A 72,089-nucleotide genomic window follows, 5' to 3' on the forward strand; every position below is an offset into this window, starting at 1 on the left:
ATTTAAAAGGAGAGCTTTATTAGTGTTCTATTCAAACTTATATTTTTGGAGTGAGTTTGCAGAAAAATTACCTTCAAACATTATATTCCTTTTCTTCAAAGACAGCGGAAGTCGCGATGACGTCTGTAATTGTGGACACTGCCTGTTTTTCAACAACTCTGAAACGTATATGTAGTGGTATTGTGAACACGTTAAGTATAGCTGTTCACTATTATAGCACTGAAAGTTCTGCTTTTCTTTCCATTTTTAAAGACAACTACTTTAAACTTATATTTTAAATTTCCACCTCATCGCGGGAACCGCTTGGAAATCGGTCACCGCGAATTTCACATGACCGGGAAAGCAAGAAATATTATTGATTAATAAACTTTTCAGCAAAATCCATAGGAAGTAAACACTCACTCCTACTTCTTGAATCTTCTTTCATACAACTTTATTCTGAGCAGGTGGATCAATTTTGGTGTGGAGAGTTTTTGGCCTTTTTTTTGCTTAAAAAATGGGAACACAGGAAGGAGATGGGGGTCAGCAGCGACAACAATAGGACCATGATGTGGAGGAGGTGGAGACTGAAGATTTAGAAGAAGAGGAGCCTCCACAAAAGAGAGGCAGTGTGGCATGGGATTTTTGTCAAAATCCCATCAAGGGAATCGGAAACTGTTCCCAAACTTGTGCAATGCACAATCTGCAACAAGACCCTCTCTCTAGAGGGACAGGCAAGAAATATTAATGTGGGACAAAGTCCATGTAATCCCATCTAAAAATCTATCATAAAAAAATTCCCCAACTGGCGAACAAGCAGATGGAAGCTGGGGGGCCATCTACTTCTGTGGAAGCAGCAACAGTTCCCAGCCAGAAAGTCCCTTCTGAGGTGCAGACTACTGCAACAGCTATGGCTCCAGAGTTGTCAATAATGGCCATGTACTGCATGGTCTGTAGTTTTGTTGGTGAGCAGTATCTTACAGCTATTTGCAATGCTGCAAAACAGCATGCATGCTGATTTGTTTACCCTTTTATTTGTTTTTCACATTTTTCAGTGCACATGTTTTCAATTCCTGCTGTCCCAGTTGCCATATTTGTTCTTATAAAAAATGAGATTTTTGTTTTAAAACTTTACAAAAGCTTTAAAAAACAAGCCTTGGCATAGCCAATAGGTCTCACCTTTGGGACCTTATAAGTGTTTAGTTATCCAGCACATCCTCCTTGGTGCAACAACATCAGGGTGCCGATTCCGATCCGTTAAAAAAACATTACCGTACGACTCGTATCCGTATTTTTTTACGTACGAATCGTACAAGTACCGTACAACCGGTGAAGTACAATTCGTACGTGAAAAATACATATGAATCGCTTCGGGAAAAGTCTACGAGACGTACCCAGACAGTTTTACATACAAAACATAAAACTGAAGTCCAGTACGATCCGTACCGCCCTTCCGACAACACAAGCGCATGGAAAAGGCCCCGTACGGAGCGAACGCCGTACCACTCATATTTGGGTAAACTTGTGCCCGGGATACGAGTCGTACAGCCCCCCCATACCCCCGCATATGTCAGCACCGTACCCCCCCATGTCCGCACTCTACCCCAGCCCGGTACGTGTACGCACCGTACCCCACCACCATAGCCCAGACCCGTACGTGTACGCACCGTACCCCACCACCATACCCCAGCCCCGTACATGTACGCACCGTACCCCACCACGGTACCCCAGCCCCGTACTTGTACGCACCGTACTCCAGCCCCGTACTTGGATGCACCGTACCCCAGTGCCGTACCCCAGGCCCGTACTTGGACGCACCGTACCCCAGCGCCGTACCCCAGCCCCGTACCCCAGCGCCGTACCCCAGCACCGTACCCCAGCACCGTACCCCAGCCCCATACATGTACACACCGTACCCCAGCGCCGTAACCCAGCCCTGTACTTCTACGCACCGTACCCCAGCGCCGTACCCCAGCCCCGTACTTGGACGCACCGTACCCCAGCGCCGTACCCCAGGCCCGTACTTGGACACACCATACCCCAGCACCGTACCCCAACACCGTACCCCAGCCCCGTACTTGGACGCACCGTACCCCAGCCTCGTACATGTACGCACCGTACCCCAACACCGTACCCCAGCCCCATACATGTACGCACCGTACCCCACCACTGTACCCCAGCCCCGTACTTGTATGCACCGTACCCCACCACCATACCCCAGCCCCATACTTGGACGCACCGTACCCCAGCGCCGTACTTGTATGCACCATACCCCAAGACCGTACCCCAGCCCCGTACTTGGACACACCGTACCCCACCACTGTACCCCAGCATCGCGTATGTACAAACCGTACAACAACATTGCATATGTGAGCACTGTACAACAACATTGCGTATGTACGCACCTTACATACGCTAAAACGACTCGCTCAGAACCAGGACACTGTAAAACAGCACAAGGAGGGGCAATTCGACTCGCACAACACCACAAAACACGTCTACAGTAGAAAAAACATCTAAATGACTGACCTGGCACATCCAAACAGAGGCCCAAACTCACAACCACCTTTTATAACACACCCACCAAAATTTCAAACCCAGCCACACCCACAAATGGACCAATAAAAAGGGCCCACATACACAAACCATGAGCCTTTGCAACAGACCCACTGCTGACAGACACCACACACAAACAACTGCACCCATACACCTTAACGTACACACCTTCACACAACATCCTTCACACAGACCCCCTCTTCACATTCAGACCCACACTGTCACATTCACACCCACACACCCACAACCATCCACACACACACCCCACATCATGCCCACAGACAAGAATCCAAAGTTCACAAGGGAGGAGCTGGACATCCTTGTCAACGAAGTAATCAGAGTCGAGCCACAGCTCTTTGGAACATTGGTGAGACAGACCAGCATAGCAGAAAAATCACGCATGTGGCAGAGGATCGTCGATAGGATGAATGCTGTTGCGCCCATCAGAAAGACCAGGAATGAATGCCAAGCCAGGTGGTACGATCTGCGGAGGGCAGTCAAGCACAAAATGAACGAGGACTATGCCCAGAGCAACATCACTGGAGGTGGGCTGCCCCGCAGACTGGTACATTACCATCCCTGGGAGGAGAAGGTGATGGCCCTGCTTCCTCCGGTGGGAGTACACGGAGTCCAAGGGGTGGAAGAGCCTGGTGAGTACACAAACTACTTACGTAACATGGGGGTAATGCCATCCACACCCCAACTACGCTAAATGCACGCAACTACCCCCAAGCCCTCACCTGACACAATCACACACAAAAACAACGCTCATGCCACTAACATGTCCATGCTCCATTCACTAAGCAAGGCCATGCCATGTCCCAGGCTACACGAACCACAAACACAAGACTGGATGTCCGTGATGCTGGGAGGGTGGGGCTCAAAAAACACATTGTTCAACTCAGAAGCAGACATCATTGCCCTCAGCCCATATGGCCCAGGTACATACCCATGCATCATGCTCAATGCACAGGGACTGGCTAAGTACTGACAAGGTAGCTGACACTTGGCCCTGTTGTAGGCAGCACACGGCCCTCCTGTGACCACTGGAAACTCAAACACCAACACCACAAGCTCAGATATCTAGGAGAGGAACTCACACTCACTGTCATGCCAGCATTCTCCATGAGTGGACAGACACATCACCTGGGAGACCCAATGCCAAATCACACCACACCCAACAGCAGGCCCTGTCACACACACCCCTTACCCAAGCACACACCCCTGGGGCAGACAATGGATTTACCCACTCTCACAATGGACATGTGACACAACAAGATCAATCCATAGCCAAAGAAGCATCACAGCCAAAAATCTACATGCCAAACACTCATGAGAACATATCAATCTGTCCCCCGCAACATACCCATCCACAAGTGACCATTGAGAGGAATGCTAGGCACATCCAACTACCTGGAGGAACTGTGCCAACTTGAATATGTATGAAACATGGATGTCGCATAAAACAGCATTAACATTGTCTCTCTCACACACAGGGCAACGTCATGGATCTCCCCCAACAATGGGGGGGAAGAATTACAGTCCCAGGCTCGGCAGGAAGCTGATCCCACCGGCAGCGACGACTCTCAACACTGCGTGGATGACCCCAACCCACCTGGACCCTCTGGTGCCCAAACCCCTGCAGCACCTGCTTCAGGTACATCTATGCCAACCACCACCCCCATTCCTGCCACATCCCAGGAGACACTCCGGAGCCCTGCTCGCACTGAACAACTGAGCCAGTCTGACCTGGAGGGACAAGGTTCTCCGGGCACCCAGGAGGAGGCAGACAACCCCGCAAATGCCATCCCTCAGGGGTCCCGTAGACCCGATGTGCCCACAACGGCAGGCCAGGCTCGTGTGGGCAGTGTTGGCGGAGTGGAGGCAGGCGGAGGTGAGAACCTGACCAGCCACCTGAAGGGACCGGTATGTCACACATACGCCACATCCTGGACACATACCGGCGTGATACCAGGGCCATCAGCCAGGTAGTGGAGACCCTCACAGAGATTAAGAACCAGCAGGCCGAGCAACACACCAGTCAACAACAACACCAAGGACGGATGGAGGCAATACTGGCTGAGCTCCTGGCGGTGCAAACTGACATAAGCCGTTTACTCTGTCGGATTGCCGACAACATGGGCAACCCTCCCTGTGCCACCAGGCGAAGACCACCACCAGCCACAGGGAGGGAGGAGGAGGAGGATTCGTCTGACGGAGCGTCCCAAGCATCGTCAAGGCCTGCCTCTGAAGGTCCCCCGAGGAAGGTGGGTCGTCCACGGAAAAGACCGTGAGAGGCAGCGGACCATCCACATCTCCCAGGGCACCTGGCCTGGCACCTGGCCCTCATGCGCAACAGCAGCACCTCATTCAATGACATTCTCTGCCACATGGACTTGCTGGTCACAGTCTGACCAATGATGCCAAACACTGTGGGCTGGACTCTGATGACTTCAAATGACAAAGATCCCATCTCCCCCTGTGAACTTTGGATTCTATGCACACTGTATAGCAACTATTTTTCAACACTAAACACGCCCCCCACCTAGAATAAAAGTAGATTTCTTTAATTAGATGTTGCAGTCATTTTGCATGTGTACACAACCTACGTGTGGGGAAATGTCAAACTATGCCTGAGTGTTGAACTAACTCCAGCCATCCATACCCTGAGATCTGAGTTTGGTACAGGACACACATGGGTCACAATGTATCATCCAATACAGACATGGCGCACAATACTCACCTGTGATGGCCTCAAGCTGCTGAGGGGGGCTTGCAATACTGTGCGGACAGACCAATTTTGAAGAGTATCATTAAGGCGTAGAGGTCATGGCTCATGTGGATGTTCCTGGGGAGGGAGTACCAGGTATTTTTGGCCAGGTGTGAGAACTATGTCCTGCATGCTGGAGTACAGTGGATGTGAAGAATGGTGGCCAGGGCAAGGTTGGATGCACCGAGTTGGCCCAACGGGGTCTCGGATGACAGACGTCCAGGGTTTGTTTGGGGTCTGGGGTTGTTGACTGCCTCCTGAGTGTGGTTGAGGAGTCTGAAGGTCATCCTGCAGCAGACAGTGATTCATTGCAGCTATCTCAGGTGGACGGTGATGTGGATGGGGTGCGGGATGTTGAAGCTGAGGTGTTCAGATGCACCCAGGATGTGGACAAGTTTCCCATGAGTTTGGATGTACTTGCTCCGTACAGGGCGGGGCAGTAGTTGACACAGCTGGTGTTGTGGACCTGGGGGATGGTCTGTCTTTCCTTGGAGTGGATCTATCTGTGGATCATGTGCATCATGCAGAGGGTGTTGCAGCATGAGGTACAGATGCTGGTGATTTGCATGGCAAATGTGAGTGATAAATCCATGATGCACACCATCTTGTGTGCGTGGCCACTGGGTGCCTGTGTAGGGCCCCTGCGGGTGGGACACAAGGAGTTGAGCCAGCTGTAAGGGGACAATCCACAGATGATTACCTCAGTCCTGTACAAGTCCAGCCTCAGGTGGCTGATGTTCAGCCATTTATCCACGGACCTCATGCCTTCTTGAATGTTGGAACTGGCAATGGCTGTGTCTTTGGTGAGGGTGAGGAGCACCTGGCTCTTAATGGCATACGACATGATGATGAGGTTGTGTGCGCATGTGATAGTGGAGAGGGGGGTCCTGGACACATTGAAGATTGACACGCTGAGAGATGATCCCTGGGCCATGTGCCAGATGACGCCACTATACTACATGCTGAGGGCTTGAGTCCCACTCCCATGGCCTTGCTGGTGGACGGAGCCAGTGTGGAGTAGGAGGGACATGACCTGGTTGGTGTGACAGGGCCTGGAAGGCGGGGCAGCGCTGTGTAGGCAGTTGGAGTTGCACACTCAGCATGCAAAGGTGTTGTGTGTGTGCTTAGGGCATGCCTGAGAGCAGGTGGTTGATTTTCGGATAGACATTGCTTGGAGGGTGGCTGCAACATCAGACTGTAGTGTGATGTGGGTCATGCAAGGACATGAGGGTCGTGCAATGTGCACGTTGCATGTGCTGACGGTCCTGCCTTTGGCACCTCATGGCTGCAACAGTGGCACAGACAAGATGATGAGATTCAAATGAATGGGTGGAGGGAGGCAGGGAGGAGCATCTTTGAGGCGTGTGTGTTGCCGAATCCCGCTACTTTGTGGGCCCTTGCTGCAGGGGCCGCAGCAGCAGGCGGCATGTCCTGGAAACAATGCCAAAAGTAGCACACAAAGACAAGGATGTCAGAAAGGACAACTGCAACAGGCGTATGTAAAGGAAGGAGTGTCCGGTTACCCATGGCACACCCAGAGAAAATGGATGCACGATCACCAAAGATGACTGACACAGGATCAGGAAACAGAAGGCCGAGCTGCGCACAGGAGACACACCCTCAGCAGGCGTTGACCGCCCGTTGTGGGGACCAACATGCCCAAATACATACACAACCATGGACTTCATGCACAATAGAGATTCTAACCCATGAAGAGCTGCATGCATGTTGCCAAACTACACATAGACTCATATGCACAATCTTTGACAACTATGCCAGAGATGCCGCATGCAAAGTGGCAAGAGACCTGCATTGACAGTGATGAGGCACCTTGGAGGGTGAGGAACACCTTTATTACTCAGGCTCACACTAAGGGAAATGCATCAATATGAACAGACTCACAGGTCATTTGGCTGAACATGTGGGACCTACACTGGACACCCCCTTTACAACACAGATGGTGTAAATCCAAATGGCCTGGCACACAAGTTAAGGGGATGAGCCAAACACCCCCTGCTGCACACGGAGAGGCTGCAATTCCCCATTGAGCCTCTTATGGGGATGTCCCACACTATGTCCACCGGTAGCATCCCGTATGTTTCTAAGGGAAGTTTTACACACATTGATGCCTTCATCAGAATCCACAAACCATTACAGATGACTGTCACGAAGGTTGACTATCAATTCATGGGAGTCATGCTACATGTCATGTGCCCCATGGTGAGTCGACATGTATGCATGGTAACACAACATGCACATGAGCAGTCCCCACACATTCCAAACACGTAACACCCCCAAAATGCCTTGCTGCAATCCTCACCCAAAATGACTTTTCCCCATATCCGTGCATGGAACGCTGATTCAGCACACGTTGCAATACTCATGAGGAATAGCAGGAGGCCAACGATGACACGACCAGACAACATGCGCAAGAACCTGTGGATGACAGACACACAAGAAGTCAGCTAAAAGATTGTTATCCGCATACATGGTCATTTACTCTACAGGAATTATGTTGTCACCATGTGAATTGAAAATTTAGTGTCTCAGCTAAAATGTGTGGAATGACATCATCACTCGAGTGACACATCAGAACACACATCTAAGTCACTTAGCATACAGTCAGCTGGACACACACATTGCAACACATGCCACACAAGGCTCCAAGCGTGCACACTCAGACCCAGTGACTCACCATTATGAGAAGAAGTTGCGTATGAGCTGACTCCGGATATCCTCCTCCTCCTCCTCACTTGCCTCGTGACCAAGCCCTTCATCCTCCACGGGTGGATGTTCCTGCTCATGCTGCTCCAGGATGAGTGGCACTGCCTTCTCCACTGCCATGTTGTGCAGCATGCAGCACACGAGGAAGATTTTGCAGACCTTTGCCGGTGCATATGGGAGGGACCCGCCTGTCTTGTGAAGGCACCGGAATCGGCTCTTCAGGAGGCCAAACGTCCTCTCAATCACTCGCCTGCTCTGCCCGTGTGCATTGTTGTAACGGTGATCTGCAGCTGATCTTGGGTTGCGGGATGGGATAGCCAGAGTCCCCTACATGGAAACATCATGTAAAGAAGTGGGTCAGGAGATGCCGTAAGATACAAAGATACCGCAAAACACAGGACAAACAGAGTATACCCACCAACAAGACATACTCGTTCGTTGTGCAGCCGCAGCATCATTTGTGGCACCCTGCTACGCCTCATGATGTAGGCATCGTGTGCTGACCCTGGAAAACGTGCACCGACATGGGAAATCAGCATGTTAGCAAGACACACCACAAGGGCATTTATAGAGTGGTAATGTTTACGGTTGCGATAGGCGACCTCCTGTGCCTGTGGTGGTACCAAAGCCACATGTGTCCCATCAATGAACCCAATGACATGGGGCATCCCTCCCTCGGCATAGAAATCACCCTTGACACCTGTCAACTCCTCAGGAGTCGGAAAATGGATGAATTCATCCAGGTGCTCCAACATGGCTGCTAAAACATTATGCAGGACACGGCTGAACATCGTCTGTGACATGCCACCAACATCAGCCATGGTGAATTGAAACGTACCTGTGGCAAAAAAATGTAGGGCTGCCATCACCTTCATCTTGGGGGTCAGCGCAGTAGGATACCTGTGTCGTGGTTGGAGGTGTGGTGCCAGCTTGGCGGTCAAGTCCTCAATCAACTGTTGGGTGAATCTGTAACATCGTATGCAGTCATGTTCCCTCATGGCACCCAAGTCTGGCATTGGTCTGGGGACAGGCGGTGCCCTGCAGAAAATTGGATTGAATAACGAAGAGTGAGAACATAACAACATCAATGTCAATGAACTGAGCACATGCTCAACTGCTAATACACATCTGCTAAATACAGAGTCTGGTCTGTGCAATACATCCAGGACACGTATGCCAGCCAGGTGATACTCCTACGAAAAGCCAGCTACAACCGTTGATTGTCAAGTCTACATGACATGCCCTGAAACGAGCTGTGGGCCAGTGCCAGTGAACAGCCAGAGACATCACAAGAGTGACATACATCCACATATCTGCATTTGAAGGATGTCATCTCATACAGACAGCTGACGGCAAGCTAGACGCACAGATCACATGGAATGTCAAATGTACAGATCACACACATTGCAATGGAGGTGTACACGTGAAAACAGAAAACACAGACATTGAGACGACGCAGATATGTCCTCATGTCAAAATATCATGTTCGATGCATACAGACACACGTTACGTGGAAATCCACATGTGGCATGGTGTGCGTAGATGTGTGCCATGCCCATCTACACACAGACACATGTTGGATGCAGCAACAGCAGATGCAGTTGACGGAACACCAACAGCAAGCTCATGGGAACACATGACACACACATGACATAGTCACATCGGTGCACGCTGGTCGTTAAATGTCAGTTGTTAGTGTCCCTGTCCCTGGCATCAGGGGACAGTTGCGGGTGGTGGTGACTGTGCCTTACCAGTGATGCTGTGCTTGACACGTTTGTACTACATGCACACATGTGCAAAGTGTGAAGGGGAAGTGTGCCACATAGTGCCCCATCACACATGACATGTGTACACAGGTCATCACACATCAATTGTGCAAATACATGAGGAAACATGTGCAATATCACTGCCTGACACACCTAGGCCTTGCACATGTAGGACAGCAATGACAATGACTTGATGTACATCCTTGTGCCAGTCTGAGACCTCCATTCCTTTCGTGTGCACATCCTATCAACAGTGTAAGCGTGTGAAACGCACCGTACACATGCTCTGAGAGCGTGTGTATGGTCTGTATCACTAGAGTTTTGTGGCCGTAGGAGTACGCGTGGTACGGACCGTACAAGTACGGTCCGTATCACTATAGTAGTGGTGCCGTAGGAGCACGCGTGGTACGGACCATACACACGTACGTGTACTACCGGTGCCTACACGTACGTGTACTACCAGTGCCTTCATGTATGGGTACGCACTGGTAGTACACGTACCCGTACGTGTACTACCAGTGCCTACACATACGTGTACTACCAGTGCGTACCCGCACGTGTAGGCACTGGTAGCGCACGTACGGGTACGTGTACTACCAGTGCGTACCCGTACGTGTAGGCACTGGTAGTACCCATGCGTGTAGGCACTGGTAGTACACATATGGGTACGTGTACTACCAGTGCGTACCCGTACGTGTAGGCACTGGTAGTACACGTACGTGTAGGCACTGGTAGTACACGTACAGGTACATGTACTACCAGTGCATACCAGTACGTGTAGGCATTGGTAGTACACATACGAGTACGTGTACTACCAGTTCGTACCCGTACGTGTAGGCACTGGTAGTACACGTACGGGTAGGCACTGGTAGTACACGTACAGGTACGTGTACTACCAGTGCGTACCCATACATGTAGGCACTGGTAGTACACGTACGGGTACGTGTACTACCAGTGCGTACCCGTACGTGTAGGCACTGGTAGTACACATACGTGTAGGCACTGGTAGTACACATAAGGGTACGTGTACTACCAGTATGTACCCGTACGTGTAGGCACTGGTAGTACACGTACCCATACGTGTACTACCAGTGTGTACGTGTAGGCACTGGTAGTACCCGTACGTGTAGGCACTGGTAGTACACGTACGGGTACGTGTACTACCAGTGCGTACCCGTATGTGTAGGCCCTGGTAGTACACGTACATGTAGTCACTGGTAGTACACGTACCCGTACGTGTACTACCAGTGCCTACACGTACGTGTACTACCAGTGCGTACCCGTACGTTTAGGCACTGGTAGTACACGTACGGGTACGTGTACTACCAGTGCGTACCTGTACGTGTAGGCACGGGTAGTACACGTACGTGTAGGCACTGGTAGTACACGTACGGGTACATGTACTACCAGTGCGTACATGTACGTGTAGGCACTGGTAGTACATGTACGTGTTGGCACTGGTAGTACACGTACGGGTACGTGTACTACCAGTGCGTACACGTACGTGTCAAACGCACTGTGCAACTGGTGACGTAGGGGTACGTGTGAAACGCATCGTACCTGTGTGTGGATTTGAAAATTACATAGGGGACACATAAGGGACAAGTATTAGGCACTAAATGCATGCTGGTTGTCATGTTTTCAGTTCAAATTTTTCCATCAGGTGTCCTGGAAAACTCAGTTGGCCACAAAATACAATGTTGCAAAGTGGTTGTTGACTTGACATGATGCTCAAAATTTGAACTATGCAAATGCTGTCACTGGTGTATGTGGAAAAGGATTGGAGTAAATGTAAGATGCGAATGAATCTGACCAATCACTATGTACTCCTCCAAATGAATGCCCCTCAGCAAGACAGATATAAGTCAGCCAGAACCCATGAGAGGGCACTTGCCTGCACAACTTTCCTGTTGACAACACTGCTGCTGTCTGTGCTTCCTCTGGCACCATGTCAAGGTCTGTGGAGAGGGCCCAGCCATTCACCCAGGAGGAGAATGAAGCATTGCTGGTTGTCATCCTCCCACATTACACCAGCCTGTATGGGAGACCAGGGGAGCAGGTGAGTGCTGACTCCACTACCTTTGACTGTGCACCTTTTTTGTGACTGTCACTTCTGGCATTGTGTCCAGGTGTGACAGACATGCAATGTTGTTTAGAGTGGGTCCCAGGGGGGGAATGGCTTATGTCTCCAATGCAAAGCATAATGTAGTTCATGTGTGCACTCCTCACTTGCATTGTGCTTACTGTGACATTCACTGCATAGTGCATGACACATTCAGCCTGGCTAATCCTTTGTGGCATTTTTTGTCTATAGTCCTGAGGTGATTCAGTGGTCCCCCCGGTGTGACAGGTGACTGTACCCACAGATGTGTGTGAGTTGAGTGGAGCTGTGGTGAGAGTGTCCAAGTGATGTGTACGCCCCCTGGACATTGATGTGTGTGAATGTTCCCTGTCATGTGGGTGAGTGTCTATGTGAAGTGTTGCACCACAGCTGCATGGAGGAGGCAACAGCTCTACCCATCTGATGTTAGAAGTAAGCCGTGCTGTGTGTCTGACTTGCTGAGCTAGCCCCACACCTGTGACACCCCACAGGCAAGTGGCACATATGCAGAGTGAGGTTTGTATCCATTGATGTGTGTGAATGTTCCCTGTCATGTGGGGGAGTGTCTATGTGAAGTGTTGCACCACAGCTGCATGGAGGAGGCAACAGCTCTACCCATCTGATGTTAGAAGTAAGCCGTGCTGTGTGTCTGACTTGCTGAGCTAGCCCCACACCTGTGACACCCCACAGGCAAGTGGCACATGTGCAGAGTGAGGTTTGTATCCACTGTTGCCAATGGCAGGTGATTGATCTGTGCCTGTGTGTGTCTGTGTACTCTGCTGAAGTTGCGTCAGTGGCCTCGGGCATGTAACTGCTTGGAGGTGCTGTCCATCAGCCTGGTGTTGCTTGTGATGCACAGTGTGTGCCATGATCATGGAGTGTGTCGCACCCCTCATGCCACCTGTGTACTTTCAATGCCATGTAGTGCATTGGGGCTTCCACAGAGCCTAATGTCCCTATGACAAAGGTGCTATTCGTTGGCAGCATACTATGCCCTGTTCAACATATCAAAGATGTTCTAATGTGTGTCTCTGTGACATGGAGCAGGTGTAGTGATGTTGTCTCACTTTTTCATCCTCACAGGTAACTGCCTACGAGATGGGTGGAGATCTGGAAGTGGGCCGTCAGGGCCGTGAGATCGGTGGAGGGTCGCAGTCGGCGCCTAGCCCAAGTACGAAAATGGTGGCAGGACATCCGGTGCTGGACCTGGAGGATCGCCCGGGTCCAGCTGGGGGACTCACCTCCACGCCCCCACGGCGGGCGCCGACGCCTGACCCACCAGATGAGGCGTGTCCTGGCGGTGCTCTTCCCTGACATGGATAGGCAGTTACAGGAGAGACAGCAGCAAGGAGGGGGTAGGTACATGTGTGTTTGTTGTGTGTCACCAGCTTTTGGAAGTGCTCAGTCGCCTGGATACACTGCCAGGGTTTATATGTGCAGTGCATATCCTGTTCCCCCAAGTCAACCAGTGCTGTTCTTCCTCCCTTCCCCTCCTTGACATGTGTTTCCTGGTCTGTGTGTAATCACTATTGCACATGGTCATCTAGGCTGCCAGTTAATCCAAGTGGACATTGCTTTCTGCATCATGTGTGGGGGTGGTCTGTGACATGTGTTGATACCTTGCCTGTGCCCTGTCCTGTTCAGTCATTTGGGGGTCCATATTTGTTGGCACTGATGCTGAGTCTCAACATAGGAGTGTGAGGTTTCAAATGAAACAACTTGCAGCATGCATGACCGATGTTGTGGCCTCAGACATGATGTGCATGAGTGGGACATATGCATAGTGCCAGGACGGTTACTCATGTTACAGTCAGATCATTCCAGGACCATGGAGCAGTGTGCCCACTACAGTCCCCTGAGACACCCTTGCCTCGTAATCATGTGTGTCATCCAACACTGTGCCCATTCTCTGTGTGTTCAGCATAGGTTGGCCTCTGTGGCATTGTTCCCTGGCCTCATTTGTATTTATCTAAAGTGTGATACATGTGTCCACTGGACAGGGTGACCCCATTTGGCTTGTGCATACTCACACTGGGCAGTGCCTGTGTGTCTATTCACAACTATATGTTGATGGTTGTTTGTCACAAATATGTGTTGGCAGCCTCACGAGGTGATGTGGAGTACATTTGGGAATTCTTGATGCACATTTTTGTAAACCCTGATTAAGAGGTGTCACTTCTTGATCTGTCTCAATCACATTGTCTCAGGTGGGGAGGGTTTGTGCGGGCGAGGCCTACATGTCCAAACCTTGTGTCTCCTTGCCAGGTCTGACCTGTGTGTGATAATTGTCTGGAAAGACACTCAACATGCAGTGACCCAGTGATGTTGTGCAGGGTTTAATGTTTGTGCTTTGCAGCATGTGTCAATAGTTTAAATACATGATTCCTGCTCATCCATTTTTGGCACCAGTGTGTGGTCCAGATGCTACGTAGTTTTGTCTTTGTGTGCTGACATCTGTGTGGACATTCTGGCTTGCCATGAGGGTGTCTCCTAAGTGCAGGTGTGCCTTATACCAACACAATTGCAGGCCCATTAGCTTATGCATTGTCCTGTGTTTGGACATGTGTGCCACTCCACATGACAGGCAGTGGATCAGATGTGTTGCCAACTGTGTCATCATGGTACGGATGGCCATGTGACAGGTGGCATGATTCAAGTTGTTAGTCAAAAAGTATTGTACCTTGGCACTCACTACACTTGTCAACATGTCTTCATGTTTTCAATACTTGACTTTGATGTTTTGTTGTGAAGGACAATAATATGCCTGCATGACAGATGTCTCCCAAGGAAGTGCACAAGAAACCACCTTTACACTTTCAGGGAACATGCTGGCACATTAAAAAAAAAAGGCACAGTTCGAATAAGACTGTCTTACAGATTATACATATCCATGTTCCCACAGTGTGGTGGCATTTGGGTGAGTCCTTGGTTGTTGGTGATACCAACTTACGAGTGTCAAGTCATCCAGACCGCCGTGGTCCCGTGTATATGTACTTTCTGAAACCCCATTTCTTTCTAACAGTGGCTTCTTTGAATAAGGCTGGCAGCTCATACAACGACTGTGTAAATGTAGTTTGTGTGCACCTCCTTGTGTGACTTATTTTATACAGGCACATGTGTGTTCTGTTCACAAAGTGGCACATTCACACATTCTAAACATGTAGATTGTGTAAAGTGGTGTGATTCTCATGGGATCAAAATGTATTTCGTTTGGGTTTCCAAAGTACTTACAGGTCTCTGAGTGTGGGGACACCTTTAGCATTGAGGTCTGTTATTTAGCCTTTGGTGCACCAATACCTTCACAGTAAACACGAGGTGGCATGCCTTCATAGTATTGCTGTGCTCAACTGTTCCCAGACACTAGCTTCTCAGTATATTTCTAATTCAAGTTTTTGGCTGTTTGTCCCATTTTTCCTTGTTTCCAAGTGGCATGGTGGGTCAGCCAACTGGGGAGTACAGGGCTTACATATGTGCGGAGTAATCTAGATGTTACTCATGATGCATTGCCTGATATGCACTGTGACCTATTTTGTTTGGACTCATGTGTCAGATGTATACAGGTGACTGATTATTTTCTGTATCTTCACCTTGCCCACAGCATCATCAGAGGAAACCGAGGGAGACACCTGCATGGACATGGAGGAGGGATCCAACACCGGTGCCACCAGTGCTGGCGAGTCTGCGGGAGCAAGTGGCACGGAGGGCGAGGGGAGTCAGGCGGAGGACCTGTCTGGTGGCGAGACCAACTACCACGCTGACAGGTCCGAGGTTGAACTCATCGAGGGGCAGAGGTTGCTACAACACCTGGTAGCAGCACAACATCTGTGCCCGCCTCCTCCATTCCCATCACCGCCCTCCCAGTTGCTCCGGTCCCTTCTGTCCGTGCAGGGCACCACCATGTCTCCTTCGTGCCAGGCACCGTACCCCCTGCCCCTGTCACCCCTGCTGCCCTCACTGCAGAGTCTGTGGACATTCAGTGGCAGTTGCAGGTTGGCCAGACATCGATGCTGAATGTCCTCCATGGCCACACCACACTGCTGACACAGATGGTGTCGTTCATGGAGGGCATGTCAGCAACGATGTCTCACCAATGGATGTTGCTGAGGTCCATGGACTCTTCACTGACGGCAGCAGTGAGTCTCCTGCAGTGCTTCGTCCCCCCCCTACCCCAGCCCCATCCACACTTTCCACTCCCATACCTGTCCCATGCACACCCAGACATTCCCAAGCACGCACCCCACCAGACACAGGCAGCACACCACCACGTAAGGGCAAGCACACACCTCCTGGCACGCACACTCAGGGGGTTAAAGGCACACCCACTGGGTCTGGGGCACACAGACATACACGCAGCCACAGTCTGAGTCTGCATGCCTCACTACCCAGTCCCTCCAAAAGCACTCCCCTTGGCTCCCCTGCCACACAGTCAGACAGGGAGAGCTACATGTCTGTGCTGGGCCTCAGCCCCACTGTGTCACCACCCCGCAAGCAGGGAAGGGACTCCACGGGCAGGGGAGTTGAGTCCCCCTCCATGTCCACCCCCTCCCCCAGAAGCGCTGCACCCCATCCCTCTGACCCCCCTCCTTTGTGCCTGTGGTTTCTTCCGGTGCGGGGGATACTCTGGACGCCCTGGCAGAAGTGTGCACCTCCACCTTTGGCGCTGCCCCACCCCCTGTGGTGGAGGCGTCCGGCCCTAGACCCACCACACCTACCCTTACACCTCCTGTCCCTGCAGAGCCTAGTCCTTCCCCACATGATGCCCCCCCCAGTCGACAAGCCTGAGGGTTCCACGGTGCAGGCAAGCTAGGGGAGATGCGTGTCCATGTGTCCCCCCAAGGACTTTATTCTGGACTGGCCATTGGCATTTGTATATAGTGTTCTTGAAAAAAAAATGTTATGCTGATTAAAGCATTTTCTTTTTACTTTGAACACTATTGCATTTCAGGTATTGATGTTGGTGCTGATGCTCCAGGAGTTGGGGTTGTGGTAATGTGTTATGTTTCTGGCAAAGGTTCGAGTCTGATGGTCATGAGGTGGACCATGGGATCTGCGTGCCATCACAAGGTCTCTGCGAAGAATCTTTGGTCATGTGTCTTATTTGTGTTTTGAGACATTGTACCAAGGAGTGTTCCTTCCTCCGTGGCACCTAACATCTGCCCTGCAGAGAGTTGCACAATTGTTGTGCTGACTTGTGTATACATTCCCTTTGTTGGTGACGGATCCCTTCAACTATGGCCATGCCTGCTCAGCAATGTCTCCGGCTGCATCGACTGTGCCATCCTTGCTAGTCACTGTACTTGTGTATTGAGTATGTTGACATGCCTTCATGGAGAAATTCTCCCTTTTCCGCAATATGCATGTGTGTAATCCCAGCCTAGCACACATATGGTACTTGTTCTGAAGGGTATTTGGGCACCTGACTCACAATTGTGGGCATTGTATCTGTGGGAACTCCACCCTATTCCTTCCATGAGCGACAACATCTTGGTGGCTGTCCCAGCACCTGTACATTCCTATCAGTCCTGGGATGTGCGTGACAGTGTGTGTTCCCTTTGGCTCTCTTAGTTTAGTAGGCATTGACATGACTATACAGTCTTGTGGCATGATCTCTGTGTGTGTATTGTGCTGCATCCGCCAGGGGTGGGTATGCATGTGTCATTTGTCCTCACACCCACATGTGGTGTATCATGCAGTGGGGGAAAGAAATCCATCCTCATGGGAGTGGGACACTGCTGTCAGTGATGTGTTATTATGGCACTATCAACATAGTCAAAAATTAGGGATGCGTACATACACCCATAGAGTTGTGGTCATCTGATAATGATGTACACACCCCCATGTCTCTGTCCACTGCTGGGAGTGATAGGCACCCACCCCTCACATGTCTCTGTCCACTGATGGGAGTGATAGGCACCCACCCCTCACATGTCTCTGTCCACTGCTGGGAGTGATAGGCACCCACCCCTCAGATGTCTCTGTCCACTGATGGGAGTGATAGGAACCCACCCCTCACATGTCTCTGTCCACTGATGGGAGTGATAGGCACCCACCCCTCACATGTCTCTGTCCACTGCTGGGAGTGATAGGCACCCACCCCTCACATGTCTCTGTCCACTGCTGGGAGTGATAGGCACCCACCCCTCACATGTCTCTGTCCACTGCTGGGAGTGAAAGGCACCCACCCCCATGTCTTTGTCCACTGCTGGGGGTGATAGGCACCCACCCCTCACATGTCTCTGTCCACTGCTGGAAGGGATAGGCACCCACCCCCATGTCTCTGTCCACTGATGGGAGTGATAGGCACCCACCCCTCACATGTCTCTGTCCACTGCTGGGAGTGATAGGCACCCACCCCTCACATGTCTCTGTCCACTGATGGGAGCGATAGGCACCCACCCCTCACATGTCTCTGTCCACTGCTGGGAGTGATAGGCACCCACCCCTCACATGTCTCTGTCGACTGCTGGGAGTGATAGGCACCCACCCCTCACATGTCTCTGTCCACTGCTGGGAGTGATAGGCACACACCCCCATGTCTCTGTCCACTGCTGGGAGTGATAGGCACCCACCCCTCACATGTCTCTGTCGACTGCTGGGAGTGATAGGCACCCACCCCCATGTCTCTGTCCACTGATGGGAGTGATAGGCACCCACCCCCATGTCTCTGTCCACTGCTGGGAGTGATAGGCACCCACCCCTCACATGTCTCTGTCGGCTGCTGGGAGTGATAGGCACCCACCCCTCACATGTCTCTGTCCACTGTTGGGAGTGATAGGCACCCACCCTCATGTCTCTGTCCACTGATGGGAGTGATAGGCACCCACCCCTCACATGTCTCTGTCCACTGCTGGAAGTGATAGGCCCCCACCCCTCACATGTCTATGTCCACTTATGGGAGTGATAGGTACCCACCCCTCACATGTCTCTGTCCACTGCTGGGAGTGATATGCACCCACCCCTCACATGTCTCTGTCCACTGCTGGGAGTGATAGGCACCCACCCCTCACATGTCTCTGTCAACTGCTGGGAGTGATAGGCACCCACCCCTCACATGTCTCTGTCCACTGCTGGGAGTGATAGGCCCCCACCCCTCACATGTGTCTGTCCACTGCTGGGAGTGATAGGCACCCACCCCCATGTCTCTGTCCACTGCTGGGGGTGATAGGCACCCACCCCTCACATGTCTCTGTCCACTGCTGGGAGTGATAGGCACCCACCCCCATGTCTCTGTCCACTGATGGGAGTGATAGGCACCCACCCCTCACATGTCTCTGTCCACTGATGGGAGTGATAGGCACCCACCCCTCACATGTCTCTGTCCACTGCTGGGAGTGATAGGCACCCACCCCTCACATGTCTCTGTCCACTGATGGGAGTGATAGGCACCCACCCCTCACATGTCTTTGTCCACTGCTGGGAGTGATAGGCACCCATCCCTCACCTGTCTCTGTCGACTGCTGGGAGTGATAGGCACCCACCCCTCATATGTCTCTGTCCACTGCTGGGAGTGATAGGCACCCACCCCATGTCTCTGTCCACTGCTGGGAGTGATAGGCACCCACCCCTCACATGTCTCTGTCCACTAGTGGGAGTGATAGGCACCCACCCCCATGTCTCTGTCCACTGATGGGAGTGATAGGCACCCACCCCCATGTCTCTGTCCACTGCTGGGAGTGATAGGCACCCACCCCTCACATGCCTCTGTCCACTGCTGGGAGTGATAGGCACCCACCCCTCACATGTCTCTGTCCACTGCTGGGAGTGATAGGCACCCACCCCTCACATGTCTCTGTCCACTGATGGGAGTGATAGGCACCCACCCCCATGTCTCTGTCCACTCTGGGAGTGATAGGCACCCACCCCTCACATGTCTCTGTCCACTACTGGGAGTGATAGGCACCCACCCCTCACATGTCTCTGTCCGCTGCTGGGAGTGATAGGCACCCACACCTCACATGTCTTTGTCCACTGCTGGGAATCCTAGGCAGCTACCCACCCACCCACCCACCCACATCCTTGGTGCAGTACACTGCTGTCCTGGGCATACACACACCCCAATATACTGGTTATATGCTGCACCAGGCCCTAAGCCAACATTCGTGGCGTGTGTACGCCTTGTATCACAAATGTACTGGTGCCGTAGGGGTACGGGTGATAAGGACCGTACCCCCGCATTCATAGGGTGGGTACGGTCCGTACCACGCATACCCCTACGTCACCACTACAATGGTGGTACGGACGGTACCCACACTCTGAGGGCGTGTGTACGGTCCATAACACACGTACCCCTACGTCACCACTACAATGGTGGTATGGACCGTACCCACGCTCAGAGGGCATGTGTACGGTCCGTACCACGCGCACCCCTACGGCACCACTCCAATGGTGGTACAGACCATACCCACGCCCTCGGAGCGTGGGTACAGTCCGTACCACCATTGTAGTGGTGACGTAGGGGTACGCGTGGTATGGACCGTACACACGCTCTCGGAGCGTGGGTACGGTCCGTACCACCATTGCAGTGGTGAAGGGTACGCGTACACGTCCACTTCCGTTGTTGCGGTATGCAGGGATTGGTGGGCACGCCCCCCGAAGTGACCAGACCCTGGAGGTAATGTATGTCCTCCATATTGTATGTTTTAATTTGGGTAGGGGGTATGTTTCATGCCCCTCATCCCCCCTTGACCCATGGGTGTTGTTCTCACCTTCTGCGGCGTGTGCGTCGGGTTCGGTGCACCAGGTCGTAGGCTAGGAGGGCCGGGATGACACGTAGGAGGGGGTCCATGGCTGTCAGCCCCGTACCAGTGCTCCTTATTCGCGTCGTACTCAATTTCCCGGGAGTTTTTGGCTGCCGTAAAAAATGAGCCGTGCGGAGTGACGTAGGCACGAATCGTACTTGCTGGTCCGTAATACGCTGCCTGACTCTGTACGGACGTCACGTACGCGATGCCCCGGATCAGAATAGTTGGTATTTTTTAGCCGTACGTAGTTTTATACGATTTGTACGGAAATGGCATTTCTGTATGAATCGTACTTGCTGGTTTGTAAGGTGGATTTCCCGGGTACGAGTCGTACGAAAAATACGCTCCGTACGACCATTCGTACCCGGGTTTTATAGGATTGGAATCAGCACCTAAGTGTTGCATGGCTAAACACTTATAAGGTCCCAAACGCGAGACCTATTAGCTATGCCAATGCTTGTTTCAAAGATGTCATGGGAAGGGGATGCTTGCCTGGCTCACCACAAACGTATTAACATGTTTTGATAAAACTTCAGAAACCATGGGGCAGATTTATGTTGCACTTGCGGCACTTTTGCGCAGCCGTTGCGTCACTTTTGTGACGCAGCAGCGGCGCAAATCCTGCGCCATGGTGCGGGGCATTTACAAACGTGACGCATCTCCCAGATGCGTCACGTTGTAAAGCCCTGCGCCACATGTAGGCGTTCCAGGGCAGGTGGGGGCGTTCCGGCGCAGGAATGCCTCCTAAAAGTGGCTGAGTGAAATCTACAAGATTTCACTCAGTCACTTTTAGGCCCATGCTGCGTCAAAACCCTGCGCCTGCTTGAAGCAGGCGTAAGGATTGACGCAGCATTGTACAGATAGGGCCCCCCAGATCATTGCTGGAGCTGCGTCGCGCTTGCGACGCAACTCCAGCAATGCGCCACTTTTCGGCACAGATGCGTCACGCATCTGTGCCGTTTTTGCCCCATGGTGCGCCGCATTATAAATGCGGCGCATCCATGGTGGCGCAGCTGTGGCGCATAATAACTGGCGCATCCCTGCTGATATGCAGGGATGCGCCAGTCGTCATAAATCTGCCCCCATGTGTTTTCTGCCAATGTATCCGAAAATTATGCTATAAAACGCACCATTGGTCCTTATTTCCAAAATTGTCTTGAGGAGGAAATCTACTCACCCCCACCTCCAAAACCCCACAATGGAGTGAGGTTCGCTTGGCCACATTTGAAGCAGGTATTTACGCTGCACCACTTTCAAAGAGCAACAGCTGGTGGAACACATTCAAAATATTAACACCTTCTCTGCCATTGTGTGTAGGTACCGTCCTCTGTATTTTAGGCTAAATGCACGCGACAAGGGTAAAAAAAAATAGAAAGCGGGTAACACATGGAAAATAAAGATTGCAACTCACGTCACTAACTGCCGCCAATGCCGCCAACGCTGCAAGAGATCCCAAGAGCGCTGCTAAAGTTCTGTGAACAATTTAAAATGAAAAAAAAGCATTTTACTTGGAGTCAAGTCCGAGTCAGAAGCAGATCTCAGAGCACGTATTATCATTATGAAAAAATCACTTGCATTTAACTGGTGGAAATGGAAAATTAAGTGCTAAACTACTTCCTACGTTCACCAGAGGAGGAAAACATTATGTACATGTCCTACTTCCATAATGCTTTTTGAAAGGCAAACAAATGATTGTTATTTATTTTTTACTTATTCCAGGTGAAAAACAACTTCAGCAGGTTGGTAGCACTGAATGCAATTCTCTTTTACTGCCTTGGCTAGAAAACTCAAATGAAAACGGCGCTGTCTTACAGTAGCTATTTACAAAGACACCGAGGGCACATTTATGTTTTTTAATTGGACACGCAACAATTTTTGGATAGTATCAGCCAACAAAACTTTTGAGAAAATAAAGAACAAGCATGGGAGGCAGAAAATAAATGCAATATTTATGACATGTTCATTAAAAAAACAGTTACAAAATCAAATAACCTGCCGAGTTCGGAGAAAAGTCATAATGTCCTGCTATGAAGATTACGTTTTAGCCTTTTTTACCTCGGTACTTCCCACGCAAATGCCCTTTTAGTCTAGAAATGTAAGACAACATTTATTATGGTATATACCTCGATATTCGCTCTTCTACAAGGGAATGCAGATGATTATAAGTGCCCGGAGGCGAGGCAGTGGGCCAACGGTGGGTAAGCAGGTAAGTGAGTGCCTTAGCATTACTTAAACGCATACAGTCAATCGCACATTAAAGGGGCGACACAAATACCAGGCGATCACATCTGAAAAACCTACCCATTTGCGACATATGGCTGGAAACATACACGCCTCTAAGAATCCTAAATGAACCACCAGGAATGTCCCTAAGACACACCTTCCTACCACAACTTGCCAATGTGACAGCTAGATGGCACGCCAGGTCCTGTTAATACACTTCCAGAGTCACTAGCAGAGACGACGGATTAGTCTTCAGGGGCCAGCCATGTCAGCAGACCCCGTGACTGACCAACACTGCTATTCATATGGCCCTTGGGAAGTGATTGGTGAACCCACATTGCACCTCAGTCAAGTGTAATCAGTGGGCTGAGTTGGTAACAATGACACAGTAGACAACCCACGGCGCACGCGCATCCTCACGGGTCCACCTCGAACTGTAGCATTCTAGGAGTCCTTGGAATGTGACTCTAGTGACGTGAGGAAGTTCTCTGCTATAGAGGCGTGCGCGACTGCACACATGTGGCAGCTTGTGCCTGATTGGTTGCGTAACGTTGAACTGGCAGTTTGGTAACCTAGACAGCTGTACTTGTGTGGCCGTGACAGGTAGAAACAGTCAACGTTTATTGAAAGGCTTGGAACCAATGAGGGGCAACAGCCAATGAGCAACCAGATGCCAAAGATACAGCAAAACAGTGCGCGTGCAAGATAAAAGAGAAACAAGTGTGGCCATGAATGCAGCTGCAGCGTCCCGCTGCTCTGGGCTAACAAGTGGGAGGAGTGGCGGGAGTGCGAGAGAACACACAGCGATTCCCTTGCGGGAGCGAGCAAACATATGTTGCCAAAGCTCGCTCCCGCAAGGGAATCGCCCCAAGTGCACCCTTTGCCTTTGAAAGCAATGCAATGCGTGCATGTTTTTGGCTGAAAAGCCGAAGCGATTTCTATAGGTCTTTTTCCTATGCAGCACATGCGCGCTGCGTAGGCGAAGCCTAAAAAGAAAGTTCCTTATGGAACCACTTTTTACAGTTAAAATAGATAAAGTGTGTATATATGTTGGAATGAGTGTATGACTGGCGTAGGGATGATTAAAAGTGTGCATAACTGGATGTTACAATGAGTGCAGCAGTGGTGCCTGAGTATATCTATGAGGACATAAGTAGGGCCTGAGTGATTGGATGAGTGCAAAGGTAGTGATTGGGTGATTGCATGTGTGCAAGGGTAGTGCATGGGTAAATGGATGAGTGCTTGGAGGAGTGCAACAGTGGTGCCTGAGTGAATGGATGAGTGCATGGATAATGGCTAGGTGAATGAATGAGTGCATGGATAGTGCCTGGGTGAATAGATGACTGCATAGGTAGCAGCTGTGTGAATGGGTGAGTAGAAGGATAGTGCCTGGGTGATTGGATGTGTCCATCGGTAGTACCTGGGTGAATAGATGAGTATGTGGGTAGTACCTGAGTAAATGGATGAGAGCATGTTAGTGCATGAGTGAATGGATGAGTGCAAGCATAGTGCCTGGGTCATTGGACGAGTGTATGGCTAATGCCTGAGTGAATAGATGAATGCAAGCATAGTGCCTGAGTGAATGGATGAGTGCATTGATAGTGCCTTGGTAAATGGATGAACGCATGCATAGTGCTTGAGTGAGTGGATGAGTGCACTGATAGTGCCTGAGTGAATGGATGAGGACATTGGTAGTGCCTGGGCAAATGGATGAACGCATGCATAGTGCTTGAGTGAATGGATGAGTGCACTGGTAGTGCCTGGGTGAATGGATGAGCACAAGCGTAGTGCCTGGGTCGTTGGATGAGTGCATGGGGAGTGCCTGGCTAAATGGATAAATACATGGATAATGCCTGACTGAATGAATGAGTGCATGGGTACTGCCTGGGTGATTGGATGAGTACATGAGTAGGTCCTGCATGAGTGCATGAGTGCATGGGTATTGCCTCAGTGAAGGGATGAGTGCATGGGTAGTGCCTGGGTGAATAGATGAGTGCACGGGTAGTCCCTGTGAGAACAGATGAGTAGAAGGGTAGTGCCTGGGTGATTGGATGTGTGTATGGGTAATGCCTGGGTGAAAGGATGAGTTTATGGGTAGTGTCTGAGTAAATGGATGAGTTCATAGGTACTGCATGAGTGAATGGATGGGTGCAAGGGTAGTGCCTGGGTGATTGGATGTGTGCAAGGGTAGTGCCTGCGTGAATGGATGAATGCATGGATAATGCCTGAGTGAATGGTTGAGTGCATGGGTAATGCCTGAGTGAATGGATGAGTGCAAGGGTAGTGTCTGGGTGATTGTGTGAGTATATAGATAGTGCCTGAGTGATTAGAAACATGTAAGAGTAGTGCCTGGGGGATTGGATGAGAGCATTGTTACTGCCTGGGTGATTGGATGAGTGCCTGAGTAGTGCCTGGGTGAGTGGATGAGTGCATGGCTAATGCCTCAGTGAATGGATGAGTGAAAGGGTAGTTCCTGAGTGAACGGATGACTGCATGGGTACTGCTGAGGTGATTGGATGAGTGCAAAGGTAGTGCCTGGGTGATTGGGTGAATAAATGCCTAGTGCCTGCGTGATTGAGTGAGTGCAAGGATAGTGCCTGGGTGATTGGATGAGTGCATGGTTAGTGCCTCAGTGAATGGATGAGTGCATGGGTAGTGGCTGAGTGTATGGATGAGCACATGCAAAGTGCCTGAGTGAATGGATGAGTGCAAGTGTAGTGCCTGGGTAAATGGATGAGTGCATGGGTGGTGCCTGAGTGAATAGAGGCATACATGAGTAGTGTCTCAGTAAATGGATGAGTGCAAGGGTAGTGCCTGAGTGAATGGGTGAGTGCATGGACAATGGCTAGGTGAATGAATGAGTGTGTTGGTAGTGGGTGTTTGAATTGATAAGTGTATGGGTAGTGCCTGAGTGAATGGAGGAGTGCATGGGTAGTGCCTCAGTGAATGGATGAGTGCATGGATAGTGGCTGGGTAAATAGATGAGTGCATGTGTATTGCCTGGGTGAATGGATGAGTAGAATGGTAGTGCCTGGGTGATTGGATATGTGCATGTGTAGTGCCTCAGTGAATGGATGTGTGCATGGGTGGTGCCTGAGTAAATGGATGAGTGCATGGGTAGTGCGTGAGTGAATGGATGAGTGAAAGGGTAGTGCCTGGGTCCTTGGATGAGTGCATGGGAAGTACCTGAATGAATGGATGAGTGCATGCGTAGTAGCTGGGTGAATAGATGAGTGCATTGGTAATGTCTGGGTGAATGGATGAGTAGAAGGGAAGTGCCTGGGTGTTTAGATATGTGCATGGTTAGTACCTTGTTGAATAGATGAGTGCATGGGTAGTGCCTGGGTAAATGGATGAGAAGAAGGGTAGTGCCTGGGTGATTGGATGTGTGCATGTGTAGTGCCTCAGTGAATGTATGAGTGTATGGGTAGTGCCTGAGTGAATGGATGTGCATGGGTAGTGCCTGAGTGAATGGATGAGTGCAAGGGTAGTGCGTGGGTCATTGGATGAGTGCATTGAAATTGCCCGAGTGATTGGATGAGCACATGCATAGTGCCTGAGTGAATTGGTGAGTGCAAGGGTAGTGCCTGGGTGATTGGATGTGTACATGGGTAGTGCCTAATTAAATGGATTAGTGTATGGATAATGCCTGAGTGAATGGATGAGTGCATGGGTAGTGTCTGAGTTAATAGATGGGTGCAAGGGTAGTTCCTGGGTGATTATGTGCATGATTGGATAGTGCCCGGGTGATTGGAAGAATATATGAGTAGTGCCTGGGTGATTAGATGAGTGTAAGGGTAGGCCTGGTTCATTGGATGAGTGCAAGGGTGGGGGTTTGGTGATTGGGTGAGTGCATGGATGGTGCCTGGGTGATTGGGTGAATGCATGGATACTGCTTACATGATTTGGTGAGTGCACGGATAGTGCCTGAGTGATGGGATGAGTTTATGGCTACTGCTTGGGTGGTTGGATGAGGTCATGAGCAGTGCCTGGGTGAGTGGATGAGTACATGGGTAGTGCCTCAGTGAACAGATGAGTGCATATAGAGTGTCTGGGTGATTGCATAGTGCATGGGTAGCACCTGGGTGATTGAATGAGTGCCTCATTAGTGGCTGGCAGATTAGATGAATTCTAGTGCAGTACCAGAGTGATTGGATACCTGCTTAGGTAGTGGCGGGATGATTGGACAAGTGCAACTGTTGTGTCTGGAAGATGGGATAAGTGCAAGCGTAGTAACTTAATGAATCCATCACCAGATTAGTATGAAGACTCATTATGAAACAGTGGGGAAAAACAATCAATGGACTTAAAAAACCCACAAATGTCCACGTAGATCATTACAGCTATGTCATACTGTTTACTGAACTCACTACACATTTTTTAATACTGGCTTGCTGATAGATATTTTTTATATCTGGTGCAAAATGTCGAACAATTGTGTAGCAGTCTTTATTTTTTAATATCCTTTTGTAAACATCATACCTGTTAGGCCAACTGGTGTCTAAATTATTCTTAGTCCAAGTATGACAAACATAACTCATAGTACTACGTAGAAGTTGCTTTGGCAGAAACAAAAGGGAACTATTTTTTAGTGGTGAAGAGACTTTTCACATGCAAATTAAGGCTACTGGAATTCTAGTACCTCCATTGACTTTTTATCTATAGTAACACAATGTAGTCCTCGGAAATTTATAAATTCCTTTCCTGCAGTTAAAGAGTCCTTCACTTCGAACACCTTGCTGTAGACAATACTCCCAATAGGGCAAATAATGTCTTAGAAACACATAATCCATATATATGTCAATTCAATACCACATTTTCTTATCCTAGATTCTCCTTAGAACTTTGGTGCTTGAAATAGCCAATTTTAGTTTGGTAACTTTTTTGGGAAGTCTTGTTATGAATGTCACCTGTCTGTCATTGCACTCTGTACATCCTGTTTGACATCCTAAATATATTGTGTAGTATCCAGAGGTTATATTAACTCATGAAATATGATTGCTATAGTTGTAAAAGTTCTTTTTGAGATGGAAATTTGTTCAGCTTTGAAGTTTGTAATTTTAGTTCCCAATTTAGTACCATCCACTCTGCATCGCTGTAACATGACTCTGATATATTTTCCTTACCTTTGTAGACCCAACGTTGACCGAAGTTCTGATCTGCAGTTTGGACAGTACATACATTGATGGGCATTTGTAGTTCAATCTTCAAACATCACATTCTTGTAATGTCAAGTAGAGGAATCGTTCAGAATTAATTTCAGCGCTAGATGTAAATTTACAATCTTCACAGTTATGGGTCCATTTATAAGTTAAACCAAATTATTCATCGATATTCACATCTTCTTCAACATATAGTCCTAGCATTACCATTAGAAATTCTTGAGCATTTTGCTGAAGATTTTGGGAGAACACTACTGATCCAGTACAGTCATTGGTGAGTTTTCTTCTTTCAGTAGCAGAATGTATAATACTTCTATCACTTCCTAATTCTTCAAGTAAATTACACAGTTGTAAAGACATTATTTTATCTACCTTTTCTTTGATAGAATTTGTAAAATATGGCAAATTTTATAGTCCACTTAACACCACATTTGCATAACAGATCACTCCAGATTTATTATCAAAGTGATGGCCTTGTATTTCCTCATTGTGCTCTAGTTTTCTTTTCTTTACTCCTTGTTTATTTTAATTTTGTTCATCTTTCTGTTCAACTCTGATAGTCTGTTTTGATATTTACTGCTTTGGACACACTATTGCTTTTTGAACCAAAGGATACAGGCCTAAATGAGGAGCATATTGAGCTCTTAAAACAGCTCACATCAGCACTTACATTCTTCACATCAAAATTATTCAGAAATAAACCAGACAATTTTCTAATTCGCGACAAATCAACATATGACATTCCTTCTTTGAATTAGGGCTGGACTGTTCCCATTGGGATCAGGGTCAAGACTGATTTGCATATGGCTGGGTCCAAACTGGAATGGCATGGTGAGCAAAAAAACAATAGATTTAGGCCCAGATCTCTGTACTGGGGTGAATGTATGACATTGTTCTGCATTCTGTCCATCAATTGTTCTTTTTGCATTTGTCACCCCGAGTGGGATGGGTATGCCCAGTCGTGAGTTACGTGCTCTCCATGCCACTGGAGTCAAGCTATCCTGGCTGATGAGGGCTGAAAGCCTGAAACCGGTCCTAGGATGTTTATTTTCAATCCAGTCTAGGGAAGACCTGGCCTGGTAGTTCGGACTGGACTGTTCCCATTGAGCGCTGGGTCAAGACTGATTTGCATATGGCTGGGTCCAAGCTGAAATGGCATGGTGAGCAATAAAAGATGGATTTAGGCCCTCTCTGTACTGGGGTGAATGGATGACATTGTTCTGCATTCTGTCCATCAATTGTTCTTTTTGCATTTGTCACCCCGAGTGGGACGGGTATGCCCAGATGTGGGTCTTGTGCTCTCCATTACACTGGAGTCAAGCTATCCTGGCTGATAAGGGCTGAAATCGGTCCTAGGATGCTTGTTTCCAGTCCAGGGAGGACCTGGCCTGGCAGTTCGGGCTGGTCAGTTCACATTGGGCGCAGGGACAAGACTGATTTACATATGGCTGGGTCCAAACTGGAATGGCTTGGTGAGCAAAAAAACGCTGGATTTAGGCCCAGATCTCTGTACTGGGGTGAATGTATGACATTGTTCTGCATTCTGTCCATCAATTGTTCTTTTTTGCATTCCTTCTTTGAATACACTACTGCCAATAATATCAAGACCTGTATCGACACTTAAACCTTGCGATTTGTGAATAGTTACTGCATACGCTAAAGACACTAGGAACTGCTTTTGCTGGGCATACAAGTCTTTCACAAGTAGGAAATATACAACGGATCTACCAATCTGCTTAACTTCAGCAATATCAGCAAATTTTATGGCTCAGTATTCCACATAATTTCTGTTTGGATAATTAACAAATTTCATAAGTTTACCCATTGCACAATTCACTAGTCCTTCTTCAACATTTAAATTACGACATAAGATCACATGACAACTTTTACAGATATGTAACTGTTTTTCTAATGCTGCAGTTTTTGACACAGATTTTTCTAAACTGTCCAATTTTAATGCAGTTTTTCTGTTAGTAGCACTGTAACTCCTTGATGTTCCATTTTATCATTTGCTCTAATTTTGACAATCTCTTCTTTTTCCAGTTGCAATAATTGTTTATTGAATTTCCTACAAACCTCAAGAGTTGGCATCAAACAAACAATAGACTTCTCCCCCTTAACAAAAGCAGCTGAAACATTACTTGGAAATACATTTTTGATGAGACGGGTTTGTAATACTGTCTTTCCCTCTTTTGTGAAGACTCCCACTCATATATCCTTTAGTAGATCTCCATAATGCAGATCTGATGCTTGGCGCATATTTTGGATTAACTCTTTGTATTGAAAGTTTTCCCACATGTTTACATTTCCAATACCTCCTAGTGAATTCCTTGTTTCAGTATGTAGGAGTTTCTTGAATACAGGTTGTCCTTTTACGGGAGTTAGTTGTAGCAGGTCTCCAAAAACTATTAAGTGTTTTCCTCCAAAAAGTACATTGTAGTCCGTATTTAATATTTGCTACATTCTTAAATGCATAAAATCTAGCATTAGGTTAGACACCATACTGATTTCATCAATAATTTATACCTGCACTTTCTTTAATACTCTTGCCACTTCATGACAAGCATCATCAGATAATGTGTTGTATTTTAATATGTTGTCATGCTCAACAGGCAGTATTAATAATCGATGAAGGATAACTCCTTTAACATTATGAGCAGCTAAGCCTGTTGGTGCAGTGGCTACACGTGACAATTTGGAATCTGTTGTCTTCTGTAGGTAACTTGTCAGTATTTTAATCAAGAAGCTTTTTCCAGTTCCAGCTTGACCACTTATGTACAATAGACCTGGTTTATATGTAGAACATGCATACGTTTTATTCTCATGGAGAAATCCATGTTCTACTTTGCCTTTTACCTCTTCAAAAATGTCTTTCTGATCTGCATTCAATTGCTGTATTAGTAGTTCTAGATCCACAGTTTCCCGACTTACCTGACGCATTACATTCTCCTCTCCAATCATAGCTATAGCAGCTTCATTTTCAATCTTGCTGCTGTTTAATAACTTCAACCAGTTATAGGTCTTCATTTGGTCCTTCTGATTCCATTTTAGTTTTGTAGAATTAGTAAAAAAAAGTTAAAAACCAGCACAATCTTCAAAATGAGTTTGAGTAACAATGGGTAGTTTGATGGGTGAATAAAATGTCTTTGTTTGGTAGTTATGTTGTATTTGTGAGTTCTGGTGTGGAAAGTTATTGTTTGAAATTGTTGTTTTTGTCATATGTGTTGTTAAAATAAAGTTAAATCATTAAGTTACTAAACAGCTAGACTAAAACTCTCTGTAAAATATGTCTAAATATCTCTTTTACACTTTCTCATTTGTATTCATGACTATTTATGTCATTATGACGTCCGGTGTTGCTGTGAGGGAGGAAAATTCTTTTTTGATGTAGTTTATTACACCAAATGAATACAAAGGGGAAAGTTACATTAGTATCTTGCTAAATAGCTACACTAAAACTTTATGTAAAATATGTCTATATATGTGTTTTATACTTTGTCAAAAACACGCGGTATTCACAGTTTGTTCTTGGCAATTGCACTCATAGGATCACACAGGCACTACCTATGTGCACTCCTTCAATCACCCAGGCACTACTCATGCACTTATGTAATTACCCAGACAATACCTATGCCAGCATCCAAGAACCCAGGAACTACAAAGTCACTCATTCAATAACCATCACACTACCCATACACTCTTGCAATCAACTAGGTACTACTCATGCACTCACAATCACTCAGGCACTACCCATGCACTCATCTAAACTAGGGGTGGGCGGAATTTGCGAAATCCACTTTCGCAAATTATCGCGAAAATGTTTAAAATTATCGCAAAAAAGCGGAAATATCGCGAAGATGCGGAATTTTTTTTCCCCGCATGCTCGCGAGATTTTCTGCATGGTTGCGGGTCGCCAACTTACCCATGTGGTTGCTCGCGGGCGCGGCCATCTTGTTTTTAGTTGTCTCGCGGTGCATGATCGCGAGAAGAAAGACGTGATCGCGCGATGCATGACGTCACTGCGGGCGCGAACTGTCGTGAGACAGCGCAAATGGCTAAAAACAATCCAACATCTCATGGAGAACGCGACCGGATCAAGAAAACTTGACGGCGAACGCAGGGATTCAGGTAAGGCGATCGCGCGCGCGCGAGAATGTATTATTTTACAGCGCGAGCAAGAAACAAATTATCGCCAAGCTGCGGAAAGTGGAAATTTTGACATTTTCGCGCTCTCCTCGGAACGCGAAAATGTCAAATTATCGCAATTTCCGCGAACGGAACAACATTTTTGCCCAGGCCTAATCTAAACACCCACACACTACCCATGCTGTCATCCAATTATCCAGGCACTACCCATGCATCATACAATTTTCCAGGCACTACCCATTCACACATCCAATCACCCAGTGTTAGAAATGGGATTTCTGGTTGGCTAGGGCTTGCGCCAAAGCCAGACAGAAACCACCACTCTAGTCAGGGCTGGGGAGTTACACGCCAAAGATAACCCCTGCTCACCCCCTTGGTAGCTTGGCACGAGCAGTCAGGCTTATCCCTGAGGCGATGTGTAAAGCGTTTGCGCGCGCACCCAGCAACAACACCCAAGGCCCACCACAAAGGAAACTCCACACAAGGTATTCTATAAAAATAGCCTTTGTATTATACACAACACATTAGATAAAAACACACACTCTACAATGTGCCAACAGGCACGGGCAGAATTTACAAGGGATTATATATACAGGGGACAGGGCCACATGGACCACTGTCAGGAATTAGCACTCTTAGAACATAACACAAATTACCAAGTGTACATGTAGAACATAACCAGTATCTACTGGCGCAATAATGACCTCAGCGTCATCACACTAGCATCAGGTATAAAACCTATCCTGCATCCATCACAGGGGCATAAATCACATTATGCAATTCTCATTGGTCTAACTCATTAGACCTAACCACCTAGGTATAACTATACTAGGGGCGCACATCGCACAGGGAAGTACATTCTCCCTACCATCAACCTAAGCAGGTAAAAACAACCTTCTTGGCAGAAATAACCACATTTAGAGGTATAAGACACAGGGTGCGCCAAACATACTATACACAGCACATTTCCTAGCACCAAAAGCATGAACACAGGGTGCGCAAAACATACTACACCGTACATTTCCTAGCACCCAAATCACATCAGAGTCCAGGTTGCGCCAGAACCTAAACGTAGCAGCTGCCCACTACTTGCAGGGCAGCTGGGGACAAGCACAGGGCCTAAACGCTGCAGCTGGCACTAAGTGCTGCGCAGCTGTGGACGGCAAATAGGGGCCTGGGCTCTCAAATGGCCCATGACACAATGTCACAACGTGGGAGCCCTCTAGGCTCTAGAAACAACATGTCCCCAAGTCCCCCTGGGACTTCTAAATATCAAATGGCCCCCTGAAACGTAGAGCGCACGGGCGCTTTAAACTAAGCATGTCCCCAAATAACGTAGGAGCCTCATGGGCTCAGAGAAAATAATGCCCCCGAAGTTGGAGCCATCTGGGGCTCAAGAATGACCCGGCCCGCCTCGTTGGGCCTCTCAAAACAATTGTGCCCCCCTCGTTGGAGCACCGCAGGCTCTGGAACTAACTTGCACCCAGGGGGGGAGCCACTCAGGGCTCTGAACTACTTATGCCCCCTTTGGAGCGGCCCGCTATCAGATGGGGCCGCCCCAGAACTCCACACACTGTGCCTTCACCGGCACTCCCCACACCAGCGGAGTCCCGCCCCAGCCCTGCTTCACTCACCGGGCTTCAGGCAGGACTCCTCTTCGGGAGGCGGCGGCAGCACTGGCAATGCGGCGCGAGGCTTCCCTCACTCCTGGGAGCCCCGCGCTGCCATCTTCACCCGGGCCCCCTCAGCTTCTGGGAGGCGGGGTGGGCACCCGTCCTCGCTCGGGCCATCCATTTCGGGGCTCCCATCGGCTCACGGGAGCCCCGCAACGACGCGTGCAGCTTCCGGTTCCGCTGCGGCCCCGCCCCCGTCCCAGGCGGAGTTGCCTGACTTCCGGGGCGGCCGCGGCGGGACTTTGAGAGGCAATCTCGGCAGCAAAGTCGCGGGGTGGGCACCCGCGCAAACAATTAAGTAAATAAACGGGGTAGGCACCCGTATGGGACTTCAATAAGCGGGGTGGGCACCCGCATTAATTAGAAAATAGGAACGAAGACGCAGGGTGGCACCTGCAGACCAAAGGCAAACGACCAGCGGGGTGGGCACCCGCAAGGCGCCATGATGCGGGGGAATCCCTACAGTGGGGATCTCCTCAGGCAGTACGCAGCGGCGCGCTGCAAAGCTCCAGTGCTCCTTCAGGAGCCCGATTTCAGCGCTCCCAGGCGCTAGAAGGCTGTAACAAGCCTTGGCAAAGGGAAAAGTTGTAAGCAGTCCTGGGCATCAGAAGCTGGAGCACAGCAGCTCCCAGCAAAGGAAAAAGGTCCAGTAAGTCCATCTGGCATCCAGGGGCTGGGCAGGGCCCAGGGAGGCAAGCCTTCCCCTGGGCCCCAGCAGCAGCACGCCCCTGGTAGATTCGAGTTAGAACAAGAATATTTTGTAAGGGGACACAGCCCCTTTTTATACACCAAATCCCTTTGTTCTGGGTTCAGGGTGAGGGGGAAAACCAGTCGCAGCTGGTTGGGGAGCACCCTTGATGTGCTCAGCCCCTCACTCTATTCATTGGCAGGGCTAGGGTCGTCAGTCGCACCGCAGGGGGCGGGGCCAGCATTGTGTGTGGAAAACCCTGTCCTATTCAGGACCCAGGTGTACTCCTCCCACCCATCTAGCTGTTGATCTCCCCATTCACCACTGGGTGACTCATCCTGACTCTGGGGAATCCCTAGCCCGTCACATGACACGACCAGCCAATCACGCGACAGACACACTGCACACAGAAGTGCCCACTTCTAGAAGTGGCACTTCCACACTAGGTACATGCACGCCGCACACATCATCGCGCAGCATTCACTCCCACGAGTCCGCACATACCAAACTCGGGCCTGCACACCCCACGCATCAGGAACTACTAGGGACACATACATTCCCCATGCATTCCTATGGGAGGGCAGGCCTATCTTACCACATGCACTCAGAGCACGCACGCACTTTACCCTGGGACACAGGGAAAGTGCGCAGAGACCAAACAATTACCACACCAAGTCATCAGTAAAAAGCAAAAAAAGTTCAGGGGTGAACCTGCCAGAAGGGCCAAGTCCAACACCCAGGCACTAATCAGGCACTCAAACAATCATCCTAGCACTAACCATACACTCATCCAATCCTTTAGGTACCACCCATGCCCTCATACAATCACCCAGGCACTACCTATGCAGTCCAGCAGTCAACCATGCACTACCCATGCATTTGTACTATCACCCAGGTACTACCCAGACACTCATCTAATCACCCAGGCACTACCCATGCACTCATCCAATCATCCAGGCACTACCGATAGACTCTTGAAATCACCCAGGCACTACCTAGGCACTCATCCAATCAACAATTGACTACCCATCCAGTCATACAATTACCCAGGCTCTACACATGCACATATCCAATCACCCATGCACTACTCAGACACTCATTCAAGCGACCCTGGCACTACCTACACACTCATTCAATCACCCAGGCACTACCCATGAACTCATCCAATCACCCAGACACTACCCATCCATTCATCTAATTACCCAGGAAGTTCCTTGACACTCATCCAATCATCCAGGTACAACCCATGCAGTCATACAATTACCCATGCACTACCCATGCATTTGTACAATCACCCAGGTTCTACCTACACACTCATCCAAACACACAGGCTCTACCCATGCACTCATCCAATCATCCACGCACTACCGATAGACTCTTCCAGTCACCCAGGCTCTACCCATGCACATGAACTCATCCAATCACCCAGACACTACCCATCCACTCATCTAATTACCCAGGCAGTCCTATACACTCATCCAATCATCCAGTTACATCCCATGCAGTCATACAATCACCCAGGCACTATCCATGAACTCATCCAATCACCCAGGCGCCACTTTTGCACTCGTTCTAACCTCCACACACCACTAATGCACTCATTTAATCATTCATGCATCACTTGTGTACTCATTCTAACATCCATCAACAGCTCATGCACTCATTCATGCATTCAATGTATCTTTTTTCAACCCAGATAGGTTGGTTCTGAAAAGAGCGTTTTTTTTCACAGTTTTTGTATTTGTTTTTCTTCATTTTCTACATTTTTTTGAATTTTTTCAAAAATAACATGGCACAAAAATGATGTAATTGTGAGCACTAACTAAACAATTGTGCTTGACGTCATGCAATAAAAATGCGAAAAGATTAACAATTATGGCATTTTACATTCTGTAAAAATTACACCTAGAGACTACTCCTCACTGATACGATGGGGTTACAGTCCATGCAGAAGGTAGCAAAAATGTTTAGGTCTGATGACATTCCACTACATCTTCTATTCTCTTCAAGTGGAACTTTGTCAACAGGAGAAGGGACTGCAGGTCTGGAGGCTTATTATTCCTCCCCTTCTCTGTCTCTCTGTGCAATTTTAAGTTGCTTCCTGTGGTATGTTTTTAAGTGGTACAACATACTTGTTGTACCACATGAATATTTTTTTGCTTGTGCCTCGAGATAATGTCTTCTCACACAAGCTGCACCTCACCAATTTAGCTGTGGTCTTCGATTCACCAAATACAATAGTGAAAAAAATCCCAAATTATGTTTTTTTCTTCATTGGTACTTCTTCATCTGAAGACTCTTCTTGTGCAGCTGGGACCTCCTGCTCCTGAACAACTTCAACCAGTTGTAGGTCATCGTGTGTTTGTTGTGATGCAATTTTATTTTTGCAAACAAATACAGGAAAAAGCCCAAATCAGTACAATGTAGAAATCAATTTAGGATCGGTCCTATAATAAAATAACCAGTACTTGGAGAATTCAAAAAGGGAGAAATGGGTGTGCACTTCCTTTCATGAAGAAAAGTGCGTAAACCTTAGAAATGTCTTTATTCGGAAGTCCCAACTTTCATCATCGCTGTGAAAACAGAAAGTTATTTTTGGAAACTGCTCTTTTGACAAATGCGTAGAGAAATATACTTCAACCAATGTTTTGCTAAACAGGTACACTCAGGCTTATGTAAATATGTCTATATATGTGTTTTGTTTTTCTCTGAAAACACACAGTATTCGCGGCCACCGATGTCCCAGCGACTTCCGCTGTCAATGCAAATAAGTAAAATACATTTTTTAGATGTACTTTTTTTGACATATGTATGCAATGCGAAAGTTAAGGCAATATCTTACTAAACAGCTAGAGTCAAACTTTAAATAAAACATATTTCTATATCTGTTTAACGCACTAATTGCGCCCATAGAGGTCATCGCAAATACCAGTGGCACCGCATCAAAAGCAAATCCATTTCCGATATACCTTTTTTGACAAATGTATACAAAGGAGAAAGTTAAATCAATATTTACTGTAAAGCTAAAGTAAAACTTTAAATAAAAGATGCCTGTATATCTGTTTAACATTTTGCCAAAAATGCGCGCTATTCTCGACTACTGATGTCATTGCAACTGCCGGTGTCACCACAAACAAGAAAAATCCATTTAAGGTGTTTTTTTGACAAATCTATACTAAGGAAAAAGGTAAAATCAATATCTTACTAAATACCTAGACTCAAACTTAAAATAAAACATGTCTGTATTTGAGTTTAACACTTTTGCCCAAAAAATGCTGTATCCACGCATACCGAGGTCATCGTGACTTCTGATGCCACCACGAACAAGGAAAATACTTTCAGATGCACTTTTTCGACAAATGTATACAAAGGGGAAAGTTGAATCAATTATCTAATCATAGAATCAATATCTAACTATAGAAAAAAAATACAAATAGTATAGTTATGAAATAGAATAACCTTAGAAATTCATTGAAAAAACCAAAGGTTACGATGATGTTATAGTTAGGAAGTAGAATTAAAAAAAACTTAGAAATTCACTGAAATAAACAAAGGTTACAGGGACGTTATAGTTAGGCTGACCTTTCACTCATACAAAACTAGAGAAATTCAGAAGGTAATGTTAGCTGAGCTAACTTTAACTCATGCCCTCACAATGCGCTGCTTTGGGGTGATACGTGTAATGGGGGCTGAGAAATAGGGGGGTCCCAAAACACTATTTTCCCCATAGAATTTTCATAAAGAATATTAGACAACGATATATAAAAAAATGGCTGAACAGAATTGCACCAAATTTGGCAAAGAGCTAGATATTTAACCACAAAGTGTACTTTTTGGTGTAAATCTACTCAGCTGTTTAGGTGAAATTATGGTTTAAAAATAGTGATAGTTAGTGCTTCCTGTTCAAGCTAGAGAGGCAAAATAAGATATAAGCATCCAGTCGTTTGATGCTTGAAGCCCTCTTCTTTGTCCTGGGTACAAGAGGGAGAGCAGGTCCAATCTTCTATGCTCTTCTCAGGTCTCAGACAGCAGGCTCAATCCTCTTCTTATTTTCCACAGGTTCAGTAGTGTTCTGATGAGAGGACTGAGGGTGCCACATTTATGACTGGCACCAGTCTCAGGGTGACTTCCGGGCCCTTCTTAACCAAAAAAGTAAAATTATTCCCAGGGTTAACCCTACCCACTTTTGCAGCACTTTCCGCAAACACACCCACAGTGCCCCGTTATACCTAAAGTAGATGGCATAACCAATCGCCACTGTGCAGAGCCTGGGTGCCCATCCTGTAAGTGTAGCCAGGGAAATGAGCAAACCCACCTCTGTGGTCACTGTAAACCAGTTCTCTGGCAGCTCCTCTCCCACTTAGGTTGGTGCCTGCCTGACAGGGGACAAAAGAAAGGCCTTGCCCAGGTGCCAGCTAATATTTGCCTGTGATAGGGTACTCCTCTTTGAAGTTAATCAAGTTCTTGGGCACAGCCCAAATGGTCATTCTGCTGGAGGAACAAAAACACCTCCCTACACGAAGGCCTTTGTCCTGCTCTGGGAGCAGTTTTCACATCTCATCAAGAGGAATATTCAACTATCAGGTGATAGTTGAAGCTCATGCTTTCCCTAATGCTTATTAAATGTTCAATTTTACCATTAAATCGGAGTTTTAATGACTCTCACAAATCGTCCTTGAATTATATTTCTACCTGTTTCATAGCCAAAATTAGCATTATTAAATGTAATAGCGTAACCCAGTATTTTCCGCTGGAACAGCCAGGCTTGCTACAGTGAAAGTAGCTTTTGGGACTTTCACTTGGCTAAAGTGCTTATGTTCACTCCCCTAAAACAGGATGAAATTGCTTCATATCTAATTGTACTATTTAATGTTCCTACAAGCCCCTTGTAGAGTGGTATACAATATACCCTGGGTCTGTAAATCAAATGCTATGAGGGGGCCTGCAGCATCTATTGTGCCACCCACTTAAGGAGCACTGCCATTGCAGACTTAATCGTCTGCCATGTCGACTTGACATTTAAAACCCCTTGCCAAGTCTTAAAGTCCCTTTTTTATTACATATAGGTCACCCCTAAGGTAGGCCTTAGGTAGCCAGTAGGTCAGGGTCCAGTGTATATAAAAGGTTGGACAAGCACATTTATGTTTTGCATGTCTTGGTAAAGAAATACTCCCAAATGTATTTTTCACTATTGTGAGGCCTACCTCTCCCATAGGATAACACTGGAGTTACCTTATGACATTATTATATGTTAATTAGAAAATGGGTCTAGGTAACCCTTTCTTGTTTGGGGTCTCTGGAATTGGAATTTAAAATCCAAAGTTATGGTGAAGTCAGATTTTAAATTACAGTTTTGAAAATGCCACTTTTAGAAAGTTGACAATTTCCAACCCTTGCCCCTTTTGTGTCTGTAGCCTGTCTTGGGTCAAATGACTGGGTGTATCTGACACTGAGACTTTGTGAATTACTTGCAGACAGTCACACAAGGGATTTGGTGTGCCTAGAGGATGGGGGCAGAGCTGAGCACAGTCCCACTTACAACTGAATAGCATTTGTGGTCTGCATTCACACAAAGGGCCGAATGGCCCTACATTGTTACTGCAGCCAGCCGGGAGCCAAGGCAGAGGCGGCAGGAGATTCCATTCACTTCAAATTCATTGTCTTGAAGCTTCTCCCACCTTCTAGAACCAGGGCACGGAAGTATAAAAAGAGGACCACAAACACCAACTTTTCAGTACACTCCTGGACCTGTGGATACTTTGCCAGGGAAAATGACTGCCGTGCTGCTACAAGGACTGCCACTCTACTGCACTGCTGCTCTGAAGGAACTGCTGCCCTGCTATGCTGACCTGCTGCCTTCATGCCTGAGTGAGGACTGGACCTGCATCTGTTGAACCCCGAGTGACTCCAAAGGTTAGTTGGTTGACTTCCTTATCTGAAGCCTCAGGCACATAACAGGCTAACAGCTGCACCTTGACTCTGCCATCCGTGAGTCTACCCAGCCAAGTGGTGCCACCTCATTTCTGGGCCTTCTGTGGATCCAGCAGAACTGACGCATTTCCTCTCCTGCGCGCCGCAAACCTGAGCAGAATGGAGGTATCTCCACTGCTGCATGGGTTCAACCCATCGCAAAGACCAGCATCACATCCTAGCTCTGTGGAACCCCAACATCACCCCAACTGTGCGATACATACTTGACACAGGTCCTTGCATACCTTGTCAACGACAGCTTCAACAATGGATTTTGCATCCATAGCATCGCCCTAACTGCGCGCCACATCCTAGATGACAGACCTCACACACAAGCCCCGATCAATGGGATCCTTGACTACGATGCAGGCCCTCGCATTGCAGGCTCACTGCATCTCAGAAACGACTCATTGCTTCGGCTGTGCAACGGGGATCCTCGCAAAGCTACGCAAACCAGTATTCAAGGTACTCTTTTCTGCGGTCCACACCGGGTCCCTGTGGTTGGCCTGAACGTGTAACTTTGTCCTGGTCCAGTGTGACCAGATATCCATAGTTGGCACTTTTTGCTTTTTGGCACTATTTTCACGGAACCCTTTCAACTTAAATATCTACGGTTCTACTAATTAATTTTTGGTCGTTTTGGTGTTATATTCATTAAAGAAAGCCCTATGTTTCTAACGGGTTGTGCGATTCTTTTTGTGTGATGTTTTCACTTTATAACTGTTGGAAGCAGTGCACAAATACTTTACACACTGCCTCTAGGTTAAGCCTGACTGCTCTGTGCCAAGTTACCAGAGGGTGAGCAAAGGTTAATTTAGGGTTGGCTTGTGCCTCACCCTAACAGGGACTGTGATTGCTTCTTGACCACGGCTCGCACCCCAGGAATACTGACTGTCGCATTGCCTAAGACTCCACCCCACGTCGTTTCAAAACACAAGAAAAACAAAGACTTCTAAGCCATCCTCTAGTGTCCTAAAGGTGGATGCAGACCCCTTCAAAGACTCCGAGGGTGCAAAGTCTTCAATGTGACGGTTTTTCCATCTCTCTCCGTGCTCGCTTTATGATATCAGTACATCACCCTGTGGTTGTGTAGAGAGTGTTGATCCTGTGTGAGACACGGTGACACCATGTACCTTGACAGGTCTAGACTCAGAGATTGTGGGATGGCACATCAGGTACCTGAAAAGGGTTTACCGTTTCTCAAAGATGTATTAAGCTGTAGTGAAAATGCTCATATGTTTGTTTAAGAGAATGAACCACATGTCAATCGATTTTAAAATGATGGTAAGCACTGTCACATCACATATCGATAACAAACAAGAGAGCGAACTGCCAAGGGGACATCTATGGCTCAGCATTGTGGTGTTAACATGCATTGCATTGGGTTTTTAGGGGAGGTATCATGGTGGGTGACATCACGGTATTCTGGGTGGAATGTAGAGGGAAATAGAATGTGTGAGAGAACCGTTGGGAAGACACAGTTGGAGAAGTACTGGTTGGAGGTGGATGTATTACCTGCTCTCCTTTCAATAAAATAAACATACTTGAGAATTCTTGTACTCAAGCGTCCTCTCGACCTTACAAGCATAATCCCTGAAGAGCCATAAACGTGAATGAAGACCTGGGAAAGTGTTCGGTGCTTCCACAGAAAATAATGAAAGTGGAGAACAGTATAGTCAGGCTCATATTTGCCAAACAAGTGCAGACGCTAATATCAGTATCACTCAGTTAGATAGCTCACCACTTGCTGCGGAGCTCGTATGCCACAGATCAGAAGCCTTTTGTACCTTTTTAAGGGCTTTGTGATAGACAGTGCTTTAAATGGGGCAAAATAGTGCAGGTACTCATTTAAATGTGGTGAGTGGGCGGGGCTTCGGCGGCGGGGCTTAGGGCAAGACATGCCGATACTTATTGACTTCGATACTACTTGTAGCACATACCAAAACACATGAGAAATGTATTTCAATAAACAAAGCAGGTTTGTTTACTCATTACACAAAACGCAAGCCAAACGCGCCGATATTTTACCATTTCTTTGTTTTGTAATCTGTGCAACATCAATACTGTTAATTGCACAATTCTATATATTCTCGAGTGACACAGAAAGAAACAAGCAGACCTGCATACACAAAGCATTCCACACATTTCCTTTAATATAACTTCCAAGAGTGTCTCTATTCTCTCCCCCTTTATCTCGTTTCTCTCTCACACAAAAACAATCACAGGCAAGCAGACAAACATACACAGACACTTAACAAAAGAATCAGGTGGGATTAATGCCATTTGAACCTGGTTACTTCCCACGGCTTTCTTAATTACGCAGTCACCGGCTGCCTCGATGTCTGTGTTTGCAACCCAGCATCATGGTGAACACTCGGATGGTATGCAAATGCGCCCAAGCTGAATTGTTCAGCTGGGCTCTGCTCAGGTATTCAGAAGTGCCTTGGCTATCAAAGAAAGGCCGCCAGCACCAGTGTTTCATGAGTACCGGTACTCTCCTCGGCCGTAGAGAAGTGCCGGTGCTCACAGGGATGAATCTAAGAAGTGCCGGTACTCAGTACCGGTGAGTACCGGCCCATTTAAAGCACTGGGATAGATAACACTGAATAATCTTAGAGTGGGTCAATAATAACCGGTAGTAGTTTTGCACTTTTGGAACCGGCGCCAAATAATAACATTCACACGAGCGACTACATCAACAGCATAATGTTTGCACTGGTTGGAAGGTGAAATAATGATTTTTGCACTAGTAACCAACTACAAATGTAGTTTATGCACATTGGCTCAGCAGTGATAAGTGTTCCATAACAAATGACGTCACGATTGCCATTATTAGCTAGGTATGTATTTATTTTTGTATTTTATTATAATTAACTGTCACCCCCACCTCAAAGTATCTCATAATATGATTGTATATAAAGGTTGTGTGTACTGTTTGGTAACTGCAAAGAGCAAGTGCCAGTAAATAAAAACAGGGTAGTTTTGTGGCTAGCTCAGTAGTTGGGAGCATACCCAACAAAAAGATTTCGAGAGATTTGACCAAGTTACCCAATAGTAAAGGTCTGGAATACATACGAAGTTGGATAAAGCTTTTGTCATTTGCAAAAATGTGGATTCCTGCTATCCGGGCCTTGACTGCTTTGTGGGACAATACAGTTTAAGTGTTTCATGACATAGGTAGAGGGTGAAGGAGAGCACCCCAACAATCTACCATTGTTTTTAGTCTTTTGAACTTCTAATGAAAGGTAATATGTTCTTTGACTGATCATTGGTTGTTCATATGAGCGTAGTCTTACCAATTACATTATATTTCTTTGACTGTGTACCACATTGATTTGGCATGGTGCAAAATAATTTTACTTTGGTCCTAGCCTCCGCTAGAATTCAGAGGTAAATTTGCAAAGTGGGTTTGATATGATCTTATTCATTCTGGTTGGTGGTTAACTTTCTGCCTGATTTAGGATCCATTGAAGCACATTAGTGAGTTTTGGTTTTGTAGTAGGCCTGTGTAGGCCACAATGTGACTGCCTAGTGGGACTACAACTACAGATCTCTGTAGTCAAATGTGCACCCTTATTGAGAGAATGCTGTTAAAATCAGCTAATTGTGCTGCATACTCCTCATCACTCACTCCTGTTATGTTCCCTATGGGTACCCTAACATAGGCCTTTGTAATATCTGGTAATATCATACACCTTAACCTACATTGCCTCCCCTATACTACACAGTAATGAACCTTTAGGAATTAACTTTTACCTAGTTCTAGTCCTGGGCGCAGAAGGAGGGTTTTTCCCTGAACAATAGCGTCCTATAACTTCATCAATAACTCACACAGCATGAATGAATATTCATAAGGGTTCTTGGAAACCAGGCAGAGGCTACACCACCTTCATAATATCTACGTACAAGGTTCATCCCATACGTCATCCTCAAATCCAAAAATGGCTAATACAAGAAACAAGGGACAGAGGAACCCTAGATACTTTCTGTATAAATACAGCACATCTTACTAGGGTAAGACAGAGGAGACCGAGACTTCCCGGCTGACACACTGACCAGAGACGCTGAGGCTCCTGCATGCAGACGGTTGTCTAACACATCCCTTGCGGGGTGTCCAACTTGAGACCAGGACAGGGTCCCACACTCCCTTACTTCAGGTAATGGGGTTAGACTAAATCCTAGAGGGATTCTTGGCTTTACACCTACTCACATGCTAGGTACACTTAGGTACATCTAGACAGGCATCGTAGGACTACGCGCGCTCTTTTTATCATGCATTTTAAATTCATGAATGAATCCATGATTTTTGCAAGATGGTAGAATTGTACTATCCTTTTATATTCACTGTACTGCTAATCATATATATCTGCTACTGTCTAACGGTTGTTGCAGCACATCTATTATACACTAGAAGAACAACTGCAAAAAATTCTTATTGCAAACACGCCCACTGTTTCTTCTGTGTAACTCTCTGGGACCGAATAAGTGAGCATGAGTGAATGGGCGAAAAGTAGTATATTGTTTCCACGATCCTGAGGGATAAGGGTTGTCATGTTCTGAGGTTGCCAGAAACTATTCTCTCCCTGATAAGAGGAGATTCCAGTGGCAGTGAGCTAGCAAATGCAAACAGGCTAACATTCTCGTGGGGGTGCTTGGAACCAGTCTGCCACCAAACCTACAGTTTATGTTATCCAAATGCGCAGATCCTGTATGGGTAATATAGGAACTACACCACTTGGCATCTCCAACGTTGGTTGGGTAGTTATTTAGCAGTATAATCTAAGTAGTTCAGTCGTGCTAATTCTCAGAGACCCCTACTCACAAAACGCCAGAGATGTCTGGAGTGGGTGGGCACAAAACTCCGCCACAGCTGAGTAGGCGAAATATCCTATTTATTAGCTGCTGGTTAATCAAGCTTGAAGGGCAATTTGTTCCTAAATTGTGCAAAACACCTTATCATAGTTCCCTTGAAAAGCTATTCCCTGATCTAAAACACAATGACAAACGAGGAAGGGACATTAGATGCGTTAACACAACAAAGGGCTCACTCAGACGAGGATGAAGATGCAAATGCAATACAATTTCATCCAAATGTTAGACACGCACTCATCCTTAAACTACTTAAACGTGGGTTAACAGCCAGAGGTGGTGTAGTAGCATTCGTGATAGAGGTCCAGGAAGATTTCCAAACAGAGGTATTTTATTCATAGGTTACATTCCCAGCAGCAAAAGCAAGAACAAAAACGTTTCATTATTACACACATGATGACATATCAGTGGAATACATTCCGTATGAGGACATTGAAGTTCCACTAACGTACCAGGAGCATGAATACTGGTTTAAAGGTGCCCTCTCCCATACAAGAAGAAGAGTAAGGCTCGGTCCACTAGGAAGATTAGGAGCAACATGGCCGATATTAGCAGCCTACAGACCACATCCTGACATTGACACAATGCCACAAGATGAATTGCTCGAACAACACAAGGAGTTCATAAAACTTTACAGAAACATGACGCTATTTGTCATGAGGACACTTACTGTCCAACCAGCTGTAGTTACAACAAATACAGCTCCTACACAAAATACAGCAGCTAAAATTACTCCACAAACATTACACTCAGTAGTGGCTAAAATGCCCACGAAACGTGAGCAAATACCATTCTGGGTAGCTCAGAAAATAACACAGTCAGAAGCAGTATTCCTGAATACTAGCCCTTATGAAAAACACAGAATGCTGACACTTTGCTTGCCCATGGGGATTACACCACAATTAGAGGATTGTACATCTTGGGGTACAGTCTTTGCGGCCATCTATACCAGAACTCATGGTATACCATCCTTAGCTGTGATAACAGATGTATTAAGACAAATACAAAATGAGTACGGGGCAGAACCTGCTCTAAACTTAGGGATGAAATTACTAGGTATCTTCAATAATATTAGCAACTATCAAAGGGGAGGCAGCATCAGTGGCAATCCACCAATACCTACGGGACTGAGGTCCTTTACAACAGGAACGTGAATTATCCAAAATAATAGAAACTGCATACGCAGAATTGGGCAGAGACAGTTTGGGTGGAAAAGCTTTAAACCCACAATTAATGGGAAGTCCTGAAAATGATAATTCAAAGCAGACACCTGCTTCTCCTAAAAAGAAGTGGGATAATAATAATAAAAAACAAAATAACAAAGAAAAGGGATCTCAATCCAGAGCTGGTTCTCCTCCACAAGATCCCTCCAAAAGGAGGTACAGCCTCAGGAACAGGAATAATATAAGGAAATCTGACAGGTATCAGGACACTGATACACGTTCCTCTCGTTCATTTGAGGGCTCGATGAAAAACTCAGAGAGAGAAGGATGGTCATAACACAAAGAAGAGGGTACAAAGTCCAGAGACAAACAGCACGTTCAAGACTATACTTCCAAAAAAGAATAAAAGCCAAAATCAAAACCTCAGTTTGAGAAGAAGAAGTTGCAGGCCTGAAGATCAGACATGCCCAGAATTCTGAGGACACAACTTCTGAACCTTGGAATGGGCTCAAAGGATGCTAGCAGTGTGGCAGAAGTAACAATAGCTCGCCAGAACCTGATGGAATTTCTGGTGGCAGATTACTTGAATGATTACATCACAGTGGAAACACCAGATATGAGGGTAAGCATCCCGTAGAAGTTATATGAAATATAATGGAGTGCCCTAGGGGAGAAACGATAATTTATCCAGCCTTCTTCGACCTCGTTCCCATTCATCTTAAACACACATATGCGTGGGAGTGGGGATTCAACCCATCATGTGATCCCGTTAAAAAGTTTCACTAAATGCACTGAGACAATATCAAATAAAGCAAGAAGCTAAAAAACAGGTCAGGGAGATCTTAGATCAACTTGAATATCAAGGGGTCATTGAAACATGCACCTCACCAATGAACAATCCTTTGTTTCCCGTAATGAAACCAGACAACTCATATCATCTCGTTTAAGATTACAGACATTTAAACACATGCACAAAGACATTCACTGTCCAAAATGCACACAGTGCCGCATTAATGAAGATCATTGAGAGGAAGAAATACAAAACTACACTTGATATCTCAAATGGATTTTTCTGCCAAAATATAGCACCTGCAAGCAGGTATTTGACCTCATTCTCAGCGTTGGGGTCACACCGACAATTTTGTTGTCTCCCCCAAGGGTATTAGAACAGCCCGGGTTTATTTTCAGCAAGAGTAATTAATCCAAAATTTTTATGATGAAGCATTGTCCTATGTGGATGGTATTTATCTGATGGATGATGACTTAAAAAGGCACTTGACCAGGGCGAGTACCATAATTATGGGATTCGCCTCTGAGGGTTTCAAATTTAATTTGAAAAAATCAAAAATCGCCCACCTCAATGTTCTGTTTTTAGGATATGAGCTTTCAAGTGAAGGGAAAAGTCTAGCAGCTAACCTTTTAGAAAAGTGTGCGCTGCTTCAACCTCCAAAATCATTAAAAAAATTAAAATTAATACTGGGATTCCTAAATTTTGGCAGAACATACATTTTGGATTACGCAAAAAGAGTAAAACCTTTCTACGACTTAAAAAAACCTGACTTTTCAGTTAGACAATGGACACAGGAACACATAAACATCCTACGTTCACCACAAAAAGACATGATAGCTTCAAAACGTGAGTAAATGCGCGTAACTTAGTGATATGCGTAATAGCGGGTCAATGCGGGTACACTTACTTAACCTTCAATGAAGCAAAACTGTACCAATCGTTTACAAATCACACCTGTATACAAACACAGAAATGTGTTTCGCTTCAACAGAAAAAATCCTGACAGCAGTTCAGACCGCGGTAGCAAGAAAAAGAGCACTGGCTCAGGGAAATCGCATATTTGTCGTAACACCGGTACCAGCTTTAGAAGCTGTTACAAAGGCTAGCATTCCAAATGTAAAAGCCTTACATCTGAGATGGATACAATGGGCTAATTCTCTTACTGCAACGGAGGTTGAATACAGATTTGATCCAAGTAAAAAAAACACACAAGCATTCCTGCAATACGAACAAGAATACCCTCTACCGAATGCAATCTTGCCTCTAGATCAGTATGAATATATAATTTACACTGACGGATCTGCTCAGCCGGCCATGGAGAGTAAGAAACAATACAGTGCGGCAATCAAAAACGAGGATAGACGGTGATATTATTGTTGCTTTCATTGCTTCATGCAAAGAACAAGTTAAAGACAAACAACATTCCATATGCTCAGATTCCTGGAGTGGGGGATAGAGTGATACCAAATATGGATCATAGGCAAGGTTTGATTTATTGCAGCACATGAGGGTTTGGGTTCTGCGCATACAGGTGTTACACCGACTATTTCTTTATTGAAACAGCGCTATTGGTGGCCAGGTCTAACAAAGCAAACTAAAGACTATGTCTTGAAATGTGACATCTGCCAGCAGATAAAAGGCTCCACCGTAACACGTCGGCACAGACACCATTATTAAAATCAGACAAACCTCCTGCGTGTGTGTATCTGGACCACTGCGGCCCCTTACAATCCGATGGGGCTTACAAGTACATCTTGGTGGCAGTGGATTCATGCTCAAGATTCTCATGGGTTGGCCTCAGCGCTCAGCTAACGCTCAAACTGTTATCAAAGATTTGTGAGTCTTTATAGGGACATACGCAGTTGGCACGTTACATTCTGACCGTGGCCTGGCGTTTAGCTCTCGGGCTTACAAAGAGGCCATGGAAAGTATGGGCATAGCATTGCGGTACTCCTCTCCATACCATCCTGAGGGAAACCATGGACCTTAAGCAATCTTTATTAGCTAGGGTATTAGGCAAGGGCGGAAGTAAGGTCAATCATCTATATGGGGTATAGCGAGCGCTCAATAACCAGCCAAGAAGTTCTCTAGGAGGTGTCACTCCTCACGAGGTCCTATTTGGGGCAAGAATGTCGGTACCTGATCTTGATTTTGAAGCCACACTGGCAGATGAAAAGCCTTTTGACATCCATAACCGTTTGGCTATCTTACAGGAATTAAATGAAGCAAGAGCCTTGCACAGCAATGTGCAGGTGAAATGAACAGCCACTGGGGAACTCAAGGCAGTCACGGCAAGACCTGTCTGGATCCCAAAAGTCGGGGATCTGGTCAGAGAGAAAATAGCGGATAAAACATAATTTGGACCATCATACAGAAAACCTGTACCTGTCCTAGCAATTCAAGGAACAAGAACTGTGCTTCTGCCGCCTCTTGCCGGAAAAAAGGAGAAACGATTTGTCTCAATCAACTTAATCAAACCACACTATGTGGCCGATACTGAACAGTAGGCCTCGTGGACTGTAGCAGATGCCCTACTCTAGCTACAATCCAAGAAGTTCAAACAGAAAGACTCATCACGTTTGAAGAGTCCTCTCAAAGGAATGAAGGAATGAAGGAATGAAGGATTATGCAACAATACTATGGAACTCATTCCCCAGTTTGACTTCAAAATGAAACTTAACGTAACAACCAAGTGTCTAATAGACCAAATACAGACGTCTACGTCAACATGCCTCAACAAGACTAAAGTACGATTTCAACAAACCTTGATGCAATTCCAACAATTGATTAAACTGCTTCTGTCTACTTCATAAACTTTGATATGTTTTCTTTGCATCCAAGTGAAACTGAAAGGACGCCAGCCAAAAAATCACGCAAGCAGCAAGTTAAAAACGTTTTGAACTTTCTTAGAAAGACTTACCTGGTATCGCCTTGGGTAGAACGTTGGGTAATTACTGGGATACTGTTCTTTCTTTTCTGGCTAGGATTAGTTATAACTTCTAGCATGCTTATTAATGGATGATACCTTCGACAAAGCTCTGCATCCCAAAAAGTGAATTTGGTCCTGAAGCCACATCAATCTTCTCATCATGAACAAAGAGACTTGTCATCAGTGAACACTACAGCAGTTCCTATACCGGACGGTATAGTTTGGGACAAGGTTGATTTCGATATATTCAGTCCAACTAAACTTGTAAAAATTTCTCATGTATTTAAAATTTCATTGAGTGATATCATTACCTTCAGTACACTTTCTGATGATTGGGACTCTGAAAGAGTTAATAACATGTTCTCTGGTTTAGAGAAAACTGCTGCATTTCCGAACACTGAAATGCTAGAAGGTACTTCAGACTATGACACTTTGTACTGTTACCAACATTATGGTCATCATTTCTAAAACAAATCTGTAACACCTAGAAATGTTTTTGAGTAACACCAGTGGGAGCATTGCCCTACACCACCAAAAAGTAGTTCGCAAACATTTGCACAGAAATTTTCATATTTTTCAGGGTTTAACACTTCTGACCCAACGTCATTTTATTATAATATCACATCCTCATCGGCACTGAAAATTATGTTGACAAATACCAAAAAGATTGACTCTGCTTCCTTTATCGCCCAATTATCTGAACAGGGGTTTGACCTACGGAAGGACACAATAGACTTAAAATCAGTCTGGGGTTCTAGAGACTGGCAAGTCCAGGGAACAGACTCGCTATTTAGAGCATGCCTCATTCCACAGCAGATTATATTTCCTAATGACACTGTGCAACAGACATCCCGTCTTGGACTAGCCAAGAACAAGGACCTGAACACACCTCGGTTTTCCAACACCATCACCATTCGCAGTGGCAGAATCACTGCACACGGAATGGCTAATCCATGGCCACCTAACTCTACCGGTCACTACCTTTCAGTTTCAATATTGCCTTGAGCAAATGCAGGCAGGCAAATATGGAGAAATGGGTAAGGAATACATTAAGGAATCTTGGGAATTACCATACAGATTTTGATGGGGATCGAGAAGTGTTTCCAAGTGGTACAAACTGCAAGAATGCTTTCATCGGTTCTCTCATGTGCCAGGATATTTTACTACACAGAGCTTGTAATGGTTCAGTAGCGAACTTGTCCTGTCACATGAAAGAGACTCTAACAGCTGTGATTACTCCATCCTTCAAATTGCTTTTGAATGGGAGTTACTTGATGCTGAACGATCAAGGTTGCTGTGGGATGCTTCCGGGTATTGCCTATCTGGTCACTCTGGACGCCAGGGTTACTTGCTGTATGCAAGTATTGTTTCCTCCAACAAGTACAGTCAGGGAGGCGCCATTATAGCCATCGTTGAATGTTTCCTTTATACAATTTGATACTTTGAGCAGAATGAAAGCCATGCTTTTACAGCAAACTGTACCCTTAACCTCCGCCTGAGAGTCCTTTGATCTTCAAATCGCAAGGACCTCGACTGAGATAGGCACTTATACGTACAAACTGAAAAGGTCAAGGAGACAGGGTGGAAGTTGATGGATGAGGCAAAAAGGCAGCAGAAAAACACAAGGGTGAGATTGAGGGTGGCTAGAATGAGGTTGGAAGCAAGAGGTCAACGGTGAAGATGAGATATTAAGGAAAGCAAGAATGGAGGGGTGAGTTTGGGATATGAAGTAGCACGAATAAAGGAAGAGAGAGACAGCTTTAGAAAATGAACAAAGGGATAGTAAATACATAATGGAAAGACAGATGGGAGAGTAGGGAAAAGGTGAAAATATAAGTATGGGAATTGGAAAGAAAGTAAAGGTACTGGATAGGAAAGGAGAAAAATAATAGAAAGAATGGAGAGGAAAGAAGATTTGGGTTTGCAAGAGAGAGGGGAGATGTGAGTGTAAAGAGAAAAAAGTAATATATGGAGAGGATAAGCTATGAAAGTGAGATAGAAATAGGATCATGTGAATAAGCAAGACATTGAGAGGAAAAGAAAGAAAGGTGGGTTAAATGTAGAAAGGAAAGGAAAAAGGGAGCAACAGAAATTAGGAAGAAAAGGACAATACAACAAACACAAGGGGACAGGAAGACCAAGAGGTGACAAACAAAGAGGTCGGAGACAAGAACAGGAATGAGGTCGGAGAGAGAAGAATATTCAAGATATAGATTTCATAGAGTAAAGTTGGAATGGGAGAGATTAGGAGGAGTCTGTAGAAGAAAGAAGGGGAGGACATAGATTGAAGAGAGGATGAGGGAGAAGTGGAACAGAGCCAAAATAGAGAAAAAAGTGGGAAGGGTAATGAGAAGCAAGGAGAGATGAAAAAAATAAAAAAGGGAGGAAGGAGATAAGGACAAGCAAGAGAGATTGAGTGGTAGTGGACAGGGATAATAACAGATGCAAGGTGGAGATAAGAGTGTCATTAAGATATTAATTAGCGAGGAATTGTAGGTAGAATGATTAGGGCACAAGATGCAAAGGCACCCTTAGCCAGGGGTGCAAGGAGCCCACTGCAACCCTGTAATGGGTGTCTTTTATTACCGACCCAGAGGTAAGGGGGGCATTTTTCTGATTTGCATTAGGGCCCAAGGCACCCTTACTAAGCCACTGATTTTGGTAGCTTGCAGACTGCATGTGCTTGCATATTAAGCTGTTGCTTGGCTTCAGCACACTGCAGTGCATGGAGCACCTTTATTGCCATACACAAAGGAAAAAATTTGATGAAACATTGATGGTAAGATAGTGTGTTTCCAGCAGTCTGGGAAGGTAAGTGTAGGAAGTGAGTTGCTGAGGACCGAGTGCTGTGCAGATCGGGTTGAGTCCTTTGGTGAAGATGAAGTGGGGGTAGAGATCCAGAGGAGCTCCCAACTAGATGGAGCACAAGGAGGCGGTAGTTGTTTCCAGAGAGGTGATGATGGGCCAGAAGATCAAGGTGGTTTCTGGAGTGTTCTTTCCCACAGATTGGAAGATGGCAAGAGTGGAGAGGTCCATTTTGGTGCAGCATTGCTGTAGATGGTGTTGATTTTGTTGCTGAAGTATTGGAAGTGCTGGTACAGAGTTCCTGGAGCTGGCGATGGGGAACATAAATTCGCTCACTATGGTAAAAATGTCTTTAGAGTTGTTGTAGCTGTTTTGTATCTGTTTGGTGGATGCGGAGTGCTTTGTGGTTCTGAGTCACTGGTGGAACTTTCAGAGGGCTGTTCTGTAGATGTCACTATTGTTGTTGCCTTGGGTAAGTTGCAATCAGCGTTCCAGTTGTTTGAAGTGGTGCTTGGAGAGAAAGAGATCTTTTGTGTACCAACTTGTCTATGGCTTTGTCCAAGAAATGCAAATGGTTTTGAGCAGTCCCTGGCTGTCTTCCAGGGTGGTGATTCAAGTGTGGAAGTTCATGACAGAGTGAGTATGGTTGTCTTGGTGTGGTAGCCATCGATTTTGGAGCTTTGAGTTCCAGAGTTTGCTGCAGTTGCTCCGGAAGGTCTTGGTAAGCAGGGTTCTGGCCGGCTTTATTGCAGAGATGTTGTGATGATGACCCTGACAGGAATGAAAAATACTTAGCAGCTTCTTGGTTGCAACTTTGTCGGTTAGGTATAGTGCTGATTGTGGTTAAAGTTTCCTTCAGCAGAGCTCGTCCATACCTGCTCCTTATTTTGTATTCTCTGTTATGTGTTAGCTGTGGTTTGGCATAATGCTTTTGCGAAAAAAACCTGCTCAATTGAACACCCCTATAATACATACTAACAGTAAATAGTGTTAGAAAAACTAATGTGCACATTTACACTACACGCGGTAAGTTTGCTTTGCAATATGCATGAACTAACCCTGAATAATACGTAAATAACCGGAAATTTAATAATCTTGTGTTTAGAACAGATTAAGAAGGTTTGCATATATATTTAGTAACAACAAGAGCACCCAAAGGGGTCAGCTAGGGACCTTGGGAGTTAAGTGATTATAAACAACAGTTGTCCCTAGTCATAAGAAGAATAGGGTTAATAATAAATAAGGACCCGAATCAGTACTTATCAGAAAAAGACTTATCCAGCCGGACAGAGGTCATGAATTTTACTAATGTACAAAGATAATCAAAATTAAGAAGGTTGATGAAGTGGGACACAAGCCTGCGTCCAGTACATACATTAGGTCATAGAAACAAGGAGGTTCAGGCATGAATACATAGTTTGCTTATAGGAATCATCAATACTTGAGAGAACAAACATTTCAAACAACACCCTTATGTGTCAAAATCATGTTTTTAAACATTTCGGGTATTTATGATTGTCGACGGCGTTTCGATCCTATTAAACAAATGCAAGGATCATCATCAGGACAAGGAACAATAATGCCTGTGCGATAAACCGCAGCCGCGGTAGATTCAGAACCGATTGTAAAATTAAAAGCGGCGAGACGTAGCCGAAGGCTAAGTCATGTAATTGTTTGCTCAACTTGGCTCAGGTAACCAAGGATTCGTGGACCTGGAATGAGGTTCCGAAGTAGTAGTAGTAGTAGGCTTGCAGGAGAACCGACGATGCGGGAGCAGGAACCGGCAATGGGACTGCTGAGAAGGTTTGCATGGCAAGGCCGCATGTGTATTTAGTAAAAAGAATGGTGTGTGTAGCTTTATCCTAACAAATATTGCAGCTTTTCTGCTGATGCTATGCTAGGCTAACCGTTAATATAAAGTAGAGCTAAAGTGGGTGGTAAACAGTGGGAATATCATTGTCACATAAATAATAAATGTTTGTTTTCCATTCTTTTAGTAACTAACGAGTCTTCCATCCTTTTAAGTTGTTTTAACCGAGGGCGGGTGAAATTAGGAGAGAGCAAGAAACATGTGACCATGTGACTGAACTGCTGTGCAAAGCTGAAAAAGCTTGACCTGGTGAAAGACGGAACATTGAAAGACAGCCAAAGCCAGTGTCATCATAGGAACGGAACCTGTAGTTGCTAATTTTATTCAAATGTACAATGAATTGTTACATGTGTACTCATGAGAGAGAAGAGGCATTGATGACTGCATACAAATTTATTTAGAACAATGGTGTAGTCAAAAGTAGATGATTTCATTGTGGAGTGACATCCCAACCCTAGAACCCAACCAATCCCTTAGCTAGAAAATGTGAATTTGGCAACTATTGTGGGACGGACATGTACTTTTAGGATATAAGAATAGGTACTTTAGGGGTGTGGTTTAGGTCGCTTAGGCTGAAGGTGTCCGAGTGAGGGATGCGTCGCTGTTCATCGGTTTGCAGAGAGGCCTAGCTATTCCTGACCTGTCCCTATCCTGGTTCTTGAGTCTTTGATTCCTGACTCTTGGTTCAGGGGTCCCCCACTGCTGCTTAGGTCTGGGTGGTGGTTTTCCCCTTACAGATCCCTTGGGTTTGTATCTGATCTAATTTAGCATTGCAGAATTTTTTTTTTTGCAGTCGTATTCTTGTCTCTGAACCTTTTTGTCTGTTCATCTATCCCCTCCGAATTGTTGGTTTAAAATCGATACATTTTTACTTGCATCTCATGTCTCTTCATCTATCCACTCTTTGCAACGTAGATTTGAAATGATAGTTCCGTTATTGTTATGATTAGATTGTTGCTCTCTCTCTCATAAGGTTTCCAGTATTTGAATTTATTAATGTAATCGCTATGAGCATTTAATATTACTAGATAAAATTTTTAAATCTCACCGGGAGTCTGTGGTTATTTTAGCCCAGTTCTATGATTAATTTTTTTTTAGAATTACCATTGCCATCAACTCTTCAACTAATTGGTCCATTAACCAAGTAGATGAAAACCGATTCTTATTTTTTCAAATACGCAAAAAGTACAGGATGTTTAAATTTTGTGTCTGAGTAACAAGAGTAAATAGAACTAATATTAACAAACTTGACCCCAGCGCACCAGGGATTTGGGTGAATGTGTATGGGCCGAAGTGATGTAATGTTGTTGAATATTTATCCCTGATCAATTTATTGGGATCGCACTGGATCACTACCTATCATGTCGTCAAGGGTTAGCCATCAGAATCAATGTGCAGCAAGTCAGGAATGGCTGGAGCAATATGTATTGCCATGGTATTTGTGGATGGGTGCACAACTCAACTAGGAGAACAAATATCCTCTATCTGGGTCGGTTGTGTTGTGCCAGGACACGTATGCTGCATGTAGTGAATTGCATCTCATACCAACTGCATGCATGTTCGACTAAGAGACGAATATCTGTGCTTCTTTTTGATGGCACGGTGTGTGCAACTAGTAGCCCATATGGAGCGGGGGAAGCCATGAATTTTGTTGGAGTCCCTCAGTACTTTTCACATTTTCATTGATATTTGGGGAAAGGTAGCAGTAATGCCACTAGAGGTGTGAGGGCATCAATGACTAGCCATTGTGCCTTGCAGAAGAACTGCTGTTGTACACCATGTGTGACTCTCTTTGGAGGCCCAGTGTCATAAAAATCTAATGCTCATTCCAGATGCACATTTGTGGGACTCCAATTGGAGTTGGAAAAGTCTATTCGGTATTTGTAACATTATTGTGGATTGTAAATGTACATAGAGTAAATAGACTGATGTCGTATTTGCAAACTTTAAGCTACTGCGGTTTTGCCTGATCGGACCATTAAAGTTGTGAGGATTTGCAGCATTTCAACCAATCTTTTCAAGCAATATTATAATGTATCTCTGCAAATACCTTGTGCAAGTTGAGTAAAAATGGCTTTCAGATCCCATATCTAATTCCCGACAGGTGCTCTTGTTAAAAGCTTTTACAAATGAGTGATTTTGTGTAAAGCACAGTCCACAACGTTCTGCACTGTTATAAGTATTTGAGCAATTAACCTTAAAGAAATGAAGTAAACAGACCTGTTTAATTAGTGTTTTATTCCCCAGTTTGCTAAAGTCACGAACTACTGTCTGGAAGATCCCTAACTTTCATTCATTATGGTTTTCCCTAACTGATGTTTGTCATTCCTCCCACTGTGAATTATACGTTTGGCCAAAGTGCCTGTTTTAAAATTGAGTTCAGATTTCCAACCCACATAAATATTATGCCTTTCGTTGCATGTGCAAAAGTATGTTTTCTGTGACCGTCGATATAAATTAAATAGGGCACATTATCTAAGGTTTTCCCTCTCAATGTGAAAACTTGTCTTTCTTTGGCGTTTTAATTTAACATCACTTTTGGGGGTACTAGACAGTCATAAGTTCTTCTGAAATAATATTTAGCCCCAATTAGCCCTTCAACTCCTATCCAGAACTCTAAAAAGACAGAATCATATGCAACACGTTTCAAACATCACTAGGTCTTGGGGATCCTGGAAGGCTACCATGAGGGCCCATCACTGGTTAGGAAACCTATGCCGTATTGCTCCATCACGCAGTGACATCATGTGTCCAGTTCTGGGCGGTCATTGAAAGAACACGAAGCATTTTGTGGCTTGTAATCCTTATTTTCTTCACTTGAACCAAATTGAACAATTATCCTCCTGCCACAGAGCCATATGAAAACTCTAGAAAGTTCTGCCTGGAACACAGCTTAGGCTAAATGTCTCAATCATTCAAATAGTTTAAGTACAACTAGGCCTGCATGTGACACATTGTTAAAACCATTGAGGTACAGGGGATAAAATATACAACTTGAAACAGAACCAGGGGAAATATTACAGAACCTGCCACGCAGTGCTTTAAATGGGGTAAAATAAGTGCAGGTACTCATTAAAATAGAGGTGTGGCAAGTGGGTGGGGCTAGGGGCGGGGCTAAGGGCAACATATCATACATAGAGACTTCTGTACCAGTTGCAATACATATTAAAACACATGAGAAATGTGTTTATGTAATAAAAACACAGATTAACTCATAACACAAAATGAAAGTCATGATGGCACGTTCACCCGAATGGTCACTGCGCATCTGATTGACAGTGCAGGGTCTGTCTAGAGACCCTGTCCTGTTAATCACAGCGTGACACAAGCCCTCTCCAACCCCTGCAGTTTCGGGACATTCAAATGGGCGCTGCTGGAATCTTCACCAGCAACTCTGGAAAAGGATACTTCAGCCGAGTTAATTACAAGCTCCTAGGAAGCAGAGGGCCTCTGCCCTGTACTGGAGCAGAAACCTAACCTGAGCCTGCTGTGCCGAGGATCAGGGTACCGGTTCTCTCCCTGGCTACAGAGAAGTGCCGGTACAGACGGCAAAAAAAATCGGAAGTGCTGGTACTCAGTACGGGTGAGTACCGGCCCATTTAAAGCACTGCTGCCACGGATACGAAAACGTAAGCTAACAGACCAGAAATACATTGGTAATGTTTACACAGAATCTGCAAGTCACATTAACGCCAGAAGTGACACATCTAAAATTTACTCCGACAGTAGTTATTATTGTTGTACAGTGTGGGCTTTGCCTGTTTTCAATTGCTTTGATTTGTTTGGTCATCTAAGATCAAAAGAGTTTGGGGAAGTATTAATTAAGATGTGTGGTGATATCCTTTGCTTTAGGAATATGAAAAATATCCCTATGTCAGACACAGAAAAGGTCATGTGCCCTAATAAATATCATGGGTGCCACAGTTTGCCACAGTTTGCAACAGAGGTGAATCTTTCAGCATTATTGAGCAATAATTTCACTTTCTCTATCGGCGTGCTGGGAATAGGGTGGCCTGCTATTTAGATGTGAGTCTAGTCATGTGCGTGGGGGTGAGTACAACTTGGAAGGTCTTCGACCTCATGGGGATCCACCTTGAAGAAAAAAACAGAATCAGCCAGTCCACACCCTGATGAACTTCCTGTACCAGAAAACTTTTCGTCTGAGTGAAAATTAAATTATGCTGGCAAAATCCACAAAATTCCTGAGTGTTGCATTTTGTTACTTTGTGTACTTTTTTGATCGCAGGAGCCTGTTTTGCACTGTATCATATCCTGGTGTGAAAACACGTGTGCAATACCAGGATACCACAGTTCACGATAAAAGCAATTTTTTCTATAATTTTTGCAAAATGCATACAATATCATGTGAAACAAACATTTTCATTCGCCCCTAGTAAACATCTTTCTAAAATTTGACGACCAAAGGGCTGTCTGAGGGAGGATTCTACCCAACATTAATAAGATATTCCACTAGTTTTGTGGTGTACTAAGCAATCCTCGCCCCAGGAGTGTAAGAACTCACTTTCCCTGTTAGACCTAGCATCTTTGGTGTGTTTTCCCCTGTCTTTTTTGCTTCTGGCCTCCAGTTGGTTTTAGGACTCTGGTCACCTTTCCCCTGCTGACCTGTGATAAAGTGCAAGTGCTCCCTGTGTAAATTGTTCCTGTAATTGTTTATCTATGATTGGCATATTTGATTTACCTGTAAGTCTCTTGTAAAGTGAACTGTGTGCACCCAGGGCCTGTATATCAAATGCTACTAGTGGGCCTGCAGCACTGATTGCGCCACCCACATGAGTAGCCCTTCAACCATGTTACAGATCTGCCTCTGCAGTGTCTGTGTGTGCATTTTTGAACTGCCATGTGGACCTGGTAAGTGCAACCACTTTCCAGACCCAATCTTTCCATTTTACTACATGTAAGGCACCCCTAAGATAGCCCACAGGTAGACCCATGGTCAAGGTGCGGAGTATTTAAAAGGTAGGACATGTACTGGTGTGTTTTACACGTCCTGATAATGAAATAATGCTGGTTTAGTTTTTCACTTTTGTAAGGACTATTGCAAGGACTATCTCTCCCATAGGTTATCATTGGATCTGGCTTGAAACCTCTTACAAGTGTGGAGTTTGGGGTCCCTGAACTCACAGTTTAAAAATACATCTTTTGGTGAAGTTGACTTTTAAATTGCGTGTTTGAAACTGCCAGTTTTAGAAAGTGGGCATTTTCTTGCTTTACTATTCCGTGCCTCTGCCTGACTGTGGAGTTAACATCTGAGGGAGAGTAGCAGTTGGGCTGATTGTGTATTCACTCAGACACACAAAGGGAGCTGAGGTGTTCCCTGCACATGACCAGGCCCATCAGCAGGTTGATGGGTCTTCCTGAGCTAGAGTGATGTGAGGAGTTGTACCTGACAACGGAATAGTGTTGTGCCTGTCCTCACACAAAGCTGTCTCCACCCCCTGTAGTGTATCTGAAGCCAGGTCAGGAAAAGGCAGTGTGTTGGGAACTACAGAGACTATCCAATGAAGCTTGCCTACTTCAAAGGCAGAAGCTGGTATATGTAAAATAGCTGTGACCCCATAACTTCAGAACACGTCTGGACTAAGAGGGCATTCTGCCAGGAAGAACAGCTGGATGTGGTAGGTGGGACTTACACTCTGCTTGTCACTTTGTTGAGCAGGCCTTCTGCTTGCTGCTTTCGTCCTGGGGGTGAAAGCACTGGACTTTGATTTCTACATCATGCTTGCAAGTGCTTGCGTATGCTTGCCTCCTATTAAGAAGTCTCAGGGCCATCAAAGACTTCAACTACCATTGCCTGCGCTCCTCTGCTTAGAATCCTGACCTGCCAAATGGTGCCAAATCTAGTTCCTGGTCCACTGGATGTGTAATCTGGTGATCCTAAAGAGAAAATCCATGCATCGACTCCCATTGCCTGTTTTTCGACGCATTGTTGAAGAAGATTGCTGCAGCGCCGCTGTCTGCAGCAAAGCGTGGTTCCCAATAGGCTCATTGACCACGGCTTTCACCGCAGGCCCCAGCTTATCGTCGCAGTGCATGTGAAAAATTGCCGCAGCGTGAGTCTGTAGAACAGTGTCACTGATGCCCATGGCACCCACTCCGACTTTGGCGGAGCACCTGCTTGTGGCTGGAGAATTGACGCAGCGGCTGCATTGCTGCACTTGCATCGACGCAGTGCATCTGGATTTTGATGCATCACCTCCCCTCCCAGTAAGGAACCAACACATCCACTCCCCTGACAGTAAGGAATCAACGCATCACCTCCCCTGCGTAGCAGTAAGGAAATAACACATCACCTCCCCTGGCAGTAAGGAACCGACACCTTGCTTGTTTTCTGGCGCCTCACATCTTGCGCGCCTGTTTTCGTCTTTGAATTTTGACGCATCTAAGGTACTTCGTGCAAAAACAGTGCTTCCATAGGTTTCTATGGGCTGAACTTATTTTACTTTTGAAAAATGATATCTTTACTTGTGTATGCTGGATTTTTGTCATTTTATTTTATTCAGATAAATATTGTTTATTTGTCTAAACTGGTGTGATGTTCATTTGTAGTGTTTTTACTGTGTTACTGTGTGTGTATGTACAAATGCATTACACATTGTCTCTGAGAAAGGTCTGACTGCTCCTGCCAAGCTAAACGGGGTGAGCAGGGGTTATCTTGGGTGAGTAATCCCCTTACCCTGACTAGAGTGAGGATTCCTACCTGAACCGGGTGCAATCCGCTGATAACTAGAGACCTCAATTTCAAACATTCCCCCAAAACATTGGAAACATAGTGGAAACCAGTGCTGTTTTTGATTTGCTACTTCCAAACATTTTGCCAAGAGCTATATATATTGCACATTGTTAAGAAAATCTAGGTCTAGGAGGACATTTAGGAACTTATTCACAAAGGTAAGCTTACACTTTTGCATAAACTACAATTTAATAGTAACTTTATGACTGCAGAGAATGCTTATAATAAGTCACTGACAGGCTATCACTATGTCAGTAATAGCCAGCATATCTCTAAGAATGCCCACATATTTGTCACTGATTGGTTACCATTATGTTAAGAATAGTTAGCATGTCACAAAGAATGGCAATTCAAGTGTCTCAGTTGCAACTGTCAAGGTATTTCTATCTATTTTACCATTTTTACGTTTTTACCACTTCCTTTTTTTGCTTGTTTGCTAAAATCATTGAACAGATTTTCACAAAACTACAAAAAGGATGAGTTGTTTCAGGTTGCTTCACCTCATCCATATGTAGGGTCTCTGGAGACATCATAAACCACTACACCAAATGCTAAGTGGGTTGAAAATGTCTCCTCACATTGCACTTGACACATGCTAAATCTAACTAATGTTGCTTTTCATATGGCTTGGGACTTTCAAATGAATTTGCAGAATTCAAGTAGAATTATAATCTCCCTTATATTGTCTTTGCTTATAAATATTTGTACATATGGGGTATTGATCTACTGCTCAGACTGTGGTAATCAATAAAATGTCTAACGTCATTGTTTTTCTTCCTGTAAATGAAGTGTAACATTATTGATTCCTTCAATAATTCCAACAGACAGTAAGCCTTCCAAATGTCTTCTTACATCTTCAACATCTGTAGATACAAATCCTGGTGATAATTCTCTGAATGGTGTAACATCAAACAGTCTAATGTTATGTCCCATTCCATGGGCTCCCGAATATCCCACTCACATGTTGACTATATATTAGTTCTTTACATTGCCTTGGCTTTTAATTTCTCCTTCCACCCAGATACGAGTGAATCTCCCACATTTTGTTTTTCAGGATCTATCTTGTGGACACATTTCTGTATGCTATGATGATTTGTAGCATTTGTCATGGGGACATGGACAGTCCATCATCTTTCATTCTTGGGAGAAGAGAACATTCTATTTATCAGTACTCTTCCAGGCAAACTTTTTCCATGGGGCGCGTCAATCACCATTTACCTGGGCTTGTCATTTTCAGTCACCAATGCTCTTTCTGATGCCCTCACCTGGGTCTACAGTGATAATTTGAATGGATGGCTTTCCGCACTTCTCCTTCAGGTTCTCCTCAGAGTTCCCTTTCTTCACTTGGCTATTCTCTTGATAGAAGGGATGAAAGTTGGGAATACTAGTTTCTAATCATGCATATTTTGTCTAATGCTGCAAATATATATAAAGGATTTTCATTACCTTTGCAGTGAGAACAGAGTTTTATTGTATCTGCTTGCACACCAGCAGTATCCAGTAGAATACCAAACTTCAATTTGATGAATGCAGTATATTCATAAAAGGAAAATCCAATACTGTGTACAATGTCTCTAAGGTTCCAATGATAAATGATACAAGTAGTTCTTGAATAACTCTTAGGGGATAGGGTTACATAGCACATACTATGTAGAAAACCAGATATTTTCTGGCCCAACACATACAAATACATTTATCTGTGATTCAACCAACTCATCAGGAATGCTATCATCTTTAGTGGGTATGGATTCTTGACTACAATTTCTGATGCTCAAAACTTTGTTCTCAGATTTGAGATTGTCAGGTTGAGTCATGTTCAGATAACCTTCATAAATTTATTTTTATAGTTAGCGTGCATTGTTTACAGATCTTAGCCAAGTCTCTATCTTCACCACATTTGTGACAGAAAAAACTGGATTTTGACTCTTTTGTAACAATTCTCTTTTCCGGTAATTTATTCTCAGGGTTATTGAGCTCTCCAAAGCATGTGTTTCTCTCCGTGTCTGAAGGGGTGTTTTGATCCTCTTCCTTTATGAGCCTTGCATGTTCATTGTTTCATCTAGTCACTTTTGTGAGGACTACGCACCACAGAAATGTGTTCGGTTATGCATCAAGTGGCAAGCTTGAAATAGCTTTTGAGGTTTTTAATTATTCTATTGCATTGTCCAGTTACTGCTCCGCCACAATAATCTAATCAATTCATCATAGAATGACCGATTTCTAAATCTATCTCTGAGTTTTAGATTCATTACCATTATGAAAGATGCTCAAACTCAAGAAAATACATCTTTCAAGATCCTAAATTATTCTTTGAGTAAGCTAGTTGTAATTCTCCAATGTTCTTCCATAATAGGATCTATTCTCTCCTTGCTTTACTGTGTTGAATGATAGCAGACTAGGTATTTATTTCCTGTTTCTATACCACCAGGTGACATACCAGCAGATCCATAGTTGTAGTACTTTAATATTCGGGACCGCGTAGGGGACAGGGCCCTACCCCTGTCTATCTTGGTATTAACAAACCGCAAATGGTAAATGCGGCATGTACGAGTGCTTTATATATCGTTTTAGCTATGAATGCACTGTGTACACGTTATTCAGCTTCACTACGCGGGTTCCATTTTGGAAGCAGTGGCCATCTTGTCATTGCCCTCACATAGGCTATAATGGAGTAAATACGGGCCTCACAGTACATGGGCTTTCCCTCTGACTTCTCTGTGACCTGGGCAGCTGGCTCTGCTGCCCCAGGTCAAACCGGTCTCACGAGCTCCCCTTCCTCCGTCCACCTGTGATTAGCATCAGGGCTTGACCCATCATAAAACCCTTTCATTCTATACAATCCCCCGGCTAATCTCTTCCACACCTGCTTGTTCCTGCTTTATGACTTGTTTCCCAAAACAGGAGATGCTCATGTTTATTGGGGGGTCTATTGACATCCGATGTGGGATTTGAACCTTACTGTGTAAATCATTGTGGGCTGGCCGAACTGGAATGTGGGATGGTCATCATGACTCTGCTTTTTCGTTTGTAATGTATACCTTTATATGGCCATATCGTAAACCAAGGAATGTGTGCCTGGAGCATGATATTTTGTACTTAAGGAGAAGTCCGTTCCTATGATTTTCAGCAGTCTCCTGAGAACATACACGCTGTTGTACTTCTAGGATACCTGTCATTGGTCTGCAGCCAATAAACGAATCTTTGACTTCACCCAGAAGACTCTGTGTTTCTGTAGGTCTGGAACAGGGTGAACCCAGAAGTCATAGGGTGTGTGCCCCTGCACCGCTGGGTCTAAAATACCCAGTACTTCAGTTTGGCGCCCAACTCGGGACGATTTCAGCGGTACCAGTCCAAGCCAGAGGTTCGTGAGGAGCTTCGTGTGGAAATTCCGGAGGAAGGCCGCCACTTCATCGACCCCTGCATGTCGACGTGGTCCGAAAGTCTTTTCTGCGAGGTTCTCCGCGTCCCGACGGCTACGAAGGACTGCTGCCCTGATTAATCGACCTGTTTTGGACCCTTGACGAGTTTTGAGAGAGCGAAACAATCGAGAGAGTCTTCTGGTGACGCCATCGATCAACAATATTCAGTTAAGTATAAGTGGAGCGTCTCCCATTTGTTTTTGGTATCCTTCGGGATCGTTTGATTTGGTAATTTGGTACTTTGGAGTTTGCAAACGCCAAAACCAGAGGACTCGTGTATTCACGAGAATATCGTAATCGATAATCCTTTGACGTTTGGATCTAGACTAGTGAGCAAAGATGCCTGGTTCTGGACTATTTGGTAGATTATTCTGTTTGGGTTGTGGAAAGGATTTCCAGCTAGAGGAATCATGTCCGGTTCCTCCGGTTGGAACTCCAACTTATGAGCTCTATGTAAAACATGGCGTAGGCCCCATTGCATATAACGAAGTGTGGATCCACTACACCAGGAAAGATGGTGTTTTAAAATGGCCCCAAAATGGTAGTTTCGATAACGATATTTTAGATAATTTGGAAATTAAATTGTTTAAGAAGAAAGCCCGGCCGGCGATGTTTGACTCTTTCCGCTTATGGCGAAAGGAAGCCAAACAAAAGGAAATTAAGTTAGCGAAAAAGAATAAGAGGGAGAAAGATATGACAGTAATGCAAGCAGCTGTACAATTTAAAGACAATGAAGAGGAGCAGATGAGTGAGCAATTGCACAGGCAGCATAAGCTAGGGATTGACAAATGTTACCCGGCTTTACCACACTCTAAGCAGAATGAGTCCGAAGAAAAGGAGAAAGATCCCCTGATGTCACATTTGTTGAGTTCGCCACCCCCGTATGCTCAAACTGCCACGGCGCCTCCCCAGCTTGTAAATATGCCGCCTCCAGTGCATATACTGCAAGCCTTGCCGCAACCGCCAGTTGCTTTGCAGCCGGTTCCTATCCCTGTAGCGCAGCCCTCTCAAGGACCGCCAGTTGTGCTTCCAACTGCCCCCGCACTTCCTGCAACTTTGCCTAATACAGCAGCTGCCTCCCCTGACACTCTTCCTTCCACCACTCCAGTACCTGTCTCTACATCCTCTTTTCTCCCCTCTGTTTTTCCCCCTGTTCTCGCCTCAGCTTCTCCTTCAGCGCGACAGCGCTTAGCTAATGTGGTTACTACATTAATGTCTCCTCTCTTTGAGTCATCTGGTGCGACTCCTGGTTTACAGCGTAAGCAATTGCGTAGCCAGTTGCCTAACCCCGATGAGAAGAAGGTAATAGATAACATGGCGCGTAGATGGATTGTTTTCCCTTCACTGTATGATGTGGAATCAGTTGTCAACATTTTCCATCAATGGGATGCCCTAAAACAGAGATATGTGTTTGAGAAAATGTGCGAAATTCTCTGTGAAGAATTGGAGGATAGTGGTAAAAATCCGAACCCGCAGGAATTGTGTAGAGTGAGGTTCGATTTTGGAACTGGTATAATTGTGGACCGTGAAGTAGATAAAGCAGTTGCGGTTGTATTGTCACTTAGGAATGATGATTGCCAACAATCATTGTTTGAACAAGATGTCCTTATGGGGAAAAAGGTAAAAGCGCGACAATACCCTATGAGAGAAGTTCCCCCGGTATGGAAGGAAGCGGTTGCAGCTGCCGGTGGTAACCCCGCTGTGGCAGCGCATTTCCAGCGTGTTTGGGTGCATGTTCCATGGAAGCGCTCTGAGGTGTTAGCGCTTAAGCAGTCCTTGCCTGATCCCCGTAAAAACCCAGCAGGTTATTACAAAGAGTTGTCACAGACGGCAGGGTCATGCATTATGAATCTGGCCGACATAGACATGTTGTTTGGTAATGTTGTTCCACAGCCTCTATGGGGGTCAATTCGTAATGTAGATCACAATGCAGAATTAGGGGATACATGGGCTAACATTGTTGCTGCTGATGCTAGACAAACTGGTGGTGCGAAACCGGAACCTTTAGTAGCTGAATTGCCTGGTAGAATCATCACGTATATGAAGACAATAATGCCTGCGATGCGCGTAAATTGGGACAAGCTATCTGCATGCAAGCAGAAGAAAGATGAGACAGTGTCAGACTTCTTTACTAGGTTTGAAGAAACGTTTATTGATCACAGTGGGCAGGATATGAGTACTGAGGGTGGCCAACGGTTATTTGTGGATAAGTTTGTGCAGAATTTACTTCCTGATTTGTGTAAAAAGTTAAAAGATTCAGAAAGTTCTTGGGCTGTTTCTTCTTCAGCGCAAATACTGGCTACTGCACAGTATTATGAAAACAGAGATAAAGACGAGAAAGATAGAACAGAAAAGAAAACGAAGGAACTAAAGACAAAGGTCCTTTTACAGCAGGCCTATCCGCCACGTGGAGGTCAGAATAATTATAGACAACCCCAAGGTGTCTATCACCAACCCCAACAGTTTCAGAACAACCAGCAAATGAATGGGTATTACCAACCACGTGTCCCTATAGGTCCCAACCAATGTTCATATTGTAAAGAGGAAGGTCATTTTAAATATAGTTGCCCTAAATTGATGCAGCGGAACGGTAATATGTATGGCGCAAGAGGTAGGGGTGGTCAGCAAGCTCCTAAAGGCAGAGGGCGTGGAAGTGTTCCCCAGAACGCGCGTCCTCTGCCGCCTCAAAGTACCATCAATAGCTTTGATCAGCAAGCTAACGCGATTAGTAATACGGCCCAGTATTACAATAATGATTATTATGCAGAGGACGGTGATGCAGAAAATAATGATTACTAGGACAGCCGTAGACAGAGAGAGGGAGTTGTTTCAGTGGCAGTGGATCAGAGTGGACCGTATGTTGAGGTAACTACAGCAAATGTAACGGAGCCTTTTCTGCTAGACACTGGTGCTGCAAAGAGTTCAATCATGCATTCAAAACTCCCTGGCGCACCTTTGTCTGGCGATATAAATGTTTCAGTAGGTTTTTCTGGCGCCCCAGTTAGGAACCCGATTTCTAGTCCCATGTCACTTTCTGTTGGACCTTGCGAGCTGAAAGCACCCCTGATTCTGACAACAGGTTGTGGTGAGAATTTGCTGGGATTAGATTTGTTAAAAAGATTGCATGCTACACTGTATTGTTCTCCTTCAGGAGTACAACTTACATTAGGCAAGAAAATGATTTCCCCAATGTACTTGGCTAAAAATACAATGCCGCCTGAATTGTCATCCCTTCCGGATTCCCTTTGGGCTACTGGTCCCAATGATGTAGGCCTCTTGGAGATACCGCCATATGTGGTGACTTTAAAGGCTAATGTCAGACTGCCACGTATTCCCCAATACAAGATCTCTAACGAAGGCCAGAAAGCATTGTTAGACATTGTCAGCGACTTGATTAATAAGGGTGTGATTGAAGAGACAAGAGGCAACGTTTGCAATAGTCCGATTTTACATGTCTTAAAACGAACGGATCCTTCACAGCCACCTGTTTACAGATTTGTGATCGATCTCAGAGAGGTTAATAAGATTGTTGTGCCACAGTTTCCGGTTGTCCCCGATATAACTGCCTTGTTAACGATGATTCCAGCCTCTGCTGCATGGTTTTCAGTGATCGATCTAAAGAATGCTTTCTTTAGCATCCCAATTGCAGAAGAGAGCAGAGACATTTTTGGTTTTAGTCTGGGAGGCCGAAGCTTCCGCTTCAAACGCGCTCCCCAGGGCTACTGTGAGAGTCCATCAATATATAGTCAGGCTTTGAAGGCGCAGCTTGATGCACTTGTTTTACCTAGTGGCGCTATCCTGATTCAGTACGTGGACGATTTACTGATTGCTGCGGATACTGAGAAGATCTGTAAAGAAGCCACATTGTCACTGTTGCACCATTTATCCGCTTTCCATCACAAGGTGTCTCTCTCCAAGCTGCAATATTGTCGACAAGAAGTGACCTACTTAGGTCATCTCTTATCGAAGGAGGGAAGGAAACTGACCCCAGAAAGAATTCAAGCCATTGCACAGTTGAGTGTGCCAAAAACACAGAGAGAAGTGCGTGCTTTCTTGGGCATTACTTCATACTGTAGGCATTGGATCCCTAGTTTTTCTTTATTGGCAAAACCTTTGGTAGCCTTAACATGTAAAGACACACCGAATCCTATCCCATGGTCTGAAGAGTGCCAGAAAAGTTTTGTGGAATTGCGTAATGCATTATGTTCAGCACCTGTGTTGGGTACCCCTGACTACAGTAAGCCTTTTACATTGTATGTTCACGAGAAAGATGGATGTGCGTTGTCAGTGTTAACACAGCCTTTTGGCGACAGACCGCGCCCATGCGCATATTTTTCATCAACCTTGGACCCTGTAGCGAGGGCATTGCCAAGCTGTCTGAGAGCGACAGCTGCTGCAGCGATGTCTATCCGACAATCTGCTGGTTTGGTAATGGACAACACATTGATCGTTATGGTTCCACACGCTGTAGACACCTTATTAAATAGGACCAAGACACAACACTTGACTAGTGCGCGATTATCAGGCTATGAACTTACACTGTTAGCAAATCACATACACATAAAGAGATGCAATACGCTGAATCCAGCTACATTGTTGCCAATTCCAGCAGACTCAGATGAGATTGAGCAACATGACTGTCTGTTCAGAACAGAAGAAGAGACGAAAGGGAGAGTAGATCTAAAAGATACTCCCCTGACTGAGTGTGATGGCACTTTATGGGTAGATGGTTCATGCTTCAAGCTCCCTAATGGTGACACGACTGCTGCATATGCTATCACGACTTTGCACACGGTCGTGGAAACTGCACGAGTGCCACATAATTTGGCCCAAGCAGCAGAATTAATCGCCCTCACGAGAGCATGTGTGTTGTCTGAAGGAATGAGAGTGAATATATACACAGATAGCCAGTACGCCTTTGGCGTGGCTCATAATTTTGGGCGATTGTGGAAGGAGCGTGGGTTCCTGACGTCGCATGGAGCTAAAATTCAGAATGGCAAGTTGGTGAATGATCTCCTTGAGTCACTGACCCTACCGTTGCAAGTTGCGATCATGAAATGCAGTGCGCACAGGAAAGTCACAGATGATGTTGGACGTGGGAATGCGTTTGCTGATGAGACCGCGAGAGAAACAGCACAGAATGTGAAGACTAGAATGTATGTTGCAGGCCCCGCAAGATGGGTTAATGATGTGGGAATGTGTGAGAACACAATAGAGAGTGTGAAGTCGCTTCAAGCTGAAGCCACAGAAGAAGAGTTAAGCAAGTGGAGAGAAAGTATGGGTAAGTTGGATGAGAATGGTTGTTGGATTGATCTGACAGAACATAGGCGATGGTTGTTGCCTGATGCATATGTGCTTCCAGTGGTTACTATGGCACATGGAATGGCACATATCAGTACGAAAGGTATATGCAAGTTGTTGGCTCCAGTATGGCAGAATGCTGGGATTCCCAAGTGTGCAGAGAATGTGGTCAAGAATTGCATAGTATGTTTGAAGTACAACCCTGGTAGGGGAACCCCAACTCCAGCTGGTCACTTTGCACCCCCATCATGTCCATTCGAAGTTTTGCAGCTGGACTTTATTCACATGGAAAGGTGCAACAACCTGAAATATGTACTGGTGGTTGTTTGTGCTTTCTCAAAATGGATAGAGGCTTATCCTCTGAAAGATAACACTGCCCTATCCACAGCCAAAGCCCTTGTGAAGGAGTTTTTCCCTAGGTTTGGGATGCCAAGAATGGTGTGGTGTGATAACGGAAGTGAGTTTGTGGGTAAAGTGATGAAGAATGTATGTGAAGGGCTAGGGATAAAGCAGAAGTTCCACGCTGCAAATCACCCCCAATCAGCTGGATTAGTAGAACGCTACAATGGAGCCTTAAAGCTCAAGCTGGCCAAAATCCAGGCGAGCACCGGTCTTAAATGGCCTGACGCTCTGCCTTTAGCACTCCTGTCCACCAGAATGACCATACACTCACGAGTGGGGCTTAGCCCTTACGAGGTTGTCTTTGGCCGTCCGGCCAATGTATGGGGTGTACCGAGGCCCATGAAGTTCAGTGAAGTAGAGCATCCAGTACTGCTCGATTACCTGTATGATTTGACTGTTAAACTGCGTGTTTTGCACCAACAGGTACATGATACTCTTCCCCAAGCCTCTGAACCTCCTGGACACCCTATCAACCCTGGTACGTGGGTGCTGGTCCGAAATTTCCAGCGCAAGAGCAACGACGAGCCTCGCTGGATCGGCCCTCATCTTGTTCTCCTTTCGACAAGATCAGCAGTGCGAGTGAAAGGGAAGAAACACTGGATTCATGGTACCCACTGTAAAGTAGTCCCCTTGCCTCTGCCATATGGCCAGTGGGTCAAGGAGGGTATCGCCGACTCAGAGACAGACATTGTACCTCGTTTTGTACCATTCAGTGACGCACGCATAAGAGGCACAGTTTCAGACCAAGAGAGTGACAATATTCTGCAGGAAGCTGTGCCGCCATCAAGTCGACTGGACACCACTGAGCCTGAACTTTTGTTTCAAGACCAAACAGCACCTGGCCGCCTCCGCAATAATTTGAGACCTAGGCCCATGGACAAATAAAGATTTCCTTACTATTTCCTTTTTAACATTTTTTGCTCTCCCATCTGAAGGACTTTCTTGATTTTTGTTTTTCGAACCACCATCCGGGTTCTGCCGCAGGGTCGCGGTGCCAAGACTTTGGGGTACAGGCCGAAGACGCTAGGTCAACGGTTCTGGTTGGTCTAGGGCGTTTCCCTGGACTGACAGGCGTACTCCTTAGCAGAAGACACTCATCCGCCGCGAGCGGCCCGAGTAGAGGATGGAGTTTTTTAAGATGGAGAGACCGATTGAGGAAATGAACTTTAACGCAAGGATGTGTAGAACTGTAAAAAGTAAATGTTTTGTCCTTTTGTGCCTTTTTACACTATGTAGTATCATAATGTTTATTGTAGGATTTGTGTTCTTCTCCGCTCAAAAGCCCATTGAA

Source organism: Triturus cristatus, chromosome 6, assembly GCF_964204655.1.
Source record: "Triturus cristatus chromosome 6, aTriCri1.1, whole genome shotgun sequence".
In the NCBI taxonomy this organism is placed as follows: Eukaryota; Metazoa; Chordata; class Amphibia; order Caudata; family Salamandridae; genus Triturus; species Triturus cristatus.